At 43.0% G+C, this 63451-nt stretch overlaps 1 protein-coding gene across 1 annotated transcript; it reads left to right on the top strand.

The window, feature by feature from the left end:
* The first annotated feature begins 32149 nt into the window (after positions 1–32149).
* On the top strand, positions 32150–55748 carry TNFSF8 (TNF superfamily member 8). Its single transcript, XM_073314108.2, has 4 exons — positions 32150–32596; positions 40517–40562; positions 53373–53441; positions 53947–55748. Exons 1-4 carry the CDS (start codon positions 32402–32404, stop codon positions 54405–54407), a joined length of 771 nt encoding a protein of 256 aa, XP_073170209.1. The 5' UTR covers positions 32150–32401; the 3' UTR covers positions 54408–55748.
* Positions 55749–63451: the final 7703 nt, after the last annotated feature.

The following is a 63451-nucleotide window of genomic DNA, read 5'->3' as shown; positions in this document are numbered from 1 at the left end:
ATTCGTATTTCTTAAAAAGCATTACAGAGACAGAAAATAAGGGGAGAACCAATGATTTCTCTCAGTCCTGGGTTAAAATTGCCCTAAATTTCAGCTTTCCCAGTTTGTCAGCTGTCCTAGCCAGTACATGACCATGAACCAAAATAAAGGAGCAGGTAGGGTTTACTCATTTTTGGAGCTCAGTGGGAAACAGTTTTCCCCTCCTAGGTTTTTTTTTTTTTTTTTGAGATCCAACAATTTTCCTGTCAAGAATTGGGATAAAAATTCAAAATCCCCAAAATATTCATCCATTGAAATGTAAAAAAAAAATCATTTTGGGTCATTTCAAACATTTTAAAAACATGTTCTTACCATTCTGACCCTTTTAATGTTTTGTTGGTGGGTTGGTTACTATACTTAGCTCAAATTTCAAAATGAAACATTGGTTCAAACCGGAAAACCAGATTTGTCGTTTGTTTCAAAATGAAACTTTTCAACAATTTCAAAACTTTTTCCCTCAAATAATTTTCAAGTTGAAAAAGTTGTCAAAACCAACCCTTTCTGGCTAAAAGTTTCAGTTTCGATGAATCAGCATTTTCTGACATTGCCAAGTACCTGAGTGGTCTGGCTCTTTGGTATTTTGACAATGCTTATATAACTTGTCACGCCAGTAAGCCTCACTGAATTGGAACACATTGCCAAAATGTCTCTTCTGGAGAAAGCTGTGTACCTGTAGCCATTTTGGTCCCAGGCTGTGAGAGAGTCTAGGTGGGTGAGGTAATATCTTTTATTGGACCAACCTCTGATGGTTAGAGAGAGACACGTTCAGGTCTGGGAACTGAAGAAGAGCTCTGTGTGGCTCAAAAGCTTGTCGGAAGTTGGTCCAATAAAAGATATTCCCTTCCTCGCTTTCTCTCTCTTTTGGAGCAGTCTGTTTCATTCATCTTTGTTGCATACCAAGCAATTATCACCAGTTAATACATCTTGTATATGGGCGCTAGAGGGACCATTTCTTCAGCAAGAACAGGAGGACTTGTGGCACCTTAGAGACTAACCAATTTATTTGAGCACAAGCTTTCGTGAGCTACAGCTCACTTCGTCGGATGCATTCAGTGGAAAATATAGTGGGGAGATTTATATACATGAAACAATGGGTGTTTTCATACACACTGTAAGGGGAGTGATCACTTAAGATGAGCTAACACCAGCAGGAGAGCGGGGGCGGGGAGGGACCATTTGTAGTGATAATCAAGGTGGGCCATTTCCAGCAGTTGACAAGAACGTCTGAGGAACAGTGGGGGTGGGGGTGGGGACTAAACATGGGGAAATAGTTTTACTTTGTGTAATGACCCATCCACTCCCAGTCTCTGTTCAAGCCTAAGTAGACTAACACAGCTGCTACTCTGAAACATTTCTGCAGAGTAAATGCTGAGGGACAGATGATGCCTTTGGGAAAGGGTTAACACATGTTTTTCTTTTAAAAGCAAGGAAATGACATTGAAAATGTCCAGCCTGACCTTTTCATCTCAAAGCAAGCAAAGTCACAGGTGGGTACAGACAATATTCTAGCTGGAGAAGAAATAATAGGAAGGAGAAGTATGGTTGGAAAGCAGATTTCTTTCCTGATTTTCAATAGAAAAGCAGAGACTGAACAAATCATAACAGCCAGAGTTACTGCTCATATGACCACTGAGATCAAATTTATTCTGGCAAAAGTAGACTCAACTACATTATTTCAATGGAGTTGCACACACCCCCTTGCTCTAGCATTGAACTTTGTTCTGAACTTTACAGATTACAGCACATGATCAACTTTGGCCAAGATTTACAAAAGTAGGAAGCTAAAGTTACACTTCTAGGCCCAAAAACTCAAAGGTATTTAGACACCTTACTCCCACTGGTTTCAAATGGGAGTTAGATGCCTAAATAGCTGTAAGGATCTGAGCTCTAGACTCATACTTAAGCACCTAAATCAGTGAGCTGATTTTCAAAAGTGCTAACCACCCAGTAGGTTCCTTTGGGCTGTTGTGTGCTCAGCACTTTTGAAAAGGAGACCACTCTTTAGCTGCCGAACAATGGATTTAGAAACCTAACTGTGACAGACTGTAACCGTGTGTTCGCACCCTACACATGATTGTAATAATTTTTGTAAAAGGAAAGTCTTGTAAGGTATCATTTGAAAACACATAATTTTCTGGTCAGTATCATCTAACAAAATATGTATGTAAAACTGTAAGAGTTCCATGCATGATGTTATTAACACATGTTTCAAATTCCACAGCCTTGCCGAAACAGAGGTTGGCAAACTGATCGGTTGTAGACAAAGGAATATGTGCTCCACTTAATGTGCATTTAAGCAGTAAACAGAGTCATCAAGCAGGAAGGGAAACACAGAAAACCCAAAGAGGTGAGAAAAAGCCAGCAAGGAGCATCCTTTCACATAGACTCTGGCTCCTAGTGCTCTGCTGAAAATGTGTTTCAAGCAAGTGACTGAACCTATATAAAGAAGGGATAAACACCCCAAGTCACCCCACTTTCTTTCCCTGACAATTGCATTCACTACACTGAAGAGATAAAGGAGCATTTATTGGACCTTGGAGGACGGGTCCTGCCCTGCAAAGGTTGGTCAATAAGACTGCTGAAAGCATGTGGTGAGAAACTTTGTTTGACTCTGATATAGTTTGTTCAGTTAGAAATTAGTAAACGTCTTATCTTTATTTTTCTTGTAAACATTTCTGACATTTAAGCCTCATTCCTTTTACTCACTTTGAATATCTCTCTTTGTAATTAATCAGCTTGTGGTTTTCTTGTTTGTTTTATCTAATCCAGTGTGTTTAAACGGAAGTGTCTGAATAACTATTTGAGATAATAAGATGGCATATTATTCCCTTTAAGCAATAACAGACTTAAAATATGTTGTACTGTCCAGGAGTGGGCTGGACAGCACAAGACATACATTTCTGGCAGGAATCTGGGACTGGGGTGTGTGTTGGGGTCACCCTGCAGTATAACCCAGGTTGGTGAGAGCCAAAGTGTAACCCTAGTGTCACCTAGGCTGCACTAATGCACAGATACTCACGGTGTGGTTTGCATGCTGGCAGGCTGTTTGTGAGCACAGACCAGGTGAGAGCTTCCTTTGTAAGACACACAAGGTTGCTGGGCAGGAGAGACACAGCTGCTCATTAGTCTGGATTATACCCTGGGTATGTCACACTAACTTTAGGCTCTGAAAATCTTGGCCTGTTTGTATAAACACAGATTATATATATGTAAATGCAGAGAGAGAAAGAGAAAGAACAACTGACAATAGCTTGCACAGTTACTACAGTGGTAGGGAGAAACAGCTGCATTTCAGATAAGTGCGCAGGTAGCTATTATTGCTAAATCTTGTCTTTTTAATAGTGAATGCTGTGTGTTTGTGTGTGTGTGTGTAAAAATTCCTGCTCACTCTCCTGCTGGTAATAACTCATCCAAAGTGACCACTCTCCCTACAATGTGCATGGTAATCAAGGTGGGCCATTTCCAGCACAAATCCAGGCTTTCTCACCCCCCACCCCTTTACATATCTTCTCATTGGCAACTTTACTGGACATTTAATCAGCTGTGTAGTTCTTAAAAATCAGCCAAGGGTTTATGAGGAGGAGGCAAGATTTATGTTGTGAGATGCAACTACTAAACAAGCCAACACTCAGGCATAAACAAGGACATAGAAGCATGCTGAAGTATTACCACTTTTGAAGCAAGAGAGGCTATCTTTTGCGGTCATCACAGCTTGCCCACAAGAGAAATAAGCTTAGAAAAGCAGGCAGGCATGAGCTTACGTAATGGGTCAGGCAAGGAAATAATAAAGGAAGGCAGGCAGTCAAAGAGGATTTTAACAACCAGTACTCACTAATCCTCTGACCTAGTTTCTGAAAGGCCTATATAAGGAAGAATATTCTCCACTCAGCAAGCTGCTAATAAGCAGTGCCAGCATTTAAGATTTTGGAGCATATAGATTCTGAGATGAAACTTGCTCTTCCTGGAAAATAAAGCTATGCAAGTGAACCCTCTTCAAAGAAAAAATCACCTTACATCTCTAACAAAAGCAACATTGTCTCCCTCCATAGCAACCATGGTTAATGCAACAACCTCATACGGTTTATTTTGTTCATTAGTTTGTGGTTGAACCTTAAAATGGACTTTACTGGCAGGGTGGGCCTTAGGGCTGGGCAAACGGGGCCCACGACCAGGGCACTGTAGCCAAGGGAGCACTAGCAGGGGCTCAGGCTTCCCCTGGCTCACTGTAGTCGGATTCCTCTCTTCTCCAGCCCATGGCCCATGCTGGGACAGTGGGCTTCTCCCCGCCCTACTGACTCCTCCCTCACTCGCTCCTCAGTGCACTCACTGTCTCTCAAACGTCCCTAACACACACACACACACAGAGTTTCACATGCCCCAACACACACTCTGGCTCTCACACAATCCCCCAACACACAGTGACACACACACACTCATTGTCTCTCTCTCACACAGGCTGGCTCTCAGACCCACATACCCTCTGCCTCTCACAGTCCCTCAACACAGATTGTCTCACACACATAGTCTCACACTCCCCAACACACACTCTGTCTCTCACACAATTCTCTGACACATAGCCTCACACACACAGAGGCTTTCTCTCTCTGTCTCTCTCTCACAGACTGGCTCTCTCTCTAAGAGCGGCAAGGGGCTGCAGGAGGGCCGTAGACTCTGGCAAGATGCAGCCCCCTTTTGACAGTGTGAAGGCTGCCTTGAGCTGCAGGCCAAGTGCCAGGAACCAAAAGCCACCGCAGCAGACAGAAGTAAGTGTGGCAATACACCATATACCATGCCACTCTTACTTCTGCACTTCTGCTGACAGTGGCCTAGGAATTTGCTAGTTGTAGCAGTTACTCATTGTGACGTTATCTGATTAAAACATGACCATGTAGATCACCGTTGCATATTTGCAACAAATCTTGTACAACATGTCACATGTAAGATGTCTATGAAAAGGTTATGATTTGCTGAATATGTTTATGCTATTTGTATGCATGTATCGTTTTGGTATTTGAAGTCATGAGTAGAGACCTGTATTTCAAATGTTTGCTCCTGGGGTAACTCCCACAAGGTAGTTAGCCAGCACATCTTGAAGGGACTAGTCAAAGTAAGTGGCTCATCAAGTGGCACTTAACTACAATGGATCATGGGAGATGCCCATCTACATTGAATGGACTTTCCTGTGGACATTGCATATGAAGTATAGGTAATGGCCCAGAGGTGATGGGTAGGGGGGAGCCCAGGGACCACGTAGGAGCCAGGGCTAATGGGGGAAGGAGAGGGAGGGCACTAAAATACAAGTTCACCCAGGGCACCATTTTCACTAAGGCCAGCCCTGTTCACTGGTAAGTGAGTCTCTCATCCATGGTTATTGGTCTGCATTGTGCATGTTAGTACAGTTATTACAACTATCTATCATAGGTGTTTGTACAGCCATCCATCACCGTATGATCTGAGAAAATCCCTCCATGTAAAATCAATAGCAATAATGAAGTCCTTAGTCTCCTTCATGGAGTCTCTGGGTCTTCTCAATTTAAAGAAAGCTCAGAATGGAGTCGAGAGAGACCCAAACTAGGACCCTCATAGGATTTTCATCCTGTCCAAGCTAAAAAGAGCCTTTCTGGGCCTTTTGCAGTTAGAAGCCACTACAACCTAAATTTTGAAAAGTGGCCACTGGTTTGGGGTGCTCAGTTTTTGGGTGGTCAATGTAAGATGTACTAGAGGTGTCAGTTTTCAGCGGTTGGCTTCAAATGGAGTCGTAGGTGCTCAGCTCTTCTGAAAATCAGTCCAAATATGTGTCAGGATAGGCTCCCAAAACCTGAGGAACCCAAAACTATTATCCAGTTTTGAAAAATCTGGTCAGTGTTCACATCTTACAGATCCGACTTCTCCTCTAACTTACATTGGTCCCACCTTGGTATAACTCAATTAATATCAGTGGGGCTACTCCTGATTCCAAGTGTACTGAGAGAGAGGAGAAATGAGCTCTCTGTGTAAGCCATGAGATTTCTTTTGCATCTTTTTCTCCTCTCCAGAAACACTGTGGATACGCTGCAGGGTCATAGAGGACACTGTCCTGTTGGTATTTCCCCTTGGCCCAGAAATGAGGCAGACCAGAAAATGCGCAACAGAGCCTACCCTGGTGAGATTCCCAGCCCCTTGTTTGCAGGCCCAGGTGTGATCCTTGTCTCAGGAAGAAAGTCCACTCCTCAAAACAATGAGATTGAAAATACCGTTGGAGGATGTCCAATTGTGAGGCTTCAGAAGAAGGTAAAAACCTCCTAGCTAATTGTGTAGCACGTTGGATCGGGGGAGAGGGGATATGAACAGAGAAGCCGCTCTGCCTTCGCAGGCAGAGGGGCCGGATGATCTAACGTCTCTGATTCTCTCCAGCCCCTGTCCCACCCCATCCCCTGGTGATCTTATAAAAGAGGCTTAACCTTACATTTTACTTGCATAGCTCCATATATACTGCTCATCGAGTTATTCAGGGCTAAAAAAATCCACAGGCACAGTATTTCACTTACTGATACCCTGAGGCAGCAAATCTTTGAGCAGCTCTTGGTTTACGTGGTATCAGAAAGAATATGAGGGAGGGATTGTTGAGCTTTACTACAGCCTTCATAGCATTGCTCATCATAATCAAGTCCCCTTAAATCTTCTCCTTTCCGGATCAAAATGATCCCAGACTTTACAACCTCTTCTCCTATAGAAACCCCATTTATAACCCTTTCCATTGGAACATCTCACAGGTATTTACAAACAGCAGTAAATTAAGCCTCATGAGATAGGTAAGATATGCATCCACATTTCAGCAATGTAAGAACTGAAGTGCAGAGAGGTTAAATGGTGTGCCCAAGTCCACACCACAAATCAGTGTCAGAGCCATGAATATAGCCCACCTCTCTTTACTGCCATCCCTGCTAACCGTGAGACTGCCTTTAAGCTTTCATCCCTCTGTTCAGGCTCTTTTCAATTTCTGCTTTGTCCTGCTTGAGACCAAAATGAACTCTGCACTCCAGCCTCCCATTGATCTCATATAATGTTGCCGTAATAATTTCCATACTATTTTCTGTCCCCTTTAAAAAAAAAATCTGTCTAATGTTCTTTAAAAATAAAACAGCCAGCCCCAGGGGAACATATGACACCACCGTCCTCCCCCTTTTCTTTTATCACTGTCTTGTACAGAATGTGTTGGCTGTGGGAGGACCTCTGAGAGGAATTTGCCACAAGTGCTAGTAAAAACTAACCACATTTTTCCTGCAGCTTCATAACCTCCTCAGTACATTGAAATCCTTCAGTACTGCATGTTCGGCACATCCACAAATTACCTCCAAGCAGCTTCAGTGGCACTGGAGAGGGGCCAGGACGCTATTCTACCCTCTTTCCCCCTCGCTAACCTTTCACAACACCTACCTGTTTATTAGGTCTTCATGGTACTTGAGTACATATGTGGGTTTATGTAACATTGAAAAACAACCACTGCCCACTGATTCTCAGGAAATCTTACCAAACCGCAGTTGAAATATGTTAGCTCTTGTACAATGTGTTCCTACTCTGCTGGCCTAAGTGAGAAGTGGTGGAACTAGAGCAGGCTAGAATAAGAACTGACCTGAAACTTTGCCCAACCCTCCAACAGAACTGAACGTAAACCTTGGTTTAGCTCTGAAAAACTCAACAGGTTGGTTTTGCTTCACCTTGCCAACTTTGAGACTTCCTGCTCTTGGATAAACCTGGAGGTGGAACTCTCAAAACAAGGCAAGAAGAGCTCCATGTTTCACATCCTACATGCTGGGTATAACGTGAGAGGACTCCGTGTGCCCAGAGGTGAATGGATGGAATCATTCCATTCCAAAAAGCACAGCCAGGAACACCTTTCCACTCAGAGCACATCTTTCTGTGTGCCGGGGATCTATTAGCAAATGCTATGGGCTGTGTTGCTCCTAACTCCTCCTGAGGCCTCACACTATAGCTCTAGCCGCTCTGCAGGGTTGTGGTGCTTTAGGGCTGGTGCCTCGCTTCTGAGTCTCTTTCTTTAATCTTTCAAATGCCTGTTCTTGGGTCTATGACCATTCCCATGCTTGTCACTGTGTGTCCACTGTTCAAGGGTTCCCAGGCTTCTGATCGGTGGGTACAGTATCTGGAAAAGTTAATCGGCCATCCTTATGAATTGCTAGACTCCCTTCACATCTTTTGGTCCGCGACTGGCCAGACTCCCTCAAAAGTCACCAGATGTCCACCGTAGGTGTTTGTTGGGTTTCTTCTCGATAGCCTGCATTTGCTTAATGGCCTCAGAATGGTTTTATTGTTTGTCACCAGCATTTGGACGCATTTGTCCGGTCTTATATTGCTGCTTATCAGGGTTGCAGGGATAGTATTGCATACGGTGACCATATTTCCCTAGGCTGAATACGGGACACCTGGTAAAATTACTCGTATTCAAGCGAGTTCAACAGCAATCAATCGTAGAAACATTCAAATTAACAGCAAGCCCCTGTTAAAGAGAAATACTTCGTAGTTGGATTCTTTTTATTTACCTTCTTATCTTTAAGGCTTTAGGGTTCACATGGGGAGGGGTGACACACACACACCTACTCCCCCCCACACACATGGAGAGGGGGGAGAGACACACAATCCCATACACCTCTCTCACACACAGGGGGTGACTGAGAGACCCAACCCTCCCTTCCTGGGGCTCCCTGTCTGGCTGGGCCCCCTGTGCGGACCCGCCTCTCCTGGTATCTGGCACCGCGTGTTCCGGAGGCAACACATGCGGGGTGGGGGGGATGCAGGGTCACATGCCCCCCTCCCCAGATTTCTGCCACGGTTCACACCAGAATGTGGCCAGCCGACCCTTTCAGCACTGTGTGGGAGTGAAGGGATGGAAGGGAGAAGGAGCAGGGGAAGGGATGACCTGGCCTGTGTCTTTGCAGAGCTCGTCTCTTCCTCTCCAGGCTCCACCACTCCTGTGTGGTTGGAAGCAGCTTGTCCCTTCCTACCCACACAATATCAAAAGGCAGCTAACACCTCCAGGCTGCTGCAGGCCACTGACAAAACCTAGCTGCCTCCTGTCCCCCGGCTACCGCATGGGCAGGAAGGGTTTAAGCCCTAAGGATGCATTGCGCACTAGGGCCCAGGAAACCTGACTGCAGGGGCGTCAGCAAACCTGGCCAGAGAGGTGGCTCAGCAGGGGAGGGTGCCTAGGGGATGGAGCAGCCTGGCACTCCCTGTGGGCAGGACCCAGGGCTTGGAGAGAGTGCTAAGCCTCTGCCCCCGGGGCTGCTGTGGAGCCTGCAGGTGGAGCCCGTAGAACAGCCTGGAAATTGCTTCCCCCCTCCCAGCCACACCAAAGCTTCGCTGAGGGGCAGAGAGGCTTCCCCGTGCCAGCTCTGCATGGGGCTTTGGCACATGCCGGGCTCTGCTCCTCCTGACCAGTGCCCTGGGCCGGAGGGTCTTGGGCTTTCCCGGGGCGCTGGCCCAGCCAGAGGCAGTGGGGGAAGGAAGGAGCCTGCCGGCCAGGCTGTTGGTGAGTTCAGTACTCGGACCAGGGGCTGGTTCTCCACGCAGCGCTGGGAGAGAGACGCATCCCGCCGTGGGGGATTTGGAGGAGCAGCGGGGCTGGGGTGGGGGGAAGTGAAGGGGCAAAACAGGGAGAGGACAACAAGAGAGCGAGCACATAATGGGCCGATGGGTGGGCAGTAAAAGCGACACGTAACCGGCCGCTGCCTGGCGCCTGCTCGCACTCGCAAGCCACTGCAGAGCACAGCCAGCGCCGGCTGGAAATGGGACAGGGGGCAGGGCCCTGCTGGCCAAGAGCCAGCATGCAGCGGGGACTGCGCTGACAGACCAGCAGGGAGAGCGGCTGGCCCTGCGCACTGCAGCTTCGCCCTGCCACCAGCCTTGCACACTCACTCCCATCGTCGGCCACTGGAACCCCCTCACTCACCGTTGGTGGGAAGGTGGCTGGAGAGCAGGGATTTGGCCAAACTGCCTGCCAGTATGGATGTGGGGGAGACAGAAAATACAGGACAATTTGCCCATTTTAAAGAAAAAGTTGGGACACCTGCAGGATGGCTTAAGTACGGGACTGTCTCTTTAAAAACGGGAATCCCACAAACAATCCTGTCTCTCACTAGGGAATCTTTTCTGTCTCCAAAATTACTTGTGGATGTCAGATTTCTCAGCTCTGGAATATAATGTATCTTCCACTACTAAGTTTTGAGGTAAAAAACAGAGTATCTGTCTACCGATTCTTTCTGTCTAGGGTCACGGACCTCATCAAACACTTTAATCAGCAGCTGTTCCAGCCTTTCAGGCATTACTCCTGGCAACAGTGTTTCACTCACTTATCATCCTTTTCCTCCCAAAGAGACAGTAAAAAACCTTTACTTATGTTGTCTCATCTTTATCCCCCACAGTCAGCTCTGGATGCTGACTCCATTCTTGTTTGCACTGCTTCCATGTCCATGCAAGGTTTTTTCTCTGGAAATCCAGTATTCCCAATGGCTTGAGTGCCTCCATGTTGCCTGTTTGCTCTGTACCTAGGTGCTGCTTTATTTGCCTGTTACTCAAACTCTCTTCCTTGTTGTGGGTCTCAGTAGACTGACAGCTGCAACCATGTTTCATGTACCAAGTGCTGGGTAATAACATGAGAGGACTCCATGTTTGTAAAACTGAACTGGCTCTTTATTAATGGAACTATTTACAGGGGTGCTGCAACTGTACCTGGCATTCCAACCATGTGCACACAGAATGATTGCCTGGTGCTTCCTCCAAACTCTTCCCTCCTGCGCCCTGTGCTCCTTGCTCCATGCAGGTTGCTACACTTACACTACAGCTGTAAGTCTACCTAAGTTATGTCGACTACAGTTATGTAACTTCCAGTCCAGCAGATAGCGGAAATCCCATGTAATGTTCTAGATCATGGGTCGGCAGCCTTTGGCACGCCGCCCGTCAGGAAAAGCCCTTGGCGGGCCGGGATGGTTTGTTTACCTGCAGCGTCTGCAGATTCGGCCAATCACAGCACCCACTGGCTGCGATTCACCTTTCCAGGCCAAGTGGGGACTGTGGAAAGCGGTGGCCAGCACATCCCTGGGCCGGCATCACTTCCCACATTGACCTGGAGCGGTGAACCACGGCCAGTGGGAGCCGCGATCGGCCGAACCTGTGGATGCTGCCAGTAAACAAACCATCCTGGCCCGCCAGCAGCTTTCCCTGACTGGCCACGTGCCAAAGGTTGCCGATCCCTGTTCTACACACTCTCAATATTCTCAATGCGGTTTCTAGCGAAAGGTTGAGGTAGCCTTGCACATGTTTAAAAACATTTCAATGCCTGATGAATTTCAAAGCCTTGAAACTAGATGACTCACTGGATAACCCTTAGGAACCAAGTGGGTTTGTGTCTTTCTATCTTCATAATCACCACAACATCTGTGAAAAGAAAAAGAGGACTTGTGGCACCTCAGAGACTAACAAATTTATTTGAGCATGAGCTTTCGTGAGCTACAGCTCACAGCTTATGCTCAAATAAATTTATTAGTCTCTAAGGTGCCACAAGTTCTCCTTTTCTTTTTGCGGATACAGACTAACACGGTTGCTACTCTGAAACAACATCTGTGGATATTCATAATCCCCATATGTCAGACAGACAAGAGCCAGTCATACTTTCTCTCAGCCGTTATATTTTACCTAGAGGAGCTGCCTTTAATGGTGAGAGAGTGTTTTTGTGTCAATAGCCCATTCATTCCTCAACCTCTGTTGACACTGCCAACAATGTGGCCAATTAGGGTATTTCTATGCTGCAATTAAAAACCTGCAACTGGCCCATGCCAGTTGACTCCGGCTCACTGGGTTTGGGCTAAGGGGCTGTTTAACTGCAGTGTAGATGTTCAGGCTTGGGCTGGCATCTGGGTTATAGGATCCTGTGAGGTGGAAAGGTCCCAGAACTTGAGTTGCAGCCTGATTCTGGACTAGATTGCCAATCCTCCAGGATTGTCCTGCAGTTTCCAGAAATTAAAGATTAATCTTTAATTAAAGATTATGTCATATGATGACACCTCCAGGAATACATCCAGCTAAAATTGGCAACTTTAGCCCGACCATCTCCAATGCAGTTAAATAGCCCCTTAGCCCAAGCCCGCATCAGCTGGCATGGACCAGGTATTGATGTCTAATTGCACTGTAGACAGACCCTTACTGTCAATGATGCCTTTTGTGATGTAGCCACTTTGTTATGAGAGAACTGGATTTGGCATAACTCTCAGCCATCTTTTGCACTTGGCCCTCATAAGCTGGAAGTGAGGGCACCACATAGGAATAATTTGGCCTTGCTTAGGCAGACAGAACAAAAACAGCTGCAAGCTGCAGTTTTACTGACTGGGATAGATAAAGTTAAAGGACAGATTCGTGAGAAGAGGGGAATGTGGGAACCTGACCTTGATTTTGGTTGTTTGTGATTGTAAGTGTGATACCCTGGCACCCCAATATTCACCACTGTCATGTAATTTGGATATGTTTTGTACAAAGTATGCCTTGTGAGGTATCATTCTAAAAGTCTTGATCTGCTTGTCATTAATATCTCATTGGATTGTATGTGCTATTATCATATGTGAAATTATGATGTTTGGCTAGGTATGTGTTACTGAAACATGGTGTAAGATTGAAAACACCCACAAGCAGCCTTTCAGGTACAACCTTAAAAAGGCCAAACAATGTGAATGGCATATTGAGGAAATGCACACAATCACAAGGATTACTCCAGGAACTGTGTACAATAGAAAACTCTCCAAGACAGCACTACACAATGGGAACTGTTTGACCCATGTCACAGCAAAAGAGCTTTCCAGCAAGAGGGAAGAAGATATAAAAGGGAGAAAATGACATTCTGGGGGGACCACATTCTCCCTACAACAACACACCTGGAAACACCTGAGGAACAAAGACTGAACAGGGGGGGAATTGATGGTCCTGAGCTAAAGGGATTTCTAGCCTGTGTATGAAAATCTGGGAAACCCAAGCTGCAAAACCAAGGCAGCTTGTGCCTTAAGAATCTTCCAGCCTGTTTATCACTCAGGGTGAGAATTGGCTAATTCATATCCTACCTATCTAGTGTGTTAAACTCAGTTTGTGGTTTTGTTTATTTACTAGGTAATTTGCTTTGATCTGTTTGCTATCACTTATAATCACTTAAAATCTATCCTTTTGTAGTTAATAAACTTATTTTATGTTTTAAACAAAACCAGTGTGCATTTGACTAAGGCGTCTGGGGAAAATCTCAGCTTGGTTACCACAAGTGTGCTTGGTCCTCTTCTCATTGAGGGAAAGGCAGACCAGGTGTTAAACCATATACTGGCCAGATTTGACCAAGGCAGGACAGTACTGTTCTGGGGTCCTAAACTGGGAGGCTGGTAGTTAGGGAGCCTGCATGTGACTGCAGTTGGGCGTGTCCCTACCTGTGTGAATGCTGGTGAAAATTCAAGCTTGGAGACCTTTGCAACTTGCCACGGCAGCACAGTGTGAGAGGGAGCCCAGGCCGGTGGGTCAGAGGGCTCAGTGGTACCCCAGTTCCAGGTGGCATCCCAGGGGGAACTGTCACAGTAAGGTTGTGGGTTTTGGGGGTTTTTTTGCTGAAGCTCTTTGCTGATAAGGAGAATAATGAATTGTTATTGGCTGTTACTATGGAAATAGTTAGTCTATTAGGGGCTATTATGAATTATCTGTTTTGTTGGGAGAAAATCTAAAGAGTTTAGTTAGAAAGTATGCTTTGGAGCAGTCAGAGGAAGTGTCTCTTTGGGCAAGGATCTGACACCAAAACTTCCCCGCATCTGAACGGAAGGAGGGCCCCTGGAAGGCTGGCTGCTGATTCCTCAAAACCATCTTAGACTTTGGTAAATATAAAGGTTTAGGTTGCTCTGAACCTACTGTTATAGTATCTGTGTGTGTGTGTGTGTGTGTGTGTGTGTGTGTGTGTATGCACACACGCAAGCACTTGAGACCTAAATACAGAGTCGTTTTAAAGGTAAAAGCACTCTTGTTTGTATCAATCATGTTATCAGATGGAGGAGCTGTGTCCCCATTGATTTATTCCTGACACTGCCTGAAGGCAAACAGTTAAGTTACCACTGCTTTGGATTTTTAAAACAATTCATCGACTAGGAACTGGGCTGAGGCATCTCCTACTCAATAGGCTTTTGTGCTGGTACATCAGCATGTGCTTCTGGCGTCTCACCAAAGCTTTGATCCAACCAGGTGCTGCAAGCCCCCATCCCATTCAATGGTTCCACCCTTCACTTTTGAGGTTAGTGGACTGTGAATGAGACCACGGTGCGAGCTGAGGATTCTCAGCACTTGGAATCTCATTCTTTGTGCACAGAGGTAGACAACTATCAAAACTTGTTCCACTGTAGGCGTGTTGAAAGCCTGCAATGTGGGTTGCTGCAGTCTAGAACATCTCTTTCATGGTCATCTTACTCATTTTTGGCATCCACTTCTCCTCCTTTTGCTTTAAATTACAGGTGTATTGCCCTAGCATTTATTACTCTGATGCATCTGAACTAGGGCTGTCAAGCGATTAAAAAAATTAATCATGATTAAGTGTGTGAATAAAAAAATGAATCGTGATTAATCGCACTGTTAAACAATAATGGAATACCATTTATTTAAATAGTTTTGAATATTTTCTACATTTTCAAGTACATTGATTTCAATTACAACACAGAATACAATGTGTACCGTGCTCACTTTATATTATTATTTTTATTACAACTATTTGTAATAAAAAACAAAAGAAATAGTATTTTTCAATTCACCTAATACAATTACTGTAGTGCAATCTCTTTATCATGAAAGTGCAACTTACAAATGTAGAATTATGTGCAAAAAAATAACTGCACTCAAAAATAAAACAATGTAACACTTTAGAGTCTACAAGTCCACTCAGTCCTATTTCCTGTTCAGCCAATCACTCAGACAAGTTCATTTACATTTGCAGGAGTTAATGCTGCCCGCTTCTTGTTTACAATGTCACTTGAAAGTGAGAACAGGTGTTCTCATGGCACTGTAGTAGTCGGCATCACAAGATATTTATGTGCCAGATGCACTAAAGATTCAGATGTCCCTTCATGCTTTGACCACCATTCTGGAGGACATGTGTCCATGCTGATGACGGGCTCTGCATGATAACGATCCAAAGCGGTGCAGACCAACGCATGTTCATTTTCATTATCTGAGTCAGATGCCACCAGCAGAAGGTTGATTTTCTGTTTTGGTGGTTTGGGTTCTGTAGTTTCCATACTGTAGTGTTGCTCTTTTAACTCTTCTGAAAGCATGTTCCACACCTCATCCTTCTCAGGTTTTGTAAGGCACTTCAGATTCTCAAACCTTGGGTCGAGTGCTGTAGTTATCTTTAGAAATCTCACATTGGTACCTTCTTTGTGTTTTGTCAAATCTGCCGTGAAAGTGTTCTTAAAATGAACACTAATGTGCTGGGTCAGCATCCAAAACTGCTATAACATGAAATGTATGGCACAATGTGGGTAAAACAGAGCAGGAGACTTGCAATTCTCCCCCAAGGAGTCCAGTCACAAATTTAATTAATGCATTTTTTTTTAACGAGCATCATCAGCATGGAAGCATGTCCTCTGGAATGGTGTTCAAAGCATGAAGGGGCATACAAATGTTCAGCATATCTGGCACGTAAATACCTTGCAATGCCAGCTACAAATTGCCTTTTCTCACTTTCAGGTGACATTGTAAATAATAAGCAAGCAGCATTATCTCCCATAAATGTAAACAAATGTGTTCATCTGAGCGATTGGCTGAACAAGAAGTAGGACTGAGTGGATTGTAGGCTCTAACGTTTTACGTCATTTTATTTTGAGTGCAGTTATGTAACAAACAAACAAAATCTACATTTGTAAGTTACACTTTCATGATAAACAGATTGCACTACAATACTTATATAAGGTGAATTGAAAAATACTATTTCTTTTGTTTATCATTTTACAGTGCAAATATTTGTAATAAAAATAATAATATAAAGTGAGCACTGTACACTTTGTATTCTGTGTTGTAATTGAAATCAATATATTTGAAAATATAGAACAATAGCCATAAATATTTAATAAATTTCAACTGGTATTCTATTGTTTAACAGTGTGATTAAATGTGCGATTAATCGCGATTAATTTTTTTAATAGCAATACATTTTTGGAGTTAATTGTGTGAATTAACTGCAATTAATTGACAGCCCTAATGCACTGATTTAGAAGGCTATTTACTGCCAGATTTATTTATTCATTTTCCTCTGGGGTTGTTTTATCTGCTGCAGGTGACAGAGCAGTGCTCCGAATCAGGGCAAAGATTTAGAATGGAAGAGAACGTAAATCATAGCAATCTCCCAGGGCAGCCTAATGGGACTTCTCCCCTTCATAGAGAAGAACCAGCTATCCCAAATGTTGCTTCTGTTTAAGACAGTGGTTCTTGAAAGATTTATTTCCATAGACCACTTCATTAGAGAGATGATTTCATGCAAAATTGGTGTCTCCCCTCCCATCCCTCACCTCTTATTACTCACTTCCCTTCTAGCCCTTGCCAACTTTATACCAACCCCTGCCTTGCACTTCCTGCCCCAGCCTCCTACTCCCCACCCCCTCTCAGCCTTCCTCAAGTACTTTAATTCAGTTCTTTTTACACAGAATTGACACTTTCGTAAGACACCTCCACGCCTTTCATTTACATGTCTCAAAACATAGCAGAGACCCCAGGGGTGTGACAGTAAGAGATATTTTTCCATCATTCAGAATGAAAATATTGTTGAGATTTCAAGCCACTGATGGCCAGTGATTTTACACAGAGCTGGACGGGAGCCAGATTTTCAGTATCACAAGAAAATTGATTTTTTTTCTATTCAGAAGTGGAACAAAATAAAAGAAATAAAAATTTACCCTAAAACAAAATTTTTAAAAATGGATCTGTTGAAACATTTAATTTTGACAAAATTAAAGCTGCCTAATATGTCCTTTCATTTCAATGTTTTTCTATTTCAGTTTTTTAAAATATATATATATATATATATATATATATATATATATATATATTATAAAATGGAAGGAATTTCTAAATGACAAGTTGTTTAAAAATGAAATCATTCCATTCCAAAAATGTTGCAATGGAACATTTTGACTTTACCAAAATGCTTCCTCCCTCATCTTCCCCCCCCCACAAGATAAAATTTCCATAACATGTTTTGCTTTTGACAAATTAGCATTTTCTAGTGAAAAAATGTTCCATCAGCAAAATTTACAGTATTGGACTGGGACTCAGGAATCCTTGATTCCATCCCAGGATCTACTATGGCTCTTCTGTATGACCTTGGGCACGTCACTTCTCTTGGTGCCTATGGTTCCCCTCCCACCCTTTGTCTTTCTTGACTATTTGAGGCAGGAAAGAAGAATCGGGAAGGCAAACACTGCATTTGGAAGACTCAAAAACATCTGGCAACTCAAAAACATCTCCCTCAAGAGAAAACTGAATGTGTACAAAGCAACTGTTATCACCATCACAACATATAGCAGTGAGACATGGCCACTTACCAAGAAAGATACGCAAAAGCTGGATGCATTTCATCACAAATGTCTGAGAAAATATAGAGATAGGAAGATGAATGAAGAAGTCAGAAAAATTACTGGACAAGGTACCCTCTCACAAATAATCTACAGAAGAAGACATCAGTGGCTGGGACATGTGCTGAGAATGGAAAAAGAATGCTTACTAAATACTGCCCTTGAATGGAAACCAGAAAACGCAAGAAGAAAGAGAGGAAGACTGCAGATAACATGGAAACGAACAGTTCTGAACTGCATCAAGCACCTCAGTATGAAATGGAAGATTTGGAGAGAACGGCAGTTGATAGGCAAGGGTGGCAAATGTGGGTAGCCCAATCATCAAAGCGTGGGATGGACTAAGGTAACTGTCTGTTACACGTGTTTGTACAGCATGTAACACAATGGGACTTGAGTCTCAGTTGAAGCCACCAGGTGCTTCTGCAAGACAAATAATAACTTGTAAATGCATTGTTAGAGTGTTCTGAATGAGGTGCATAGACAGCATGCTGATTATCTATTATCTATTCTATAATACTGCATTTACAAATGATTATTATTTGTCTTGCAGGAGCACCTGGTGGCCTCAACTGAGACTCAAGTCCCATACTTCTAGGTGCTGTAGAAATACATAGTAAGAGACAGCCTCTGTATGTGTGTGTGTGTGTGGAGATAGATAGATAGATACCTGGCTAGCTGACTGATACTGACAAGACTGAGGAGTAATTGGGAGTCGTTTATATTGCCTAGATTTTTTAAAAAAGACGTATTCTCCTAACCAAGATCACCACTTTGACAACTCTTCTTCTGTGTTGTATCCCTTTGCCCTGTCCTCTGCCTGTTTGTCTGCCTTTAGATTATGAGCTCTTTGGGGCTGGTCCTGTCCTTTCTTTTCTGTTTGACAATTGTCTTGAGAAGCAGACATTACGGTAAACAAACACTAATCACACCTACAGACTTGGTGGCAGTTCAGCTGTGCTGTGCTTCCTTTAGCTTTTAGGTCTTCAGGGACAGGGACTGTTTTAGTACATGATTGTACAGTGCCTTGCACATCAGAACCCTGGGGGCCATTTTTCATATTGACTAATAACAACTCATTTGCAAACTCTTTAATCCCCACTACCACGCATTTGAACCCCCAAAAACCCCAGAGGAAATAACATGAGGTAAAAAGTTGCTTCTATTTATAGCGAGAAAAGGAGGAGTCCCAGCAGTACATCAGATAGATGTTTATCTACTGCCACAGAAATGTTGAGTCTATTTTTTAAATTACAAACTTGAAGTTTCCTTTGCTTATGTCAGAGCTTTTTTCGTTTGCTTTCACAACCTACACCACCACCTCCTCTTTCTCACTGTCTTCATCCCACTCCTCTTCCTTATTCCTTAGCCTGTCTGGCTGATTGTAAAGATACGAATTTTCAGATCCATAGAGCCCAAATGAAGTTAGAGAAGCACCATCTGCCTGGACAAACCCAGGAACGACTTCCTGTGGAAATTTCTGCCAGTGATTACATTTCTGCTTACAAACCCAGTAGGCAGTTGGGATAATCTATCCCAACTGCATAGCATAATCTATCATGCCTTCCCAGGGAGCCACTGTGGCCTAGTGGATACAGCACTGGTTTGGGGACTCAAGAGAGCTGGTTTCTATTCCTTGGGCAAGTTACTTTGCCTCTCAGTGACTCAGTTTCCCCATCTGTAAAATGGAGATAATGATACTTCCTTTGCGAAGTGCTAATGTTATTTATATTACAGTAGTACCTAATGGCTCTAGTGGACATTGAGACCCCATTGTGCTAGGTGATGTACAAATACATGCGCTCAGAGAGTTTTCAGTGTACAATGATAAACAAACAATGGGGTAAAGAATATATTATTCTCTCTCCTATGCAGATGGAGAAGCCAAGACACAGACAGGTTAAGTGACATGGCTAAAGTCACACAAGCAGTCTATGGCAGAATACCCAAATCTCCTGACTCTCAATCCTGTGGGTAACCACCTGTCTTCTCTCTAGAGATAAACAGTCAAACAAACCAAAAAAGGAAATGAGTAGGATGTGTCCTCCAACTCTCTAATTAAATTACCATTGGCCACAGGGACAGGGTTAGGTTTGTGTGTGTGACCCATAGTTTCAATTCTGTTGGTCTTTCCTTTAGCATATCTTTAACTTGCAATTTACAGGGTTTCTAACATTCGTGTGTTCTCTAGGGAAATGTTCTGTTCTTGCCCTCTAAGAAATTACAGTGGCAAGATGTGATAAAATAATTTGAGGTCTGGAAAGCACACTTTACAATGGGAGAGTTAAGGAACTTTATCTGTTTTGCTGATCAAAGAGAAATTGAAGAGGCAATTTCACCACAATCTATATTAACCTATATAGGGAGAAGGGATCTGACATTAAGGGACACTTTGAGCTATCAAGGAAAGACATAACAAGATCCAATTGCTGGAAGCTGAAATTAGTAATTGAAAATTAGATGAAGTTTCCTAACAGTGAGGGTAGTTAATCATGGGGGCAGCTTTTCAAGAGTATGTGGTAAATTCATCATCACTTGAAGTCTTTTAAATGAAGATTAGATCAATTTCTAAAAGATATCCTCCAGTTCAGTCACAGGTTAATGGGTTCATTAGTATTTAACGGGATGGTTCCTATAGAATTCCACGAGAACCACTGCTGTTCATTGGAAGACAACTTTGGCTCCATTTCTGAGACCTTGAGACATCTGAGACCTTGTCTTCAGAAATACCATCACTGCCAAAGGGCACGTATTCACTTCCATGCCCATTTATATTACATGCTCAGTTACATAGTCATTTTGGCCAAATTGTCTACATTTAAAAAAGAAATCCTTTTCTATCCACCCACCATATAGCTACTGTCATAAATATAAAGGGAAGGGTAAACCCCTTTGAAATCCCTCCTGGCCTGGGGAAAGCTCCTCTCACCTGTAAAGGGTTAAGAAGCTAAAGGTAACCTCGCTGGCACCTGACCAAAATGACCAATGAGGAGACAAGATACTTTCAAAAGCTGGGAGGAGGGAGAGAAACAAAGGGTCTGTGTGTCTGTCTATATGCTTTTTCTGCCAGGGATAGACCAGGAATGGAGTCTTAGAACTTTTAGTAAGTAATCTAGCTAGGTATGTGTTAGATTATGATTTCTTTAAATGGCTGAGAAAAGAATTGTGCTGAATAGAATAACTATTTCTGTCTGTGTATCTTTTTTGTAACTTAAGGTTTTGCCTAGAGGGGTTCTCTATGTTTTTGAATCTAATTACCCTGTAAGGTATCTACCATCCTGATTTTACAGAGGTGATTTCTATTGACTTCTATTTCTATTAAAAGTCTTCTTGTAAGAAAACTGAATGCTTTTTCTTTGTTCTCAGATCCAAGGGTTTGGGTCTGTGGTCACCTATGCAAATTGGTGAGGCTTTTTATCCAACATTTCCCAGAAAAGGGGGGGTGCAAGTGTTGGGAGGATTGTTCATTGTTCTTAAGATCCGAGGGTCTGGGTCTGTAGTCACCTAGGCAAATTGGTGAGGCTTTTTACCAAACCTTGTCCAGGAAGTGGGGTGCAAGGTTTTGGGAAGTATTTTGGGGGGAAAGACGTTTCCAAACAGCTCTTCCCCAGTACCCAGTATTTGTTTGGTGGTGGTAGCGGCCAATCCAAGGAGAAAGGGTGGAATATTTTGTACCTTGGGGAAGTTTTGACCTAAGCTGGTAAAGATAAGCTTAGGAGGTTTTTCATGCAAGTCCCCACATCTGTACCCTAGCATTCAGAGTGGGGGAGGAACCTTGACAGCTACAGCCAAATTTTATTTGAATGTTTCTATTGTTTGAACATGCTTATCCCCATGATGGATCCCTCCTTCCCACTTTGGGCTCAATCCCCAACTGCGCCATGCTTCCACACTGGTTTGGCTCTATACCGCCTTTCTACTCTGGGTCATCTGGGGCCAAAATGGCCCTTGGCCAGGGGTGCTGGAACAGTTTTTATAGGGGGGGTGCTGAAGGCAGAAACCACGTATTTGGGTTGTTATACTTCACGCCGGGGGTACAGCAGCACCCCCAGTTCTATCACCTATGCCTTTGGCATAACCGAGAGCAGCTACAAAGCTTCTTGGTTTCCCCCACCCTCCCATGTCCCCAAGCTGTGCCCTGCACCAAGGGGGCAGAGGATGTAGAGCTGGCTACGTCACCTTCACACCACTCGTGGATTTCCCTGTGACAGGCGGAACCCTTCATTTCCTTCCCTGGGGGTAACTCCGTTTGCTCAGACTAGGCTGTGCAAAGCAGCCAGAGCTGAGCCCCAGGACTGAGCTGTGTGATGTTCATCCTTGGTCTAAGGGCCCGTTGAAGGCCTATCAGGAACGCCATCCCCATTTAGCATGTGCTTGTGAGTCATAAACGGTGCCTAGTGCTATCCCGTTTCTGTCCCCCCTCCCCCAGCAGAAGGATGAATTTTCACCCATTGTGTTATAAGAAGACAAAAGTGTATATATAGCTATTCAATCTGCTTTGGCACCTGTGCTTCATGTATTCTATTTTAGGAGCTATGCAATTATCATACTGAAACCCCAAACTAGGTAAAATATATGGTTTGGTCTGGAAACCATGAGCAATTCTGTGGTTTTTGCTTTGGGTTTGTACTGAAACTAGGCACAAGTAGGTAGTTTTGGTTGAGTTTTGCTTAGAGGTGCATGAATTCATTCATACCTGAAACCGAGAGCAAAATTCAGGGGGCATGAACCCATACCATCTAAAGAACAAAAAGGGTTTAGTCTGAAACCGCAGGCCAGGTTTTCAAATTTGAATTTCACACCTCTTTGAGCCATGCTACTGATGGCTGAGTCTCTGCGCCCCTCTCCTCTAAACACTTTACTAATTTCTGTCTTCCTGGGCCCTTTTGATCTGGGCTATTTGTGGACTCATGTCTCCTTCCGTTGTGAACGTGGTGTTTGATGCTGTGTTCCTGTTGTAAAAGTAGCCCCTTCTGTTGTGCTGCTGAGTCTAGAATCTTGTAGCATGCCTTCTGCTTTTTTCCAAGCAGCTGGACATTTCCATATTAGCTGGCATGCCTCCAAGATGGTGAAAGACACTGGAGAAAATGGGGTACTAAGTAACACTGCTAGAAACACCCTGGCTGTCTGGAGCAGATGTGACTGGGGGGAGGAGACTGTTGATGGTGTTCCTCTTGACTTGGCTCTGCATTCTCCTTGTGCCCTTGCCTCCAACTTTGCTGGGAACAGCGAAGTCCTTGATTTTCCATCAGAAGTGTCATCACCCCTCTTCTCTGCCCAAGGAAGGAAGAGCTGATACAAATCCTGAGATATTGGCCTAAAGGTGTCTAATTTAGAGCAGAATTTGGGGGTGGGGGAATCCTAAAAACATTGAAATCGACATTGTTAAGGTACCTAAGGTTTTATTAACTCAAGAAAAGGCTAAAGTAGAAAGGATCTGAAGATCAATGGAAAAGTGAAAGTCTTTGTACACTGTGCTTGGCATCAAAGAAACACAGAATTAAAAGCAACGCATGGGAGGTCAGATTTAGTATGATCCATGTTGGATATCTGCGTCTGGTGGATAAAGTATATTGCATTGATAAAAAGCTCTGGGTGTGTCTAAGAAGCAGTTCAAGTGAAAAATCTTGGTGAGTCAATTCAAGATAGTGTATTATCTGTCTTTTCCCCGTGCGGACACATAGGGCTTGTCTACACTGCAAAGTTGTCAACCAAACTTTTCTCTGTCACGGGTACTTTAAAGAGCACCCTCATGAGCATCGAAGGTGAGATTTTCAAAAATGCTCAGCTCTGGTTTACCTCTGCTCCCTTTGGCTGTGATTTTTAAAAGGTGCCTAAGTGACTTAAGGACCCAAGTCCCATTGACCTGCAACAGAACTTGTTCACCTAAGTGACATAGTGGCTTTTGAAAATTCTACCCATTAAAGTGAACACGAGTTTTATTACTGACTGCACTGGGGGCAGAGTTAGGCCAGTGCTGAATATCTTTGAAAACCCAGGGTGGAATCGCTTGTCTGGCATTATAGACTGGACATACTGGAATCTGAGTAGCTCCACACAGGCGTTCAGGCAATGGAGTTCAGTGCTGCCAACCACTATCTTGTCGGTATCTCCCTTTGGCTAGTTTAGGTGGCTCCCAACTCTGTTTGGTGGATTCTGTGAACATCATTTATAGCACCTAACTCTCCCCATGAATTCCACTGGACGGAAAATGCTTAAAAGTTGGGCACTGTAGCACTGTAGCACCAAAGTCCCTTTGCGAATCTAACCTTTAGGCTCTTTGTGCCTCAGATCCCCATCTGTACAATAGGGATAATAGCAGTGCCCAGCCTCTCAGGGGTGTTGTGAGGATTCAAAATTGGGAGTTGCTCAGAGCCCATAGTAATAGGGGCCCAATAAGTAACTTAGATCATGATCCAATTTTTGCAGGTTCCTTTCTTCCCCGGATGACAGTGATGCAAGAAATAAAACAAAACAAAAACAAACAAACAACAACAAAAACTTCACAATCTAAAATGTGTCTCCTCCCTCAGAAAACTTTGATTGATTTTAATCATTATCTGGGGATAAAACATTCCTGCTTGCCAGATTTATAAGTAGGAATTTGTCCTGTGTCCTTTTTCCTCCCTTGATGTATAGTTTGCCTTTCACATTAGATGTGACTTTGTCTTTTCTCTGTCTTGTGTTATTTCCCAATTAAGTTTAATATGTTAATCCCACAGTCAGCAGATTGAGTATTTGGTTTCCCTTTTTATAAGATATTCAGAGCTTTATTAACAGTCCGTGCTGGAATGTAATTTTTTCTTGTGACTCTTTATTATAATCTGGATGCTTTACTGTGTCTGGAGCCCAATTCTGTTGGTTTGGTTAGGTTAAAGCTGGGCTAATTTTGGCCCTCTGTATGTTTCATTTTTTTCCTTTTATGTTTATGACCTCCAATACAATTGCATTGCCCTAACTGAAGTATTTTAACATCATTTTTAACCCAATTCTCTCATATTTGGAACACAGAAAAATAGAAATCACCATACTAGAGGAGGCTAGTGGGCCCTCTAGCCCAGTGTGCTGTCCGCTGCAGTGACCACTACCGGATATTGCATAGGAAGGTTCAAGGAAACATAATATGGTGGAATAAACTACCCAGAGGGATGTTTCTTCTTGACCCCAGGCAATTAGCCATTAACTGACACCTGAGGGTTTGAATCCCTCATCAATATTAAGCTATCTCATTTAACTATGATTCATATAAATGTCTATATAATCCTTTTTCATATCCAGCTAAACTCTATCAGTAACTGTTATGGCAATGAGTTACACAGGTTAATAATGTATTGTGCAAAACACATGGTTTCTTTCTTCCTCTCCTCCTGATTATTCTTATTCTTCAAATTGTATTGAGCAATTTCTGTTGTGAACGCAAAGGGGTCAACAAAGGTTATCCCATTCTTTCTTTATTTGATCATTTATTTATTTGCCTCCAGTCATATTGTCATTCGTGTGATTTGCTTTAGTCTAACCCAAGTTATTGGCATACTCTAGGAATAACATGGTGAACTGCGAGTGTCTGTATTACACAGGAGGTTACACTGGATCATCTAATGGTCTTTACAACCGGTGGCTATGTCATGCACTGTGAGACCAAGATCTTTCTCTGTAGTCCTTGACCAAGGAAACATTCCTTTAGTCTGCAAGTTCTGATTAACACCCCGATTTCAGTACAAACTCACCTCATGCGGTATGGTGTCAGGGTCATGCTCTCTGTGGGCCACTTCCAGAGCACAGTGTCATCAATGGGAACCCTTTCCATTCATTTCAATGCATTTGGGATCAGGACCTTTTTTGTGTGTGCATTTGATTATTCCTCCCGATCATCTGAGTCGATTTATTGTTGCCTGTATTTGACCCTCGGTCAGCGACTTGAAACCATTCCACTGACCTTCCCAGGCCAAGCTTTGCCGAAGTGTCCTGAGATTTTGGGTGACTCCAATCTTGGGTACCCAGCTACAGAGATGCTGAAGAGGCCATTTGCAGAAAGTGCTGAGCACCTGCCCTCTGAAAATTAGCCTTCTTTCAGGTGTCTCAAATTAGGCACCCAGAAATTGAAATGCCCCAAATCACTCTAGACATCTGAAAATCTGGTTTTGGGCATATACTGTATGTTAATCTTACCCTTCCCTTTTCTCTCAGCTTCATAGTTTCCCTACCACCCTCTCCAGTCCATCCGCCAGGTCACTAATGAGACTACCAAATGGTATCGGACCCAGAAAAGAAAATTTCCATCTTTATTAAATCTTACCTAATACGTCCTCCTGTGAGATATCAAAGACTGTCAAACAGCCCAGACTCATTCCCTCTTGGAGAGGATGCTGTGCAGACAGAACTATTATATTCCATGGCAGACAATAACTCCAACTGAGGGAAAGTATTACCTGAAAAATCTATGAGTTATTGCACTATTATAACCATTCCGTTTGCATTGGCTTAGTATTGCATTTTATCATCTGCCTTAATGCCACTAGTTTCTCTATGTATTGTACTTTTAGAACGATGGATGATGCACATCGCCTACTGTTATAAAAAGATTTTTGTCCCCTACAGACAATTTACAGCTAATTCAACATACCTGCTCTGGTATTGCCTTCAAAGGCTGACTGATGTGTTGCCTTTGAACAAGAAAGCTGTCTGCATAGCAAGAATAAACACTGTGCAGTTTCCCGGGGAGATAATATCACACAAATTGCTGATTTAACCCCTATTTTTCTCCCTGTCTTGTGTCTACTTTGGTTCAGTAATTTTGATTGTTTTTTTCCACCCAGTCCAAATGAGAAAAAAACAAAACAAAAAAACATTTCTCTTCTTGAAATCCTCCCATATATCCCGAAGGAGGAAGTCTTGGATGGAAGCTCCATAGCACCTCTTAAAAAGAACAGTCTATTGTAACAGCCCCAAATATTATCATAATAGTAATACGTGTCTAACACACACAGTGTCATTAACTTTATTTATTAGCTCCAGTCACCTGACCGGGATCAGAACCACATGCTACATGGGTCAGTTTCCAATTATTTCAACGGTTGTTCATAGAATCATAGAATATCAGGGTTGGAAGGAACCCCAGAAGGTCATCTAGTCCAACCCCCTGCTCAAAGCAGGACCAATTCCCAGTTAAATCATCCCAGCCAGGGCTTTGTCAAGCCTGACCTTAAAAACCTCTAAGAAAGGAGATTCTACCACCTCCCTAGGTAATGCATTCCAGTGTTTCACCACCCTCTTAGTGAAAAAGTTTTTCCTAATATCCAATCTAAACCTCCCCCACTGCAACTTGAGACCATTACTCCTCGTTCTGTCATCTGCTACCATTGAGAACAGTCTAGAGCCATCCTCTTTGGAACCCCCTTTCAGGTAGTTGAAAGCAGCTATCAAATCCCCCCTCATTCTTCTCTTCTGCAGGCTAAACAATCCCAGCTCCCTCAGCCTCTCCTCATAACTCATGTGTTCCAGTCCCCTAATCATTTTTGTTGCCCTTCGCTGGACTCTCTCCAATTTATCCACATCCTTCTTGAAGTGTGGGGCCCAAAACTGGACACAGTACTCCAGATGAGGCCTCACCAATGTCGAATAGACATTGTTGTTACAGTAATACTTAGGTTCCTATGTCCCATTGATTTTCAACTTCGTTTCAGTTGGAATAATTGACTTTCAGAGGGACTTAGGCAGCTAAGTCACTTAGTCAGATCCTCAAAGGTATTTAGGCGCCTAACTTCCATTGATTTCCATGAGCGTTGGGTGCCACAATACCTTGGAGGATCTGGGCCTTAGGTATTTTTGAAAATTGTATTCAGTGTTTCTTAGCCTTTTCCATGTTGACACACCCATTTCAGTACTGGAAACCCGCAGCTCTGGGACATCAAGCTGGATTAACCTGCTTCCATTTGTCAATATGGGAAGGGTAGGGTGGATGCAACCTATTCAGCTCCCAGGGCTGCAACCTATTCAGCTCCCAGGGCTGAAACCCCAAGTTTTATACCAGCAGCGCAGAAAACGGTAGTATCCATTATGAGTGATGCATCAGAGCGCTCATAGTGGAAAGGTCCCTCACAACGGCATCCATGTCCCAGAAAGTTCTGAATGCGTTACTCAACCCACCCAGGCCCCAATCTAGAATATAATGTAGGCCAAAGAGAGATGCGAGAAAATGATTCACTCTGGGAATTTTAAAGGGTGTGACTCATCTTGAGCATACATATTTTCAATAACCTCAGTTTTCTGATTCTGCATTTCCGGTTTCCAATGCTTTACCAGTGTAATCGTAAGGACGTGTGGGACAGAGGTGCAGCTGAGTCTAAAGTGATGGGCACTGCTTGCTGGAGGGGCCTGTCTGAGTGGTTCAATGTGGAGATGAGTCAGAGGCCCCCTCTCCTAATACCAAATATTTGCTGTGTAAGACCTTTTATTCATTTTCATCTACATTCCAGGCACCCTTCTGACTCATCAAATGTTCATGACAAAAATCTGCCTAGAGATAAGTTAGTTGTTCACAAACTATGGGCCAGATTCTGGCAGGCGGGCTACAATGGCATAAATGCAAAAGAATAGGAAGATTTTGACAGCACCTAGACCTCTTTCAGGGAGAGGGCAAGTGCCTCATGAGAGGTACTGAAGAGCCTCGGTTCGCAGTGACTTCATGCAGGGGGGAATTTTACGTAAGCTATGTTGGATAGTTTGAGCCTATTCAACAAGTTTGATATTTTTCCTTTCCACTTAAAACTAGTTCAGTGTTAAGTTGGAGCTAGGGCTTTTTTCTCTCTTTTTTTTTTTGCTTCCCTGTAAGAGAAGTCACTTGTGTACTCTGCAAAGAAACAATTAGCATTGCTGGTTTTGTGGTTCACTTGTTTTCTCCCTTCTTGTCCTTTCACACAACGGCAGAGAAAAGATCTGGCTGCTGATCTGTAGCGCAGATGCTGCAGTGTGCTACATTTCGTGTATTCAAGAGTCAGTGCGAAGACCTGGCTACACTCTGCCTTTAAGCCGCTACAGCCGCAGCTGCGTTCAAACGTTCATATGAAGTTCCTTGAAGCTGCACGCAGCACACTGGCCTGCAGCTCTGCATTCCAGAAGGTCACGAGAGAACCAGGGAGATGATAGGGGAGCGCGTCCAGAGCTGATGACAGAATCCAGGCAGTGATGGAGCATCACTCTGGGGATGTGTTTGGAAATGTTGTAGTTGTACTCAGGCCAGTGTTTATGGGACACACAAGCCTGTTTTCAATGGTAGTGAATCCTCTCCCAGTTCCCTACACACAGCGCTTGCCGCTCACACCAGAAGCTCACCTTGATTTGATTGACTGATGAGGTGCAGGGTCTATTACTCAGTTATGGGGGCAATTTTTGAAGCATCTGTTCATCCTACAATGGATACCATTAGAAAGCTGCTAATTGCTCTAAGATAACCACTTAGCTTAATGACAGGTTTCAGGGTAGCAGCCATGTTAGTCTGTATCAGCAAAAAAAACGAGGAGTCCTTGTGGAACCTTAGAGACTAACCAATTTATTTGAGCATGAGCTTTCATGGGCAAAAACGCATTTCATCAGATCCATGGAGTGAAAAATACAGTAAGCGGTATATATGTTACAGCACATGAAAAGATGGGAGTTGCCTTACCAAGTGGGGGGTCAGTGCTAATGAGGCCAGTTCAATCAAGGTGGAAGTGGCTTATTCTAAACAGTTGACAAGAAGGGGTGAATATCAACAGAGGGAAAATTACTTTCTGTAGTGCTAATGAGGCTAATTCAGTCAAGGTGGACGTTGTCCATTCCCAACAATTGACAAGAAGGGGTGAGTATCAACAGAGGGAAAATTACGTTTTTGTAGTGACCCAGCCACTTCCAGTCTTTATTCAGGCCTAATTTGGTGGTGTCCAGTTTGCAAATTAATTCCAGTTCTTCAGTTTCTTGTTGAAGTCTGTTTTTGAAGTTTTGTTGTTGGAGAATGGCCACTTTTAAGTCTGTTATTGAGTGACAGGGAGATTAAAGTGTTCTCCTACTGGTTTTTAAATGTTATAATTCTTGATGTCAGATTTGTGCCCATTTATTCTTTTGCATAGAGACTGTCCAGTTTGGCCAATGTACATGGCAGAGGGCACATTGCTGGCACATGATGGCATATATCACATTGGTAGATGTGCAAGTGAACGAGCCCCTGATGGTGTGGCTGATAGGGTTAGGTCCTATGATGGCGTCCCTTGAATAGATATGCAGACAAAGTTGGCACCGGGGTTTGTTGCAGGGATTGGTTCCTGGGTTAGTCTTTTTGTTGTGTGGTGTGTAGTTGTTGGTGAGTATTTGCTTCAGGTTGGGGGGGCTGTCTGTAAGCAAGGACTGACCTGTCTCCCAAGGTCTGTGAGAGTGAGGGATCATCCTTCAGGATAGGTTGTAGATCCTTGATGATGCGCTAGAGAGGTTTTAGTTGGAGGCTGAATGTGACAGTTAGTGGTGTTCTGTTACTTTCTTTGTTGGGCCTGTCCTGTAATAGGTGACTTCTGGGTACCCTTCTGGCTCTGTCAATCTGTTTCTTCACTTCACCAGGTCGGTATTGTAGTGTAGAAGCTCTCTACACCAACATTCCACACAAAGATGGACTTTGTGGAACAGTATCACTGATAATGTCATGGCAAACCTGGTGGCTGAACTTTGTGACTTTGTCCTCACCCACAACTATTTCAGATTTGGGGACAACGTATACCTTCAAGTCCGCAGGACTGCTATGGGTATCTGCATGGCCCCACAGTATGCCAGATTTTTATGGCTGACTTAGAACAACGCTTCCTCAGCTCTCGTCCCCTAATGCCCCTACTTCTTCTTGTGCTACACTGATGACATCTTCATCATCTGGACCCATAGGAAGGAGGCCCTTGAGGAATTCCGCCAGGATTTCAACAATTTCCACCCCACCATCAACCTCAGCCTGGACCAGTCCGCACAAGAGATCCACTTCCTGGACACTACAGTACAAATAAGCGATGGTCATATAAACAACACCCTATACCGGAAACCAGAGAGTGCTGCCTAACAGAAGTATGCACTTTTCATATGAAAGGGGAAGCTGAATTTGTGCCTACGTTTACATTGTTGTGTTTGCTGTCTTTAAGTAGCAGCCTGCAGTCGTGAGTGACGCAGTCATGAGACTAAGAGCAGAGTTCTACAAGACGTGGCCGGGGGTTGATTGGGTACCAGAAAAAGGAACGTTCATAGAGGAAGATGTTTCTCTTTTATTTTATTGGAAAACTGCTGAAAACATCTTGGAGAAAGAACGGCTGGGCCAAATAATGCAGTTGTTTAATGTCAGTGTAAGGAGTGGGTTAACATCCAGTTTTCACCTTAGCGCAAAAAATGGTGGAGAAACAGTTCAATGAGCATTGTGCTTCTTTACACCAGGGCTGAATTTGACCTAAGATATCCAGCCATTTTTTTTCACCAAACTTCATTAATTTATCTACTTATACAGCCGTCACCAGCATCGTATCTGCGTGCCCGCCTATTAGAACGATTATATGTATTACAGTACAGGTATAATTATTACTCTTACTCATGTTTATTACGGTGGTGCCTGAGGTCCAACCAAGACTGGGGCCTCACTGTGCCAGGTACTGTACATAGGAAGAGCAAGTCTCCGTGCAAACATCATGTAGTCTAAATAGACAGTTTAGTAAAAAGGCATTATTGTCCCCATTTCACAGCTGGATAACTGAGGCACAGATGGACTGTGTGGTGTGCGACAGCTCACTGGAAACAAAACTGGTTTTGCTGAGACTCAGCCTACTTCATTCACCACAAAACTACCCTTCTTTTCTAGGCAGCCATCTTCCTACCTGAGCTATTTCTCTGAATTCCACCAGGAAAGGAGTCCATCCAGCACTCCCTCCCAGCATAATTGCTGCTGTCAGGCCATTGCAAGGTCTTTTCAGCTCTGAATCTGCTGTGCCACCCATGCTGCACATGCCACCCTGCTATTTTTAGCATGCTCGCTCAGGCAGAGCTAGTGTGGGTCTGTCTCTCCAGGCTGGGAGCCACACTTCCAAGTGCAGTGTAGACATGCCCAAAGTGATTTAGGACCCTGAGTCCCACTAACTTTCAATGGGACTTGTGTTCCTAAGTCATGTAGCCACTTATGAAAATCCCACCCAATGTTTCCAAATCATGACTGTCAGGGCGGATGGTCACCAAACGCGTGTCGGCTCAATCACACCTGGACCCGGATCTCGAAAAGAGATAAGGAGCTTGCAGTCCTATAACACTTGACTAAGAATGAGCAGGAACTACACTGTGAAACAGGAGGATGCCAGCTGGGGTGATTTACTGTACTGAACTGTCCCTGCAGTTGAGTAGGAAGTGAAACAGCATTTGCCTTGCACTCAGTTTCACAGAAAGAGGGTGGAAGGGGAGGGGGGGGGACGGACCAACCTTGGTTACCATTCACCTTCTGACATCAGAAACCGGTGCAGTATGAGCGGCTGCCTTCATGAAATCCCTGATCAAGAACATGAAGCTCCTTCCCCTCTTCACGGCTGCATCCTGCCTCACGCCCCCGGGTCCCTTTTTCTTCGTACCACAAATGATGAAGCTTTTTTTCCAGGTCACATGAGCCCAGGATGAAGGGGGAAAATCCTGCTAGGAACAGAGATGGGCTGTGAATGAGAAGCTGATCAAGGGGAGATACGGAGTGGTGAGCTGAGGGCTATATAAGAATGTGCTCCTCGCTAGAGCAAACATTTTTCCCGGTGAATGATTCTCATGAAGCAGCCATGAACATGACTGAAGCCGGTGTTCCAAGGAGGCTCCGTGCCACTAACAAAAGATACTTCTATTTCACCACAGCTTCCCTCACGGTGTGCCTCGTCTTTGCTCTAGCAACCGTCATGGTCCTAATCGTTCAGAGGAAGGTAAGTCACTGACAGCTTTTCTCCTTCAGTCTCTTTTTTACTCCTGCTCTCTAAGAGGGTCCTTGCAACTGGAGATTCAGTCACTGGCCCACAAAAAAATGTAGATTAGGATAAAGGCAAAACAGAGAAAGAGAGAGATGTTATAAGGAAATTATTTATTTTCTCTCAGTACAATACTGGTTTCTTGTGCACAATATCTTCCACACAAGAGAAATAGAAAACCTCATGCTCCAGGACATAATCCATCAGGAGAGGCTAGAATGAGACCTTTATAGAGGGCAGGTTTTTACTGCTTGGTTCTTATACTTTCCTCCGATGCATCTGGTTCTGGCTACCATCAGAGGCAGGACACGGGGCTAGGGGGACCTGCGGTCTGAGCCAGCATAGCAATTCTTATAGTGCTGTGATGCTTTGCCAAAATGCTTTATTGATTGATGTGATAGAAGGAACCACTGTGTATGACACCATGTATTTGCAAGGAATGGTAGTTTGCAAGGGCCGGGGGGAAGTAATGCTTCAAAGGCATTGCATAGTACATTCCTGCAAGCATGCAGATTTCAAGTTCATTAATGGACGGAGAGAGACATGGAGGATAGATGTTTTCAGATTAGCTTTGGAAAGCAATGGAGAGGTCATCGAGGTAGAGGGATGCAGAGAAGCCATTCCAAACTAGCACAAGCTGCAGAGGATAAGGATCTTGAACTGAGTGTCAAGTTTGGGGGAAGGAACAAGCGAGCAGGGCAGTGCTAACTGCAGATAAGGAGCAAGAAAAATGGGGAACTCTGAGGTAGGTTGTCAACAAGCCTGTGGAGTATTTTAAAATAAAAGAGGAGAGCTCTGAGCTGGATCTTGGAATGAACGGGGAGCCAATGGTGTATTTCAGGATTGGGCGATGGGGCTATATTTCTCTGTACAGCTGATTATGCATATAGTGGATAAAATCTTGAAGCTATTGAAATCAGCGAGAGTTTTGCCATTATCTTCAGTGGAGCCAGGCTTTCACACAGTGGGGTTGGAAATCTTATTATAAATCCAAGTGCTAAAGATGCATCACTGCACCTGTTAGAAGGAAAGCTACAGAAGCTAAAGTCCCAGCTTTATGGGAGAAAGTTGAGTTGAAAAATGCTACCCATCATGTTCTTTTCTCTTGAATTACTAAATCAAGTGTGTGTGGAACTATCTGGAATTTACCTAAAAATGAAACCTCAGGGCCTAATTCATCTCTCTGTTACATCATTGTAAATAAGGAGTCACCTAATTGAAATCAAGGTTGTTACACTATGATAAAACCAGTGTAAGCAATGTCAGAATGAGACTCGCGTAGTTTAACATAATAATCAACTAGTGCCACATTAAGGAAACACCTAAAATAATGGTTTCGTTAATTACTGCATAGATCCCACATAATGTTGGTTCCAGTGATACTTATTAACACTAAATTTGACACTGAATTAGTGCTGCATCAGGATAAATGCTGTCACACTGAATGCCAGAGGAACAATAATGAAGGATTAAGGTTGTTCATTTTGGAAACAGAGCTTGCAAAAGGAGAAAGCAGCAAGCTGATAGCTCAGGTGTGTGATACAGAGAATCATGCTGCAATTTTGTTCTGCATGGGGGAATTAGGGAGTAAGGAATGTGTCTCCTGGTCTTGCTTTCAAGACACTGAAGAACTCACATGCCTAAATCTTCTCCCTATGGTCCCTTTACTCTCCTTCAATGGGGAAGTGACTAACCTTCAAGCCCAAATGATGAACTGTGACACCCCAGGAGCAGTTCCGCAGTGGGATGCGGTTCTCATTTGGAACATGCATCCGCCGTCATGCCCCCGCTCAGTGTAAGATGGGGCAGGAACTCCTCCGAGAGCTATGTTTGTTGCTGTTGAGTTAGGGGATCCTCTAGTCTAGGTGCTTTCTTAATGCACCCCACAATGCAAGTGTTTTTTGGAAGGTCTCATCATTGGAACCACATGGCTCATAGGGCTCAGTCCTGTGACACACTGTACCCAACCATGGCGTTGGATCAGACCCAGGGGCTGTTTTGATTGTCTCGGAAGTGTCTTTTTCAGCTGGATTGATGGGCGATTTCCAAAGCACACAGGGAAGTTAGGTAGCCAATGCCTATTGACCATCAATGAAAGTTGGCTGCCTATCCCTCATTTGTGCTGTTGAAAATCTCCCTCTTAACAAATTTCCACTAAAAAAAAATGGTTCACGATTAAGGACCTTACATAGGGTGAAATTCGATAAAAAAGCAGAGAAACTCTGCAGACCTGAAATCAAGATACCCCGGACATGGATTATACAACATGGAAGATCACAATAAACAACCACCCATAAATCCAGTCATCCCTCTGGATCTAATACAAATGTTGTTAAATAATAATCCGTCCTAGTTCGTTTCATAGCGCAGCAAAAAAATCTTCCTCACACCCACTTCTCTAGCGGCAAAGGCTTAGCAGTGTAAGTTTAGACTCCTTGGAACTGTGTATTGGGATACAGCCAACTCAATTCTTCATGCTTCTGCTAGAGATACATCGAGCATCTTCCCATTTACTGTATCTCGCTCTTTTATGTGAGACCTTGTTTAGAGCTATTCAGCCCTATTCCAGCAATAACATAAAATTGTATACGTACGTGCCCAGTAATTATACGGAATGATCTAGTTTTCAAACCTGTTATGGTTAAAATTCTAGAACAATTTCACCAGCTGGAATCCAGCCCACCTCAGTAATGTCCAGAAGTAATTCCTATCCGATGGCTGTTTAGAACACTGGATAACATGACTTCTAAAAATTTCACTCCATTTCCTAGGTGGAAATGTTGCAATTTGCATTAAAGAATGCCCCCTAGTGGGCAAACGTGGCAGAGACAGCAAGAACTGAATACCATGGAAAATGAGCCACCTACTAAAATAGAACCCTGCAGAACAGGACTAAGGCATCTTGATAGGAGCAAGACCCCCTCCGCTCTAACCCATGCTGTAACCTTTCTATGGTTAAACAGTATCCTTCACGGTCCCAGGCTGTGAGCCTGGTACCGTTCACCAATACTAAAATCATTCCTTGTAGTTACACCTGCATTTGTAATGATGCCCCTTGTCAGCTCAAGTGTGAGGCTTGAGCCAGGAGATGTGGATCATTATTCCCAGTTCTTCCTTTGACTGTGTGAGAGTTTGGGCAAGCTGCTTAAATTGCCTCTGCCTCAGTTTCCCCATCTGTAAAATGAAAGTAATGATGCTCACCCACTTTGAGGTCCACAGATGAAAAGTATGAAGGATTATGATGCTGGTGCAACTGGGATGTACATTTTACAGCCTCTGCTGTAACAAGCAAATACAAAGATTAAGAATTAGGTAGCTGTTTATAGGCCCTGTGGGAATATAGGGGCTAGCTGTAATGGCTGGGACTCAGTCATTAATTTTTCTGTCTTCATATTCTTGCACCTCTTAAAAGGCAGAAAAATGGGGAACTGTTGTTTTAATAATAGATGGTTTAAGTAGGGTGACATCCTAGGGCAAAACTCCCATTGATTTTGATAGGTCCAAGATTTCGCCCCCGGAGCCTCATTTTCAGAGCGGCTGGCTCTGGCTGAAGTGCATAAGAGTGGTGTAGGCTCAGCACCCCAAAACTCCTGAACTAAGGATGCTGCCCCGATGTGTTTGTATAGCACTATGTTAGTTAAGTGCCTTTACATGGATTTTGTAAGAACAATCCCACACTTCAATGAATGCAGGTAAAATGGACTTTCAATCCTAAGGCAGCTAAAGATACTCAGCCTGTATCCTCATAAGTCAAGGGTGAATCTCAAATAGTTGGGGGTGAATTCAAGGCTTCAACTAAGTCAATAGCAAACCCTCCCACTACGTTCAAATGCTCAGGATTTCACCCCAGGGAATTTGGAGTCAGGTTGACTACAACACCTGTAAGTCAGGATGCTTATCTGAATCTTATCCCAACTACTGAATTCAAACCACTTGGGTCTGCAAAATCTAGACTAAATTGCTCATAATAACAGTTTTTCTCTCCACGTGTGGGCCCAGATGGGAATGGAGATTTTGGTGACCGCTTAGTGTTGTAGGTTCTGGTTGGAGTCTGGATGTTGAGATACCCACAAGTGGCTGAAAAACGTTATCTGAACGGAAAGAAAGAAAGTTTCAGAACAGGCTCATGCCAGTGCAAGTGCACTGAAGTCAACTAAGTAACACCTACTTATAGTAGCTGAATTTGGGTCTGTATTCAAATTCAGTTTTAGAAAGAGGCATAGAATCTGGTGAAAGAGTACTTCTTTTTTCCAAGCCCATTCATCCACCCCTACTCATATCTTCTGCAGGGCATGTCGTGGCATCTGATGCAACAGTAATCCTCATACCTCGTTGTTTGTTATTGCGTGGTAGTTTAATTATTATGGGTATCATTCCTTTCCAGTCAGGGGTATGAGACCTTTGCAGTTTTTCTCCCAGGGAGCGGGGTCTGCAAGAGCCATTTATCAAGATGATTTTGATTAGATGACAAGTGAGACACCAGGCTGATTTGGTTTGGGAAGGTTTTTTATAAAAGCACTTTTTAAAAGCTGATTTTTCCCTGGCACATGATTATCATTTTCTCTGATGAAGCAAACGCAAATCATTCTGCTTGTGATGATTGAGACCATTCATCACCCGCACGCACTGCCATTGCAGATTTATAATGAATTTTTCCCAGGCCTGTACAATACACTTTCATCTCTTTGAGCACCTAGAGGGGAATGCTTTACATTTCAAATTAGAGCATTAAACTGAATCTTCTTGCTGTGGGAAAGGAAACGCACTCCCCCCCCCCCCTTAGAAGCAAGCACTAAAGTTTTATTTGGGTGTCTACTCAATTATTCTTGAAATAAGATGCATTAGTTTCTGTTGTTTTCCATCCATTCTGAGACTTTCCAAGCAGGAATGCGACACATTAGTGCATTTTAATTTCCCTCAAGTCCCCCCATCTGCATAGCAAACTACAAGTCGTCAGATTTATATATTTTTTCTCCTAACCTTTATCGCAGAGGAAGGTTTGAAAGGTGAATGCCTCGCTCGAACACTAATGGCTCAATTGCTTTGCAAAACACTCCTTTATAAACAACCATCGCCTGATTCCATTTAGTGAAACGATTAAAAAAATTAATCGCGCGATTAAAAAAATGAATAGGGATTAATCGCACTGTTAAACAATAATAGAATACCATTCATTTAAATATTTTTGGATTTTTCTACATTTTCAAACATATTAATTTCAATTACAACACAGAATACAAAGTGCACAGTGCTCACTTTATATTTATTTTTATTACAAATATTTGCACTGTAAAAAAACAAAAGAAATAGTATATTTCAATTCACCTAGTACAAGTACTGTAGTGCAATCCCTTTATCATGAAAGTTGAACTTAAAAATGTAGAATTATGTACAATAAATAACTGCATTCAAAAATGAAACAATGTAAAACTTTAGAGCCTATAAGTCCACTCAGTCCTACTTCAGCCAATCGCTCAAACAAGTTTGGTTACAATTTGCTGGAGATAATGCTTGTTTACATCTTGTTTACAATGTCACCTGAAAGTGAGAACAGGTGTTCGCATGGCACTCTTGTAGTCGGTCGGCATCACAAGTTATTTACATGCTAGATTCACTAAAGAATCATATGTCCCATCATGCTTCAACCACCATTCCAGGGGACATGCGTCCATGCTGATGACGGGTTCTGCTTGATAACAATCTAAAGCAGAGTGAACCAACGCAGGTTCATTTTCATCATCTGAGTCAGCTGCCACCAGCAGAAGGTTGATTTTCTTTTTTGGTGGTTTGGGTTCTGTAGTTTCCACATCGGAGTGTTCCTCTTTTAAGACATCTGAAAGAATTCTCCACACTTCATCACTCTCAGATTTTGGAAGGCATTTCAGATTCTTAAATCTTGCATTGCGTGCTGTATCTATCTTTAGAAATCTCACATTGGTACCTTCTTTGTGTTTTGTCAAATCTGCTGTGAAAATGTTCTTAAAATGAACACTAATGTGCTGGGTCAGCATCCAAGACGGCTATAACATGAAATATATGGCAGAATGTGGGTAAAACAGAGCAGGAGACTTGCAATTCTCCCCCAAGGCGTTCAGTCACAAATTTAATTAACACATTATTATTTTAACGAGCGTCATCAGCATGGACGCATGTCCTCTGGAATGGTGGCCGAAGCATGAAGGGGCATATGAATATTTAGCATATCTGGCATGTAAATACCTTGCCACGCCGGCTACAAAGTGCCATGCAAACACCTGTTCTCACTTTCAGGTGACATTGTAAATAAGAAGCAGGCAGCATTATCTCCCGTAAATGTAAACAAACTTGTTTGTCTGAGCGACTGGCTGAAGTAGGACAGAGTGGACTTGTAGGCTTTAAAGTTTTACATTGTTTTGTTTTTGAGTGCAGTTATGGAACAAACAAAAAATCTACATTTGTAAGTTACACTTGCACAATAAAGAGATTGCACTACAATACCTGTATGAGGTGAAACCTCAAAAATACTATTTCTTTTATCATTTTTACAGTGCAAATATTTCAAATAAAAAATAATACTATAAAGTGAGTTCTGTGCATTTTGTATTCTGTGTTGTAACAGAAATCAATATATTTGAAAATGGAGAAAAACATCCCAAAATATTTAATACATTTCAACTGATATTCCATTGTTTAACACTGCGATTAATCACGATTAATTTTTTAAATCGCAGTTAATTTTTTTGAGTTAATCGCGTGAGTTAACTGTGATTAACAGCCCATGTGAAATGTAATTGTAGATGCAAAGTTCCTTCTTCACAGGGCAAAATGTGCCCACCTCTTTTTAGAACCAGGTATATTGCATTGAGATGTAATGCCCTGAGTCCTTGGTTGTGGGGTCCCATGGTGGGAAAGACGGTCTAATGGCTAGGGCCCTGGATTGAAGCACAGGAGACTTGCCTTTAATTCCCAGCTCAGCTACAGCTTCCCTTAGTGATCTTGGCCAAGTCAGCCATTCTACCCCATGCCTCTGGTCTCCCTCTGTAAAATGGAGATAGCATTTTTTCCCTACCGCATGGGGATCCTTAGAAGGTAAAATCCATTAATGGCTGAAAGTCACTTAGGCCAAGATCATCAGAGGCATTTAGGCACCTAACTCCCACTAGTTTCCTTAGGGTGTTAGGCACCTAAATACCTTTGGGGATCTGGCCCTCAGATGTTACAGTAACGAGGGTCATATAAGTACCTAAATAGATCTCTAGCTGCGCCGTACAAACTTCTACCATTTGGACTAAAAGAGGAAGTGCCTTAGATGATAGCTGTAGCAGCTGATCTGTGGGTCAGTCACAGAAGGGGGTCACAGGCAGAGTTGGCCAAGGTGTTATATTAAAAATATTCATGGACACTTAGGACTAGCACCTCAGGACTTGAAGGAGTGGAAGGGATCACAAGGCTGATCCTTGTGCCTCAGACAGATTTACAGAACATCAGACCAAGTAATGCCTTTTACTCTCAACCTTTCTTCCCTCTTTCCACCTAACCATCGCAGGACTCACCAGACTTTAGCCCACTGTCAAGTATGTTCCCTTGACATTTTCAGGTATTTCTGCCTTGTGGCCGCTGAACGAAGATCCTTTTGCCTGTCATTTCAGCACTTCTGGTTCTAGTCACAGCCAGAATTGGAGGATAGACAAATTAAAATGAGAAATAAACCACCTCTTGCTTGTAGGACACCATGGGACACAAGTGATGGATAAGGCCTTGTGCTGGTCTGCTGCTCAGATTGAATTTCACTCTTCAGGGACAGAATGTAATAGAACATAACTTAAAACCACTCTGTACCTTGAACACAAATATTCATAGGGCCTAGAATAAATATCGGCTTCCTTACTTTTCTTTCAGGGACTGGCTCCCCCAGAGGATGGCATTACACATGCAAGCAGAAAAGGTAAGGCCTATAACTGACTATCAATATAATTTGCCTGGTTTATAATGCAAATGCCACCCAGGGTGACGAAAAGCTGTTTGCGCAACTCTTAATCACTTACCCAAAGTCTCCTCTTGTTGTAAAAGCCAAGCCAGTGGAAAAAGCTTATAAGTTACTCGGTACATCCGGAAACCAGTGCACAGCTCAGCAAATAACAAGCATTTCTTGTCTTTGGTACAGTGTGTTTTTTGCCAGAGGATGTGAACATTAATCTGATTATATGGCAGCACTTGGATGGCTCAGTCCTGCATTCCTGCATGCAGAGACACATTTTACCCTGTTTTTATTAGGGATGGGTCATTGTCACTCTCGTCAAAACCACTGGGACACCATGGTTTCATGGGTTTGATATGACTTCAAACAGTACTGGGTTCACATTCTGCTTCAGAGAGGATGCAAGAAAGAAGGAGAGTTGAGGTGGAGGTAGGCGGGAGGCTGGTGAAAAATGGGGCATCAAGAGAGGCAGAGGGAGAAATATGTGGGGGAAAACAGATCACAGAGGGGGAGACAATTCTAATGAGAATAGTGTATACAGTGGGCCAAGAGTCTGCTGTCACTTAAACCATCATAAAACTGGAGTAATTGTTGGTTTCATTGCAATTATCCATCTGCTTATATGGTTCTCATCACCAAGTATTTCAGCATCTCACAAATATTAATGAATTTATCTCCACCTCCAAGAAGAAGGAAAGCATCATTACCATTATCATTTTACATGTGGGGAAACTGAGGCACGAGAATTTATATTGGCTAGCCCAAGATCACACAGAAAGCATGTGGCAAAGTCAAGAGTTTAACCAGGAACTCCTGAGTGCCAGTCCAGTACCTTAATTACGAGATCAGAGTTTGTCTTACTCAGCATTTACACAGAGGTAACTCAGAGCAATGTCTGTCCAAGTTCATACGCTTTCCAGCATACCAAACTGCCGTCACATGCCAACTATACCATCACAAGCTTCCTGACAGCATAAATGTCTCATCACTTCTTATTGTTTTCAAATTGAATCTCTCTGGAAATAACCCAAGATTTTAATTTACACAACCAGGTTTGGGTAAAGAGAAGATTAGATCCTTGAAGTTCAGATTCTGCTCTCAGTTACCCGAGTACCAATCCAGAGTAATGGCTTCAGGGAAGCTACCCTGGCTTTACACCATAGTAATTGAGGTTGATACCAGAACCTGAGTAAGCTTTACAAATGCCCTCCGAAGATTTGCAAAACATCATCAGCCAAGTTTGGACCATTTCTAATCTTTACACCAAGAGAAGGAAAAGCAGACACTGGCAGTGTGAAGATAGGGACTAAAAGAGACACTCAGAGGACCAGAGCCTTGGCAATTGTAAGTTGACATGGCCTCACTGACATCATTGGAGTGATGCTGATTTACAGCCATCTGAGGCTTTAGCCCTAATTAGTAAGAGGCAGAGGGAGCTGCAGTAGTGGATGCTTACCATAGACAGAGTAATTGATGAAAACCAGGTGCAACGAAATTGGCGATCAATTAATGTATATTTAATCCAAAGCTAATGGTACAATACAATTCTCTGTGGTGCAAGGTAGATTGCTCACTTATTCTTGTATTAGCAGGAGTGTTGTAAGCAAGACACAAGAAGTAATTCATCTGCTCTATTCCATGTTGATTAGGCCTCAACCAGTGTCTTGTGTCCAGTTCTGACACCACATTTCAGGAAGGATGTGGACAAATTGGAGAAAGTCCAGAGAAGAGCAACAAAAATAATGAAAGGTCTAGAAAACATGACCTATGAGGGAAGTTTGAAAAAAATGGGTTTGCTTAGTCTGGAGAAGAGACGACTGAGAGGGGGGCATAACAGTTTTCAAGTACATAAAAGGAGGAAACAGATAAATTGTTCTTGTAAACCTCTGAGGATAGGACAAGAAGCAATGGGCTTAAATTGCAGAAAGGGTAGTTTAGGTTCCACATTAGGAAAAAATTCCTGTCAGGGTGATTAAGCACTGGAATAAATTGCCTAGGGAGGTTGTGGAATCTCCATCATTGTCTTATCTGCTCTTAAAAATCTCCAAACACCTGTCAGGGATGGTCTAGATAATACTTAGTCCTGCCATGAGTGCAGGGGACTGGACTAGATGACCTCTCGAGTTCCCTTCAAGTCCTACAATTCTATGATTCTAAATAAACACACTGAAACCTTCATTCCTTCCCAGCCAGCTCCTGCCAATTGCTCTCTCTCTCAGCTCGAATAACCAGGGGAATGTCAGACAGAAGGAATGTGCACTCTCAGGGTGCTTACAAGCTGTCATTTCATTTGCTCCTAGCTGCAGTGTAGACATACTCAAAGTGGGATTTGTGTGCACTTTGAGGCCCCTTTCCATGACTCAGTTGGTGTAAAGTGGCCTTCATGTAAATATACATTCTATATACAAAAAGCTACATTCAGAGAAAGTTAGTTAGGTTGTAAAGTCAAGCATTCAAAAGTTAGGAAATGCCAGATTTTTGGTTTTCAGTGCAACCTTAATTCTACCCCTCTGTGTCCTGAAAGAGGCAGGTGGAAAAAATAGCAAATTATCAAGTAATTAAAAAATGTATCATCAGGCAAATTCACAGTGGGATAGACATATGCTACTTTCCAGAGTTGATTGAGTGATACTAAAAACATGCATTATATTTTCATCTCATGTTTCATTTAGAGTTTACATACTATTGCATATTATTAACTAAATGCCAATGGGTACTTAACAGCAAATTTATTCAGGTGTACATATTCCTTACTCAGCTGTCAATCCTCTGGGGATAGGTTTGAAATAGTCTAATGGCATCTAATTTAGAGGCATGCTTTGCCAGCTAATTAAATGTTTATTTGAAAAAGCGCCACTGAAGCATTGATAAATCTCTTTTCGATATTCGGTGGAATGGCACAAGCAACAGAGGGAAAAAATTAAGATTACCATAAAATAAATGGTTTCAGAGTAACAGCCGTGTTAGTCTGTATTCGCAAAAAGAAAAGGAGTACTTGTGGCACCTTAGAGACTAACCAATTTATTAGAGCATAAGCTTTCGTGAGCTACAGCTCACTTCATCAGATGCATATCGTGGAAACTGCAGCAGACTTTATATATACACAGAGAATATGAAACAATACCTCCTCCCACCCCACTGTCCTGCTGGTAATAGCTTATCTAAAGTGATCATCAGGTGGGCCATTTCCAGCACAAATCCATATTCTCTGTGTATATATAAAGTCTGCTGCAGTTTCCACGATATGCATCCGATGAAGTGAGCTGTAGCTCACGAAAGCTTATGCTCTAATAAATTGGTTAGTCTCTAAGGTGCCACAAGTCCTCCTTTTTCTTTTTTCATAAAATAAATCTTTCCTGAAATGTAGTCTCTGCAGTTGTGAAATCCCTTCCACGGTTCTTGGCATGCATTGACCATTTTGCTTAACAAGTGATTTCTGCCTGTCAGAAGCTGTTTGGTGAGAGTTACCTATCAGGGCTCCACAAACCTCTCCATCTGTCATTCCCCTTCAAGTTCTATGTCTCCAGCTTGCTGACTTCTCTTGTTCTTCTCTGGATCATGAAGTCATGGCACTAAACTCTGCTCTCATTGACCCCGGGGTATACCAGGAGATACTTCATTGTTTGCCTGGAAGTAAGATATTGAAATTCATTAGGAGCTGAGTGATAAGACACTGCAGGACATATTTTGATCTTTATTATGCCAGAGTAAATCAGAATAAACTTGGAGTCAGTGGAGTAATTCCAGATTTATACCAAAAGAACTAGGAGCACAATTTCATCTTATGGGTTTGAATCTGGTCTCTCTTACACCAGAGTAAATCCAGTACAACTCCACTGAAGACTCTGGAGTTACACTGGGGCAAAAATAATGTAAGTGAAAGCAGAATCCGGTCATATGATGATAGTCAATTTCTAAGGAGTCTGTCTGGACTGAGAGATATGGAAAGACTGCAACTTTACTGACCTGTCTTTGCAAGTCACAGTCAGTACATTTGTATATGTAATGTGGGGAGGAGAAGGCTACCTTGCCGTGACTTTAGTATGGAGATTCACAGACAGGTTTGGTATTGCCCTCTGAGAGCTTCCTAGTCCCCAATTATAGAAACCGTTTTTTGTTTCTTCCTCTGTTTCCTTTTAGGAGAAAAAGTGGGTGGTGGCAAGTCTGGGCTTGCAAATGCTAATCAGGTCCTTCAGTTTACTTCTAAACCAGACTTCCCTACCTGACCACAATGCAATATGTCTGGCATAACATGAACAAGTTGCCGGAAGTTAAAGCCAGACAAATTAAAATTAGAAATAAACCACCTCTTGTTTGTAGTGAGGGTGATTAACGACTGGAACAAACTACTAAGGGAAGTGATGGAGTCTCCATCTCCTGAGATCTTGAAATCAAGACTGGATGCTTTTGTGGAAGAGACGTTTTAGTCTAACCCAAGCTGCTTGGTTCAATACATTTTTTAATAGCCTGTGATATACAAGAGGTCCCACCAGCTGTGATGCTGAGGAGCCAGGGGACTTGGGCAAGCAGTTCAGATAGCAGGAAACCAGGCAGACAGCCTGCCCCAGCCAGCTTAGTTTCTGGTGAAAGTTTTGACAGAATCAATGGAACGTATCGATTCCGCCAAGTCAGCATTTTCCAACAAAAAATTGCTCCACTGGAAATTTTGCCATCATCTCTAGTTCGTTATGATTATTTGTATTACAAAAGAGCCTAGAGATCAGGGCCCTATTGTGCTAGGTACCTTGCCGGCACATAATAAAAGGCAGTTCCTGCCCTAAAGACAGGACAGACAAAAAGGTGGGAGGGGAAACAGAGGCTGATGAAGTGACAAGGACACTCAGCAGGTTATTAGCAGAGCTGGGGACTAGAACTCCCATTCTCTCAACCATGCTACCTGCTTTCCTCCACGACGGTGCCCTAGTGAAAGCAGTACACGAAGGTCATGCTGAAGAGCTCTGCTCAGCTTGTAAGATCCCCTAGGATCTGACAGCAGCAGCGGGTGCCGTGTCTTGCAGCTGGCGGCAGGATACAAAAGCAAACCTACTGGTTTAATTAAAATACTCTCAGATAGCTAAGCAGATATTTGCTAGAGATGGGTGAACTCGTTTTGCCTAATTTCAAAGGCAACTTAAACAATAGTGGGTTTGGACGAGTGACTCAAACATTATTGGTGACAGGTTTCAGAGAGGTAGCTGTGTTAGTCTGTATCAGCAAAAACAACGAGGAGTCCTTGTGGCACCTTAAAGACTAACAAATTTATTTGGGCATAAGCTTTTGTGGGGTAAAACTCACTTCATCAGATGCATGGAGTGGAAAATACAGTAGGGAGGTATAAATACACAGCATATGAAAAGATGGGTGTTGCCTTACCAAGTTGGGGGTAAGTGCTAATGAGCAATTCAATTAAGGTGGAAGTGGACTGTTCTCAACAGTTGACAAGAAGGGGTGGAAATCACTTTTGTAGTGCTAATGAGGCCAATGTAATCAAGGTGGCCCATTTCAAACAGTTGACAAGAAGGTGTGAGTATCAGTGGGGAGAAATTAGTCTTTGTAGTGACCCATCCACTCCCAGACTTTATTGAGGCCTAATTTGATGGTGTGCAGTTTGCAAATTAATTCCAGTTCTGCAGTTTCTTGTTGAAGTCTGTTTTTGAAGTTTTGTTGTTGAAGAATGGCCACTTTTAAGTCTGTTATTGAGTGACCAGGGAGATTGAAGTGTTCTCCTACTGGTTTTTGAATGTTATAATTCTTGATGTGAGATTTGTACCCATTTATTCTTTTGCGTAGAGACTGTCTGGTTTGGCCAATGTACATGGCAGAGGGCACGTTGCTGGCACATGATGGCATATATCACATTGGTAGATGTGCAAGTGAACGAGCCCCTGATGGTGTGGCTCATGTGCTTAGGTCCTATGATGGTGTCCCTTTAATAGATATGTGGACAGAGTTGGCACTGGATTTGTTGCAGGGTTTGGTTTCTGGGTTAGTGTTTTTGTTGTGTGGTTTGTAGTTGCTGGTGAGTATTTGTTTCAGGTTGGGGGGCTGTCTGTAAGCAAGGACTGGCCTGTCTCCCAATGTCTGTAAGAGTGAGGAATCGTCCTTCAGGATAGGTTGTAGATCCTTGATGATCCTTTGGAGAGGTTTGAGTTGGGGGCTGTAGGTGATGGCTAGTGGGTTCACCATCCCCTTAGGAGATGGAGAGGAACAGCCAGAGAAGAGAGAGGGTCTAGCTGAAAAGCAGATACACTGTGTACTGGATCCCAAAAATAGATCACTCAGGTTGTGGCTGCCTAGCTACAGGGGTCTCTTCACAGGCAGCTGTTTAGCTAGAAATTTGTAGTATTATTTGAATCAGACTTGTAGAATCATTTTGGTTCAAATTATACTTCAAATAAGCTGACCACATTTTATGAACCTCCTAAATAATTCCATAAGAATCACAAATCTTCAGCTCCCTCAGCTCCAACCAAACCTGATGCTCCACCATGTGCAGGAGAATTTCATTGAAATGGGGCGACTACCTAATCAGGGTAAACTTCATCTGCCAAGACATCCTGTCTAAGCATCTTCTCCTGTTTACTCCTTGATCCTGTTGCCAGAGTGCTCCATCTGGTGGCTGGATTCACCATGTTCTGTGTTTCAGAGTAACAGCCGTGTTAGTCTGTATTCGCAAAAAGAAAAGGAGTACTTGTGGCACCTTAGATGCATCCGATGAAGTGAGCTGTAGCTCACGAAAGCTCATGCTCAAATAAATTGGTTAGTCTCTAAGGTGCCACAAGTCCTCCTGTTCTTTTCATGTTCTGTGTGTATGAGACAGAAAGACCAGATGCATGTGTATAGCCTTCAGATTCTTCCTGTCCTGAAGCTACAGACCACTGAATAACATTATGTACCTGTTATAGACACCCGCCTTCTTGCATGACTGGTGGAATCTGAGTCATGTTCTCAATGTTACTGCAGATGTGGCTGTAGCCCACCTGAGACGCATGTTCCATAGACATAGCAAGCTCTATTGGTCGCATCAGACAGGGAGCCTCCCTTGATCTGGACCCCAAGGAGATACACTAGGCTTGTGTGAGCTGTTACTGTCTCCTGTCTTTCAGCATGCAGATACCGCATCCCTCAAGATAGGTTCCTTTGGGAGCCACATGTAACTTACTCCCAGCATCCATGGCAATGGCATACAAATGTTGAGAGTCTCATGACATAAGTAGCATCTTCAGGACAGAATAAGTCTACACACCTTCCCTCTAGGGCTTCTGTCCCACTGTCAGACTCTTCTCAAGTTTGCACCATATGTGACCTTCAGGTACCACACATCTCAGGGGACAAAAATGCAGCCAGCAAAGATTCCCTTACCCTTGTTTCCAGAGTCTGGCCCTGGTTTTCCTTGTACTTACTGTGGTTTAAAACTGATGTAACCCAACCGACTTCAGTGGCATTACTCCTGATTTACACCATTGTACGTAAGAGAATTAAGCCCTGCACACACGGATCTTCCTGTGCTTCTGAACACACTCACACTAATTTTACGCTCATGGAACTCCTTTGATTTGCACTGGGCCAATTGCGATCAGAATAACTAACTAGAAAAGCAAAACTGAAAAATGGTTATAAGCAGCCCCAGTGGCAGCTTGAGCTCAGGAAATGCTTCTTTACAACCAGACTTTTTTTTTCCATGCTTGGTTTTCTCAGAAACACAGCTGATGTCACCAAATAAATGCTATTAAAACTTACTGACGTCAATGAAAGCAAGTTCAGGTTTACAAAGGCCAGGTACAGTCACTTCAGCTCAGAGCTGATCATGGGAGATGCCTTGAATCGCCTGAAGTTATCTGCTGAGGTACTCAGCTCTTTGCTCAATCATGCTCTTTATTTCAAGGCAGCAGCATTCTTTGCTTGATCAATAGAGCTTGGAGTGCTGGAGCTTTAAATGCTACAGGGGCTTTTCTGATCTGAAGGGTAAATTCCACTCCCTAACACTGAGTTTCTGTTAAACTCCCACCCCCAAAATCAGACTCTACCCTCCTGTAGGACAGATGAAGTTTTTAGGGTCCAGAGCTATGAATGTATATTACCAAATCCTATTTTTCATCATGATGCAGGTTTTAAGTATCTAGGATAGTCATAAAGCTTTCTATTCTATTCTATTCTATTCTATTCTCATCACTGTAGTATCTGGGCAATTTCCAGTCGTGCATGAAGCAATGTGATTAAGACTGTGCTTTGGTCTTTCTTTGACTGGGATTTTCAACAATAAAGGACCCACTGTCATGGACTTTTTGTGTGCAACAGTCACCTACCTTTGGCCCTTTTGAAAATCCCAGCCTCGGTCATATGTTTAGTGTTATCTAATTTAATTCATTCCTGTGTTCGTTAACTGCCTGGCCAATGGTTTGCTGGTATGCGTACAAAGATTGCAACATTACAAATGGCCAGCCAGTAGGATTATCTATAGCTGCTCAACTGCTCCCCTGTTTGCCCTCCCCAATGACAGGCAACCTCTACCTTCTGACATCAAAGTCAGCCTAAGCCGATGTTCTTGAGACCTAGACATTAGGATCTCTTTTCTTACACTTTTATAGCAAATTTTATCTGAAAATCTTAACTAGTTTTACACACAGGCCACAGTTTGTTCTCATTTACACGGTGTAAATGAGTAACTCTACTGATCCCAGTGGCGTTACTCCAGATTTACTACTGATGTGCTTTGACAGCAGAAGTTGGCCCTATCATTAACAAGGCTTCGTAAGAACCCTGTGAGGTTGATAAGTATTATTCCAGTTTAACAGAAGGAGAAATTGAGGCATAGAAAGGTGTAAGTGACTTGCATTTGGCTGTATATCTTGGGCCAAATTCTTTGCTGGTATAAAATGACACAGCTCATTAAAGCCCATTTACACCTGGAGAATTTGGCCCTGTAGTGTCAGATCCAGGTACAGAACCCATGAATCCTGACTTCTATTCTCCTGTTTTAGCCACTAGACAACACACTCTCCGCGTCTGGATTACAGGTCACAGATTTTACTTATGCCCTGTGTAATTCTATGTGACTTAGTCAATGGGGCTTTCATGTACTATGTGAAAGTAGCATTCATCCATCTGGAGGAAATGATTAGTTGTGCACTGAAATATATTTCCTGGACCGTGTGCTCTAGTTTATAACACCTAGTTTATAGCCAAAACAGTCAGGGAAACTATGGAGCGGGGGCGGGGGGGGAAACACAAGAGATGCAAGATCTTTCTGTCTTAATCACAAAGTAATGGTTATTATTACTATTTATTGTTTGTGCTACCATAGTGCAAGGGAGACCCAGTCACGGAGCAAGGTCCCACTGTGCTAGGGATTATACAAATGCAGAACAAAAGACATTCCCTTCCCCAAGAGTTTACAATCCCAGTATAATACAAGAGGCAACAAATAGCTATATTTAGAGGGGATGAGTGCAGGGAAACAATGAGACAGAATTGGCAGTCAGCACACCAGCAGCTGAACTGTGTCAAGGTTTTTTGTTGGCATCACAGCAAAGGGGAGATTTGAAGGTGGCTAAATGAGGTAGCTTTGTAGATGTTACCGGAGAGCAACGCCCAAGCGTGAGGGGCAGCGTGGGAGAAAGCCTGAAGGTGCTTGTTTGAAAATTGAAACAGTGGGCAGTGGAGGGTGGTAGCATAGGTAGACTGGAGGCAAGCATTGGCAGTGAAGGAGAGATGATAGGTAGGATGGAGCAAGGTTGTGAAGGGCTTTGGAAGTGAACAAAAGTACCTTTTATTTGACACGCTAGAGAAGAGGGAGCCAGTCGAGTGATTCAAAGAGAAGTGTGACATGCTCAAAGCGACGGGCTAGGAAAATGGTCTTTGCAGCAGCATTCTGAATGGATAGGAGTGGGGTAAGATTACATTGGAGAAGGCTGTTGCAGTAATCAATAAAAGAAGGAGAATTGGGGGACAGGTGAGCAAGAGGGTAAGAGCTGACAGGATCGTTGGTTAAGAAGGGAGGAGGTCTGGCTTACAAACATCTGCATCCACACTGTGGTAGAATGTGAAATTCACTCCCTTTTGTATTGACAGAATTCAGCTATGCTGCACTATTTTTGCCCAGTAGGGGGACCTGTTCTCCTGCTTTTGAGCAACGGTAAAGCAGCTACAGAAGTACAGTGCCCTACTCACTGCAGTCTATGGTTCACACGCAGTATGCATGAGATCACCTCTCCATTGCATAATTTGAGTCGCTCAGCTTCACGCTTGCAAATCAGCCATTTCTTATTGCCTCATCAGAGAAAAGGATGTGGGGGAAATGCATTTGTGCGTAATGGAAATAAAACCTCCGAGATGGTATATAAAAGGGTCAATTGTTTCATAACATTTAGGGAGTTTGCAAGAGTTCCTGAACCACTAAAAAAATTTACAAAAAGAAAAGGAGTACTTGTGGCACCTTAGAGACTAACCAATTTATTTGAGCATGAGCTTTCATGAGCTACAGCTCACTTCATCGGTTCCGATGAAGTGAACTGTAGCTCACGAAAGCTCATGCTCAAATAAATTGGTTAGTCTCTAAGGTGCCACAAGTACTCCTTTTCTTTTTGCGAATACAGACTAACACGGCTGTTACTCTGAAACCTAAAAAAATTTAAAGTCCTCTTTATACAGTCCTTCTGTCCTCTGTCTACAGCTTGATTATGCTGATAGGGCAGTGATTTAGGGCATGACAATGAGCAAATTGTAGTCCCAGGCTCAAGGATGGCAACGGAGTCTGAAGAGCTAATGGAAAACATCTCAAGCATCTTTTGTTGGGTTTTACTGACTTTCCCCATGCCCCATTCCTCCCCAGCTTCAGTTCCTGGATTGACTGAAGGTGCTTGCATTGTGCGTACCAATTCCTCTTTCACTATTGTTATGCAGGAAGAAACGTATACAAAAATCAAATTGTCTTGTATGAAGTAACCTGTGGCCTTCAGGTCTAGAGGGTCATCAAACTCCCATGAACATCTTAACATTTCTCTAATTATAAAGAAATAGGGTAAAATTGTCAAAAGTGCCTGTGTGAGCCTAAATCCCCTTTTCAAAAGCAAGGCTTTGTCTACCCTAGAAAGCTGTACCGCTTTAACTACATTGGTCTGGTTAAAGCAATGAAACTCGCTAGGGTGGTTAAATGTGCTTATACTCTTATAACTTATCCCCATACGGGATGGGGAAGAAGGGGTACCAGTGTATGTCACCTTTAGACCAGCGTAACTGGGTCCAAAGGCTTGCACCAGTATAATGATATCAGTAAAAAAATCATACCCCTAAATGAGATAGGTTTCAGAGTAGCAGCCATGTTAGTCTGTATCCGTAAAAAGAAAAGGAGTACTTGTGGCACCTTGGAGACTAACCAATTTATTAGAGCATGAGCTTTCATGAGTATGCATCTGATGAAGTGAGCTGTAGCACACGAAAGCTTATGCTCTAATAAATTGGTTAGTCTCTAAGGTGCCACAAGTCCTCCTTTTCTTTTTACTAAACGAGATAGTTATACTGATACGAAATCTGTGTGTGGTCAGGTGTTATTTAGAAAGTTAATAAGGCTTAGGCTATGTCTACACTTGCAGAGTTTTTGCGCTGTCAGTTTCACCGGTGATGGGGAACCGGTGAAAGAAAAGCACTGGTTTTTGTTCTCACTGACTTCCACCGGCGTCAGATCGTGTTCACATTTGCAGCACTTCCTTTGCTGATGAGAGCAGCGCTCTAGGGCAGCTATCTCTCCATTTTGAGGGTAGGTCTTGTCTTGTGGGAAGTGTGGGATGATGGCGGGGCATCCTGGGTCCCTGCACAGCCGCCTGTCCCCAAACAGCTCCAGTAACTCAGCATTCCTCCAAGCAGGGGATCCTTTGCTCCATGGAGCAGCCATTGTCACCTGGCCAGAGGATAAGTGAGCACTTGCCAAGACAACAGGAAGGGGAGTTTCAAAGTTCCGGGGCTTTACACGGGGTGGGGCGGACGTCTGTTTACCTGGCCTCAGAGCAGCAAAGCTGCTGGTCAGAGTGGTCACCTAGGCACTGTGGGATATTCTGTGGAGGCTAAAAGCACTGTAAACAGGAAAAACGGGTCTTCACATGCCCGTCAGTGCAAAAACATCATCGGTAAGAGCTGTACGCCTCTCGTGGAGGTGGTTTTCTTTTTGCGGTGAAACTTCTGACTTCACTGCAAAAAATCACTGGCAAGTACAGATGCTCCCACAGTTTTTGCGCACAAAAAGGGACTTTTTGCGCTTTAAATGGCAAGTGCAGACATGCCCATAGACACCAAAATCTCTTCTGAAAATGGTACTTCGGCTAAGTCATTTGCAGTATAATAGGGACAGTTATTGCAAAATGTATTAATATAGGGACAATTATGTTTCCAGAACATTGATTTATTAACTCCCAGCAAATTAATTTCTGGGATAATATTTGGTTTATTTTCAAGTTCTTTCTCTGTTATCTTTTATTGGCATCCTCAGCTGACAAGTATTCCATCTGGGTGTCAGCAGAATGAATTTAAAGCAATACCGAGCTAAAGTCTTCCCTGACTTCAGTAAAGTTAAACCAGGAATGAATTTTCTCCATTCATTAAAAAATGAAATGAAGCTAGAATAGGATTATGCTGCGTTGAGAACCATGGGACTTGGCCTTTTTACTTGGGATGGGGAACGGTTCATGATGGTGTGGGTTGGAGAATCACTGCAAAAGAATACTGGTAGCAAACCCTCTAATGGAAATGAAACTGCAATGGTTATTTATCTTTTGTTTCCTCCAGGGAATGATTTAGATGTTTTAACAACCCTACAGAATGCTTCATTTAAGAAAGCGGCGGCATACATGACAGGTCAGTGAATGAGTCAAGTTAATTCAAGTTTATGGGAGCCTATATCTCAAACTGGCTGAAGATTTTCCATAAAAAAAATTTTGCTGGAAAATGGCCTTTTGACTAAGTGGATATTTTCATGAAAATAGTACTGGTTTTGTGGGGAAAATTATTTATTCTTTTTAAGTTTTCAGCAACCAAATATTTTGTTTTTAAATGATGAAAACAAAAATTGAATGTCTTTGTGCCCACTATTTCCCACCACATGTTCCTGACAACATTTTGACTACATCTGCTTGTGTTTAAGTTGGGAGAAGAGGTTTAAGTTGGGAAGAGAGGTGTTCAAAATTCTCAGCCTAAAGCCTAGTGGGCCTAGGACAGTGGTTGTTGTCTCCTATAGAAGAATGACAGAATACATGGCTACCATTTACCAGCAAATAAGTCCAGCAAGCTCTCATTTGTGTGTTTAAATAGAATATACACCATATTGGTATATTGTATTAGCTCATTCTCCTTTTCTTTCTAGTGTCAAAGCCAATAAATAGTCCAAAACTGAAGTGGACTAAAAATCGTATTCTCCAAGACATCACGTACAACAGCAACGGAGACCCGGTGATCCAGACGCCAGGCTTGTACTTGGTCTACTGCAACTTGCACTTTCATCTAACCAACTTCTCAAGAAACACAATCGACCTACAGGTGGAGCTTCTTGTGAATAACGCCACCAACAGGCAAACGTTACTCACACACTGTCCCACCACCAACAGGCAAACAGTATTCAAGCAGTGTGCATCAGTTGCAGACTCTAACAGGATATTTCAGGAGCTCTCCATACTCCATCTGGTGAACCTAGATGCAAATGACTGGATATCAGTAGAAACTAAGCAGTACAAATATTTGGATTTAGATTTCTTTCCCAATGACAATGTTCTTGCAGTCCTCAGGTACAGTGATAAAAGTAAGGAGTGCACTGACTGCTCCCTGTAGCTCAAAGTAACCTACCTTCAATGACAATGCCTCTGCTGGACAATACCTGGTCTTAGTTGACATACATTACCTCATCCTAAGGGGAAATAAGGAACTTTCCAAGCGTCCAAAAGAGAAATCTAAAACACAATAAAACATTCACCCAACAAACATAGGAAAACACTCTGCTTTGGCCGAAAGTGGGATTGCCTGTGATGCCAGAAGACTGTCCGTCAGGAACGAGGCCAGCAAGTGACCCGCAGTCATGACAATGGCGCCTCAAAACAAAAACAACCAAATTAGGAGAAGAACTTTCCATGCTGAAAATGATCAGATATCTGATATCTTCCACTTACAGAAGCAGCTGGGCAAGCATAACTAGCCTGGGGGGAATGGAACCTCTTGTCATCTGAGGATTTTGGAATTATACACGATAGTACTTTGAGCTAGTTTTTTCCAAAAACTAGCAGTCAAAGCTGATTACTGATGCTTTCTTTACAACTAGAGCAAGCAGCTGTAAATCTGTGAGAGAGCCTGTGGGCAGCATCGTTGAAAGCAGAGGTGGGAAGAAGTTAGGTCATGAGAGGCAATCTGGCCCAGCACTTAGGGCACTGGACTGAGACTTGGGTTCTGTTCTCTATTCTGCTACTGACCTGCAGGGTGGCTTTGCACAAGGTGTTTCACCATTGGTCCATCTTTCATATTTAAATTGTAAGCTCTCTGGGGCAGGGACTATGTATTTGTACAGTGCCCAGCACAATGGGATGCTGATCTCAATTGGGACCTCTAGGTACATGCATAATACAAATATTAAAAGTAATAATAATAATCTAGTCCATGTGCCATGTAACAGGCTTGTCCCTTACAGTATATGTTGAAGTGCTTTGTGAAGTCAAGTTTTAAATGTAATCTGAATGTCACCACAGCATACATGCATATAAACATTTGCTTTTAGGGGGCTCAGAGGAGGAAGGAATGGCCCACACTGCACTAAACACCTGCCATTTTGTGACATTTTAGATTGAGCTCTGGATTTGAGCACCCATATTTGGGAATGTTTGCATCTGGAGTTTTGATATGGGCCACCATCAAGATCTGGCATTTGGATCAGGGCTGCACTGTGCTTTTGGTTTGACCTTGCATCTGTTACTTCTGAGTGTAGAGGATGGAGGATGCGACAGGAGAGAACCATGCTCTAAAGTTATGAAGTTATTTATCTATAGTACAGTAAATCAGAGTTTTACGTGAAATTCCAGCTTCACAAACATGTTTAATTAAAATGTAATTCTTGTACTACTGGTGACAGCAGAAAATGTAAAATTAAGAAAGCAAGCACTAGATCATACTCTCTTTTCACCATCAAAAGCCTACTGATATAAAGATTTTTCATGAGTACCTATATTTTGTTTTAGCCACATGACTGGAGCTGGGTGAACTGTTCACAGTGGAGTTTTTCACTGGATTTAGCTCCCTTGTGTCTTTGTGAATTTCCCCTAAACAGACTACAGTTTTTACTATGGGTTTTGTCATCCAGGTTTTTCTGATTAATGGCTTGTGTGGGCACATTCAGAATATCTGTAATATTAATAATTCATTATTTGTGCCATGTGACTGGTCACCCAAGTCACATGGTATGGTTTCTGCTCCCTGTTCAGATGATTTCAAAATGCACAAAGAGCTTTCAAAACACATCCACTTCATCTGTGCAAATACATAGTCACACAAAAATGTGTGTGTGTGGGGGGGGGGGGGGGAACATAATTACATAAGTCATAGATTCCAAGGGCAGAAGGGACCAGTGTGGTTATCTAGTCTTGCAGGCTATAGAACTCCTCCAAAATAATTTCTGTTTGAACTAGAGTATATCTTTTAGATCAGAGGTTCTCAAACTGTGGTCCGTGGACCACCAGTGGTCCGCGAGCTCCATTCAGATGGTCTGTCGATAGTTCCCTCTAAAGTGCATGCCTGGGCGGCCACACATGAGAGAATTAAGGGCCACCCACCCAATTAGTGGAGATGTGCAGGCGTCTCCACTAATTAGGTGCCTGGACCCTGGAGAAGACGCACATGTAAGGTGAGGTGATGGCCTTGGGGGGATTAGGGGGTAGGTGGGGGGGGCAGTGGGGTGAGAAGAGGGGGTGGGAGGAATTTGGGATGTGCAAGGCTGTGGTGGCCAGAGAAAGAGGCAAATTTCCCCAGAGCCAGGGCTGTAGCAGCCGGGGAGAGACGGCCCTCCTTCCCAGCCCCAGCTCGGGGGGCTACTGCACTGGGAAAGAAAGGGAGAGACCCCCGCCACCCTTCACAGTCCCAGCTCGGGGGCTGCTGCAGAGGGGAAGAGAGGGCACATCCATTGCATTAGAAAGGTGAGACTATTGGTATTAAAATATGAGTTGTGTGCTTTTATTTGTAGAACAAAAAAAAACCATTAATTATTATTATTATTAAGGGTTTTTTTTCTACAAAGCGCTTTACAGTAGTTAGCTAACAGTACAAACAACATTTGGAAAGATCATTAAGTGGTCCCCTGAGACCCTCAGCAATTTTCAACTGGTCCGCAGAAAAAAAAAGTTTGAGAACCACTGTTTTAGATCATTCTGTTTTGGTGACCATGCATGTGAAAAATATTTCACACACATACACACACTTGCAAAAAATGAGTGAAAGGGACCACAGATACTGTGGAAACAAAACCATGTTTTTTATTTAAAGGCATATATTTTTTGCAGCATTCACCTAGCTCTACCCATTCAGACCCTTGGTAGAATCAAATCATCCCTCTGCTCTTAAAAATCTATACTGGTCTCTGAATGGCTTTCTATCCAGCATCAGCCTGCACTTGTGTGTCATATGAGTAGAACCCAACAAAGGTTAAAGAGGCTCGTCCCTCTTAGGAACCTTTAACAAGAGTTGATTTCTCAGCCAATGTGAATTCAGGAGCAGCACCGACACCAAAAAAGGCTTTGAATTTGAAGGGGAAAATAGCTCTTTTTTTAAAAAAAAAAATCCCCCTGCATAGGACGATATGTCACTATTCTTTCAGCAAATGGAGGAAATAATGGAAGAGTGGAACTAAACCGATCAGTCCCTGGCTTTGCATGATGGCAGGATAGAACAATCTTGCCCTTACCATGCCACATCCAAGAAATAAGCACAAATTATAGCCAGAAAGTCAGACCATCAGCTAAATGTGTGTCAAATGGCTTTCATTAAAACAAAGCCCCGGGCCAGGCATCAGACTCCACACTTCATTGCCGATTCCAAACCACTTTACTATTTCATCTTCTGTCCCGCCCCCTCTCTTCTCCTTGTTTTTGGCCATGTTTATAGAATAAGAAAACCCATTTCAGTTCTTTGAACTGCATCATGCCTTTTCAGCAAGGTCTGTGGCAACAGCCTTTGGAAGACAAATAATTCCACAAGCCTAGACTTCACGGGTTGCCGAAGACCAAATTCTCAACGAAGGCCACTTTTCAGAAGGTGGTTGTTCTCCTGTATTAATTAGGTTGGTCTTAGTCCCAGGACACACTGGTTATGCAAAGTTCCTTCAGTAAGGGTGGAAGCCCAACCCTGCAGTCCTTACTTAAGCAAGACTCCCAAAGACCTCTAGAGCTCTTTGGAATCAGGAGTTTTTCCTCTTTTGCTCTTCTCATTGTCTCTCAAATCCACAAGTTCTGGATGTACCTTCTCTGAGGTTCCCTCAAAAGACAGAACAATCTTGGACGATTGAAAGAGCCTATGTCACATAGACGCTTTTGACTATCCCTCCCCATGTCCTCAGATGTGGCAGTCCTGTGGCTTTCTGTGCGTACTCTCTGTTCCTAACTTGACCAGAAACGGGAAGCAGCAGAAACCTCACACAGCAGTCTGTTCTTTCTGGGTTTCTGGTCCTTGTTCAGAAACCAAAGAATCTAAGTCCTCTGAATCTTTTTATGCTTTCTTGACCTGAGTCTACAGGTGCTGGAAGATTTGTCTGTCACTGATAAATATAGGCAAGATTTTCAAAAATGCTCAGCAGTGGTCTAACTCTGCTCCTGTTGCTTTACCATTGACTTCAATAGGAGCAGAGTTGAGTGCTTTTAATAATCCCACCCTCTGATAATTAAAAATCAGAGTGATGAGCTGGAGTCATCGATTTCAGAGGTGGACCTGAACTTCCCCAAAGGAGGAAGGCTTGGGAGCCAGGCTTTTGACTCACACCATTATAAAGCTTGAGGTCACCTGCAAAGTTCTGATCTTGATCCAAACTTTCCCAAAATTCAGAGGTGGCCAGGTCTGAGGGATTTAGTTGTGTTCTAACTGTTACATATTCTTAACCTAGGCAATGGGTGGTTTCATCAGGTGTCTTGAAGTTTCCTTCTCCATTTATGTCCATTCTGCAGATCTTCCTGGCCAGGGATCTGGGGGCAAGATTCCACACAATCTGGGTGAAATTCTTCACTATGCTGAGGGCTGGCATGGGTATATGCACCACATCGATCCCACTAACGCCATATTGTGAGAATCCAAGTTGAACATAAATGTTGCATAGGCCTTGTTTTGGTCCTCCACAACAGGGCTCCTATAGAGGGAACAATAATAAAGATACAACTTCCACCAAACTGACTGAACTAAGCAGTTAGAATAAGGCTACGTTTACACTACAGCTTATGCTGGCCTAATTTATGTCGCTCAGGAATGTGAATATTCCACCCCCATGAGTGACATAAATTAGGCCAGCATAAGCGCTTATGTGCACACCGCAATATCAGCAGGAGAGAATCTCCCACTAACATAGTTTCTGCGGCTCGCGGGTATTTTTATGCTGCCAGGAGAGCTCTCTCCCATCAACATAGAGCATCTTCACCATACACACTGCAGCACTGTAAGTGTAGACATGCCTGAGGCTGTACAGTAAAACTTGGAGTAAAATTTTCATAGGAGCCTGAGTAATTTAGGCCCAGATCCTCAATGGCATTTGGGTGCCTAACTCCCATTGAAATCAATGGAGTTTTTGAGAATCTGGGCCAAATCCAATTTTCCAACATATCTGAAGAAGTTAGGAGCCTAAAGGCCTGTTTACATGAGCGTAATGCACACTACAGGATGTGATTTCTAAAGTGCATTAATTGGTCCACGTAGGCCCTGCTGATGTGCAAAAATGGTTTGAAACAGCACAGTGTTAAAGCACCCTAGGGAAACTTTAGTGTGCACCAGCCTGGTCTACACGGACCAATTAATGTGCAACACATTAGTGAGCTTTAGACATCACACCCCCATAGTGCACATTGGTACACCGTGTAGACACGCTCTAAGGTTAATATAAAGTCAGTGGGACTTGGATGCTTTTGGAAAATATTACTTTTAGAGACCCCCCCCCTAAAGAAATGTCATGCAGAAATGTCCAGGGCTAATTTTTCAGATGCAATTGATGATTTTGAGGGCCCAACTTGACACCTCCTTGAGGGTCCTGCTTTTCAGAGGATAGGAGTTTATCACTTTCTGAAATTCAGGTCTCTTTAAGGTGCTTTAATCTGGGTGTCTTCAAAACACCTGGCACCACTGGTTAATTTTGAAAATGTATTATTATTTTGCCTAGGAGCGCTAGTCATGGACCAGACTCCCATTGTGCTAGGCACTGTGCAAATACAAATGTAGGCCCTGTTCTTTGCTGGGACACTACTAAATTAAGACCTGATCCTTCGAATGCTTAAGAGTGGAAGCAACTTTTGACTCCAAGAGGATTACTCATGAGCATTTCATTTATGTGAGGATAAGCACACGTGTAAGTGGTTGTAGGATCAGGGCCTGTGTGTTTGCAGGATTAGGCCCTTAACTAGTGTCATGATAGTGTTCTACCCAATGATAGGCTCAGGTACCAATGATATTCCAGGGCCCTTGTCTTCTTCAATCCTGTTTAATACAAGATTACTATAAAGGTAATTAGCCCTGACGTGTGATCATTTCTTACAGTAGAGGCCCAACAGAAGATTGCTTGGCATTAAGAACATAAGAGCGGCCATACTGAGTCAGATCAAAGGTTCATCTAGCCCAGTATCCTGTCTTCTGACAGTGGCCAATGGCAGGTGCCCCAAAGGAAATGAATAGAACAGGGAATCATCAAGTGATCCATCCCCTGTCACTCAATTCCAGCTTCTGGCAAACAGAAGCTAGGGACGCCATCCCTGTCCATTGTGGCTAATAGCTATGGATGGACCTATCCTCCCTGAATTTATCTAGGGAAAGTATGACATTTCAGAGCAGCGGCCAGTCCCACTTCTTCCCAGTGGCATCTGCTTGTGCAGCAAATCATTGATGCCAAGTGCAGAGCAGGGCTGGAGAATATTTAGATAGTTGTGCTTGCGTTCCTGGTTAGGGCATGTTTAGATTTTATTTTTCCAGTACATGGAGAGAGAAAAGAAAAAGGAATGAGAGTGGATGCTATTGCAGTCAATGGCTGAATCGGATTTCACTTTTACCAGTTTACACTCATTACCAATGGTCAAAAATGAAGGGGGGCGGGGAGGCCCCCCAAAATTAAAATGCCTGTCATTTTAATGCTGCAGGTTTTGAAGAGGAATAATTTATTGTTTACTCTACCTTTTCATCAATATTTTATTGAATATTTTTTCTCCAAACATTCATTTTTGAAATGTTTCAACTTTTCAGATTTTTTAGTTTCTTTGTTTTCCCCTCTCCCTCCTTCTTCCCCCCCCTCCCAATGTCTTCCTTTTTCCACTGAAAAATGGGTGGGAGAAAGGAGGGAGGAAGGGAGGGAGGACAAAGGAAAAACCAACCCCCAAAACCCCCCCACGCAATAAAAAAAACTCTCCAAACAGCCATTTTTTGTTTGTTTGCCAATTTCTAAAAACACATTTTTAAAAAGAAAAGTTTGAAAGCCAATATTTTTTTCTTGAAAATGTTCAACAAACAATGGTTTTGTTCAAACAATTTCAGTTCCAGTACTGCTGCATCCCCACTGATGTCACTTAAAATTAATCCCAGTTTAGGTCACTATCCTGAAAATAAGTGTCCCTATGCTTGAAATTGATGAGACTATTCACATGTTTAGGGTTACGTACATGTGGAAATCCTTGAAGGATGAGAATCTTGCACTGTGCTAACTCCACTGATTTCAAATGAGTTCATCCAGATTGATGCCGATCAGAATCAGGTCCCATTGTGAGCAGGATTGGGCCTAGTGTGTCAAAGCCTTTACCGTTAAAGGCTATTTAAACAAGATATATATAAACAGGATTGTGTTCAGTGAGATAGTGTAGCCAGGGGCTTTAGCAATGAACACAGATATAGGACGTCTAAATAAATGTCATGTAAACAAACTAAAATGAAGCAGACTTTTTGTAAATTGTTATTTTCTTTTTAGAAATCTGAATAAATAGATCTGGTTGGTAACTCAGTAATGGTTTGTTTTTAATCTCAGGAAGTATCATAGATAAAGATACAAGCCCCATGGTACAGACAAGCATTAGACATTCTGGTGCAGACTGCAGACAGGGTTGTGGACTGGTATTCAGCTGACTTCGGCTTAGTGTTGGTTAACTCAATACATGTTAGTTCTTTTGGGGGGGGGGGCGGAGGGCAGGAACAGATTTGTGTGCAAGTCTAATTGTTCCGGCATTGATCCTCGCGTTCTGCTTCCACTGATCAGAGGTCCAGAGACCAATGGAACTCCATGGAAACTCTTCAGTTAGTGTAAATCAAGAGGCAATTGAGTTAAACTGGTATAAGTGAAGGGAAAAATCAGACCCCATGTTTTTAAAACACATAATTTGGGTCTATGGAAATGAACCAGGATTTAAAACAAATTACTCTAATGACACACAGGGCCTGACTTTGGGCTCACTTACACCAGCAGAAATTTGGAGTAACATCATTGAAAGCAATGCAATTCCCCTGCTGTTACATGGGTGTAAATGAGAGGACAATTGGGCCCATAGAATTTAATTGAGAATGAGATCCCTGCTGTGGAATTTTAAAGATTGGTTTAAAATTTCTGCAGAAAGGTTATCCATCTCTGGGACAGCTATAGGACATTTCTATCAATAAAATGGCTGTAGCAAGGGTTAATGGCTTGCATAATGGTGTTTTAATATATTCATTGCCGCTTTTCCACTGGCTTGATCCAGCAAGGTGCTCAGTAACCTGTCCCTGATGCAGAGAAAAACTTAAACGCTTGTTTAGCTTTAAGCATATGCTTATGTCTTATTGAAGTCAGTGGGTCATAAGCACATGTTTAAAGTTAAGCATGTGTTTGGGGGCTGTCCTGAATGGGACTGGACTTAAGTGCAGCTTGGGTGCTTTCCAAAGCCAATGCCATTTCAGCCTGTAAAGCTATAAGGTGATTCAATCTTGGTACATTTACCTTCTGCTAATACTTTAAACAATTGCTCAAGCACTTTGATTCCTCATTATCATATATATTAAATGTTAAAAAAAAACCACAAAAAAACCCTGAATAACTTTAATGCAATTTTAAGGTTGTGAAATCCAATTTTCAACAGTGACTTCAGTGTGAATTTTGTTTTACTATTCACAGAAGCCACTCAAAGGCTAACAGGAGCTGAAGGTTGTGATGTTTCCCTAGGCAAAGAGCTCAGTAGCTTTCAGACTGGATAGTTTTTATTGCAGAGTAAGAGAAATCAAGAAAGAACGAACGAATATAATGTCCCCATAAGAGAGTGAACAGTGTGAGTGATGCATTCTGTAAATGCATCCATCTTGAATTCCATGTTGTAGACACTCTAGGCGTGCCAACTGACTCTTAAAGGTTCACTACTTAGGAAACTGCTTTCCAGGCAGGAAACTAGAGCCTTGCAACCTGACTCAATCCCCCCTGGGACCAAACAACAAGCGTCATGTTCAGGTCAGGCCTGAAAAAACGCAACCCGCTCATGCTCAGGTTGGGCTGTCTCTGATGACCTCCTCCAGCCTGTGGGGTTGGCACGGGAAAGGATGGGAGCCCTGCTCCTGCTGGCCGCTGCCACCTCCCTGCTCTGGGCGTGGGCCACCTAGTGAGGCAGTGCCTCTCTCTCCACAACACACAGAACACTGAGGCAGTAGCCATGAGG

This window comes from Lepidochelys kempii, chromosome 16 (assembly GCF_965140285.1).
Source record: "Lepidochelys kempii isolate rLepKem1 chromosome 16, rLepKem1.hap1, whole genome shotgun sequence".
Lineage (NCBI taxonomy): Eukaryota > Metazoa > Chordata > Testudines > Cheloniidae > Lepidochelys > Lepidochelys kempii.
The sequence above is the reverse complement of the archived record's forward strand: the minus strand, read 5'-3'. Positions and strand labels throughout refer to the sequence as shown.

What these genes read in the sequence shown, in the direction of transcription:
- TNFSF8 (XM_073314108.2), top strand. Translation starts at nt 32,402, where the DNA reads ATGTGCTCCTCGCTAGAGCAAACATTTTTCCCGGTGAATGATTCTCAT. An exon ending in TCCTAATCGTTCAGAGGAAG is followed by an intron (nt 32,597 to 40,516) that starts GTAAGTCACTGA and finishes CTTTTCTTTCAG; the next exon opens with GGACTGGCTCCCCCAGAGGA. An exon ending in AGCGGCGGCATACATGACAG is followed by an intron (nt 53,442 to 53,946) that starts GTCAGTGAATGA and finishes TTTTCTTTCTAG; the next exon opens with TGTCAAAGCCAATAAATAGT.